At 40.9% G+C, this 72,089-nt stretch overlaps 1 protein-coding gene and 1 pseudogene across 1 annotated transcript; one reads left to right on the top strand and one right to left on the bottom strand.

The window, feature by feature from the left end:
• Positions 1-3,959: 3,959 nt before the first annotated feature.
• On the top strand, positions 3,960-47,657 carry LOC134367560 (actin remodeling regulator NHS-like). Its single transcript, XM_063084302.1, is given in 13 exon segments — positions 3,960-4,143; positions 10,546-10,679; positions 35,057-35,119; positions 37,147-37,198; positions 37,201-37,316; positions 37,318-37,336; positions 39,968-40,099; positions 41,112-41,153; positions 41,156-41,424; positions 41,426-42,793; positions 42,796-44,083; positions 44,341-44,467; positions 47,048-47,657. Coding segments are annotated over 13 exon segments (4,404 nt in total).
• Positions 23,216-27,099, bottom strand: LOC134367033 (calcineurin B homologous protein 1-like; annotated as a pseudogene).
• Positions 47,658-72,089: the final 24,432 nt, after the last annotated feature.

The following is a 72,089-nucleotide window of genomic DNA, read 5'->3' on the forward strand; positions in this document are numbered from 1 at the left end:
CCAAAGGACATAGCTGAGAGCAAAGGCATTTAAGAGTTTTCCTTCCCTTCCCTGTCTAAGAGATAGACACCACTGTGGCAACTGATGAGTGAAACGCTCACCTGCTAACAAATCAGTTATAACTTCTCAGCAGAGAGAAACATTGGACGGGGAAAGGTAAGGCTCCCCGGCCCTGAAGGCTGTCGGTGTGAAGGCTGGTTTTTCCCGGGACCTGTGGCTTGCCTGCTTGCACTGGAACTCATGCATTAGTCTTCACATCTGCAGATCCACAGTCCTGAGCAGCAGGCAGAGTTCAGCAGCCCAGAAACTCAGCACTGCACAGTTGGAATGTGTTTAGGGCAGCAGCAAAGGAGGGACACTAAAACTAATACTTTTTAAAGTAACTTGATATTTAATATTTAATAATGAAGAATGTTTTTCTGAACCTCTTTACACTTATTTTATGATATGTTAACTTATTCTGAAATTTGGGATTACCTACTGCAGAAAGGTGGAGGTGGAAGAGGGGGGACTACATCTTTCGTGGTTTAGGGCCTCTAGAGTCTACAGGTCTTAGGCTGTGCCGGGGGAATTGTATAATGACAGGAAGAGTCTGCCAGAGGCCATTTCTCCCAACCTGTTGCTTCCAGGCACAATCACATCTAAACCGTTTTCACACAGAACCGGAGATCACATGCTCCCATGAGGGCAGGGGTTCCTTTATGTTTCGTTCTGTGCTGTATCCCAGTGCCTAGCACGGTGCCCGGCTGTCATGCTGCTCAGAAACTGTTCCATGGGTGGATGAGTATTTCCATTTGCAGCAGTCTCTCCTCTTCCTTCATTCTGCCCAACTCCTTTTACTCTCATGAGATCCCAAGGCATCACCACAAAACATTTTGTGTTTCTCAAACTTGCCCGAAGATAAAAAATAACCTTGGGGCACTTTTCAAATATACAGATTTCTGGGCCTCTGGATAAGAAATTCTGGTTCAGGGAGTCTAGGTTGGAGCCCAGGAATCTGCGTTTGTGACAAGCACTTCTGATGTGTCTTTTCTTTAGACCAACACTAAGACTAACAGCAGGAGCTCAGCTCTTCCCCATACACAGATTGAGGAGCCATGGCCACTTGACCTCCTTTCTCAGGGGATGTCAAAATTAACCCTTTCAGCTTCTGCTCAGTGGTGCTGAGGGAACGAGGGGCTATAAGAATCTTCTGGTCTACTTCTGAGGTACCTGGGCCCAGCCCCGCATCCTGGCTCCTGCCTTCCTGAAGAGATGAGCCTGGAGCAGGGAGTGGGTGGGGTGGTGGAGGGTCTCAGAAGCCCCTGTACTTCTGGGACTGCCCATGGAACTTCTTGTCCCTTCTTTCCACAGGTAAGTGTTCTGTTCTGTCCTCTCTCCCAGCTGTCTCCAGCATATGAATTTAAAGCCACCTCTGTTGGGTTTGCTAATGACCTCTGCCCTGTTGGATGGGAGTTGACCTCTACATCCAGGGAGGAGCTGATTTTTTAGTCAATCCTGGTCACTGAACCAGAGCATTCCTCCCGGTGTGGCTAAGTAAAGCTTCTGCCTTCAGAACTCCCCCTGCTCTACATATGAGAGCAGGAAAGCTCTGATCCAGGGCCAGCCCTCCCTTTCTACCCCAAAGGCCTCCCACTCCTCGTCTCGGGTCTGAAGAGGGTGACTTCTCCCTTAGTGATTCCTCCTGGGCTTTCTTGTCCCCAGGACTCAGTGACCCCTGGCTGGTTCGTCAAGTACTTACAATTTCCGGGGAGAGAGTGGAGATTATAGAATTGATATTACAACAGCCACACATGGCTATTTAAATTTCAATTGGTTGAGAAGGAAAAATAGCTGCCTTTATTTCTTGGCTTCATAGAATCCTCCTCTGAAAATACTCTATCCTTCCCAGGGAGATAATCCTGCAATCTCTAACTCTTGTGCTTGAATTATTCTTGGAGATTAAACACCAAGGAAGAATAAACCTAAGCCAAAAACAGGAATCTGCTCTGTGGCTGAAGGTGAGAAAGAATATAATAGACTATTTACGGTTATTCTAGAGCTAAGTTGTCCAATATAATAGCCACGTATGGCTATTTAAAGTTCAATTAATTAAAGTTAAATAAAGTTAAAACTTCAGTTCTTCACTCACTAGGCACATTTCAAGTGCTTGTAGCCAATGTGGCCAGTGGCTACCATATTGCACAGCACAGCTACAGAGAACCTCATCATCACAGAAAGTCCTACTGAACATCACTCTTTTAGAGACATGGCGCCTTCCCCTTGACTCTGTCCATCTGATGTTTCTTCACATCTTTAGAAATGTGTCTTTGTTTCTATTGGTGATTCTTGTGATTATGATCCATTATTCTAAGAAAAACGCTACTTCAGAGAGGGAGGGGGAAGGAGAGAAACTGCATAGGAGGCATAAAAAATAAGTATGCTTTGTAACAACGAATATGCTAATAAAAAATAAAATCACGATTCACAATTTTAAAAAACCACTACTTAAAACTGCACTAAAAAACAAGCAAAAAATAACCACCATAAATGCAATACTTGTGGGGGAGGGGCAGAAATTAATTATCAAAAGATTGCATTTTTTCCCAGTTTCCTTTCTTCTATTCCTTCTTTATGAAAGCATCCTCCCTTCTTTTCCATTTTCCTTTCTGTTTTATCTGTACAGTATCTTGTTCTCAGACAAAGTGAAAGTGTAGATCAGACTTCAAAAAGAGAAGGATCAGAGAGGAACCAAAAGCCTGTTTGGGGCACAGGGATAAATAGCTGGGCAGAGTGCTGCCAAATCTCACACTGAGAAAAAGGGGCAAAGAAGCAGAAAGAGGAGCTGAGTCTGGGAAGAGTGGGGTGGGCCCAGGACAAGAGTCTGGGTGTGGATGGTGGCCTGGAAGCTAAAGCAGGCTGGGCCACTTCTCACCACTACTGATGCCAACAGGCTGCCCAGGTGCTCGCGAGTCCTCTGCACAGCCATTTCCTGGTCAGAATTCTGCTGGTTCCTAACACCTGCTTCCATCAGAATTTAATCTGCAGCTCGCGAGGAGTTCCATCCTAGGCTCCATGTGTATATGAAGAAGATAGTAGTGGTTAAATGCTGTGTTTGGGGGAATGAGGCCTTCCTTCCTTGAGCTCTTGGATGAATTGCAAGAACTGTGCTGTCTGCAGTTTCCCTCCCTTAATAAATAGCCATCACCCTGTAATGGTTTCCCTGATGCTTACGCTCATAACTGGGTGAGACCAGGGCAACTGAGAAACGCTTTGTAAGATGGCAGGCTGTGGAGTCAGCAGGTGGAGGGCAGGATGAGGATAGCTTGGAGCCAAGGGCCACAAAGGACAGAGAGAAGGTCAAGGTACGGGCCAAGTTCAGGTGGATGGCAGGAAAGGCATGCAGAACTACAGTCCGAGGCCCTGTGGCCAGAAGGCTGGAGCTGGAGCAACCTTGTCGAGTCACCTCTGAGCCTTTCCTCTGCATTCTTGGAAGGCAGGACCCCCACCCCCAAGCAGTCTGGCCAGGGGCTTGTCAGGGTTGATGAATGACTGTGCCAGAGGGCAAGAAGTGAAGGTGTGGAGAAGAAGCTAGTGGGTCACAGGCAGAGGGTTGGTGTCCCAGGGTCTCCTGTCCCTAGGCTTAGGGGCATAGGTTGTGCCTCTCCATAGTACTTCAAACCTTTCCCCAGCCTGGTATGAGTTCTTTTATTTTTTTTATATGTATGTATATATATATATATATATATATATATATATATACACACACACACACACACACACACACACACATATTTTTAATTGGTTATGAACATTCATGAGATACAAAACTGTCACCACTCGCGCTCAAGATGTGATGGTCACGATCCATACTAGCAGCATGCCCATTACCAGCAGTCTGGATTTCCGGTCCATCCAGACTCCACTCCTGTCCCCCTCCCCACCCCAGAGTCTGCCACATGCACAACTCCAAGCCACTGATGTACAGTGCTGTCCCCCTCTGTCTTGCAGCCGTCTCCAACCTGGACGTCGAGAGCAAGCTGAGCGTGTACTACCGCGCGCCGTGGCACCAGCAGCGCAACATCTTCCTCCCCGCCACGAGGCCACCCTGCGTGGAGGAGCTGCGCCGCCACGCCCGGCAGAGCCTGCAAGCCCTGCGCAGAGGTGACTGAGCCCGGGCTGGGGGATTCCAGGAGAGAACTCGGGGGCTGTCCTGTCCATGGGTTCTCTGTCCCATCAATCTTAACATCTTCCCTTGTTACAACAAGTACTTCGAAATGCTCCCCTTTCTGCCCTGAAATGAATCTGTTGGTAGTATAAACCACCTAGACACATGATTAAAAACAGCATGATAGTCTAAATATGATATGAAAGAGACATTAAAAGAAAAATATTTATAATAATGTGTATTCCAATATGCAAATATCCAAGCATGGCTACACTAGAAGACATCATAAAACAGTCAAATGTTTGCACCTATCAAAAGTAAGTCTGGATTAAGTAAACACAATCAGAACCATTCTGAACAGAAAGTACAGAGAAACAAAGGAGCCCCAAGGGGCAGAAGGACACAGCGATAAACACTGGTACATTCAGTGTATGTCAGATATGAGGAAAAAAACCCCTTTGGATTACAATTAAAAAGGAGTTCAGTTTGACTCAGAAATAGGTCGTAGGCTTTTCCCCTACGAGAGATCCTGATGGGAAGTCTAAATATTGTGTGGGACCTAGGACACCTTTTTATTGACCATCCTGTGCAGTACAGGATGGAGGTCATCCTTGGCTCCAGCTCAATCATTCTAACAACCAGAACGACCCCCTGGAGGGCTCTTTTGCTTCTGGTGAGAACCAGTGATCTGGTCCAATGCCCCCATTCTACAGGGGGCACGTGGGTGCCTAGAGAGGTGAGGAAGCTTGCTCAGGGCCACACACAGCAGGTCGGGTACTGTTCTACGGCCCGCACCCAGGTCCCTGAACCATCAGCCTGATCTCTTTTCCTCCTCATCATACACACATCATATATTTATTTCCCACAGAAATGAATGTTTACCTTTACATTTCCCTCCCAGTCCTGAGAAAGCCAGAGATAGGCACATAGCAGGCAAGGTAGAAATATAGCCTCTTCTTACACTGGTTACCTTTCTGTGCCTTAAACACATTATAATTAGGGCAAGGGGATTAAAAACTAGCATTGTCCTTTTAGAGCCCACCTCATTAGGTATCAGAAGTTGGCGTGCCAGCTTTTTTTGGCCTTTAGATTCTTGCTATGGAGACAGGTGGTGTCTACACATTCAATGTCTTTGCTCCAAATTTCCTACACTCTTTTAAGGAATAGTATTTTGTGAAAGTATTATAATGCAAATAAAATAATGTCACTATCAAGATGGAGAAACACAATAATGATAAATATTTTCATCTCATTTTCTTCCACGTTTGCATGACTTCTGCCTTTTCCCTATCCTCATCTTTTTTCCTTTTAATGAAAGCGCTAACCTACTAATTTCTCCAAAGCAATAGTTTCTAAAAATTTCCCTTGGTTTTTAGTGGCAAATACTGTGACAAGTGATCTCTGGCACACTTATTATCCACTTCGATTTTATGGTTGGCTACAAAGTTCTTCTTTAACAAATTTTAGTGCAAGCCACCTTCTGGAAATCTTCCTTGCCACTCTTGCCATTCCTCTGCAGCCTGCATTAGGCACCCTTCCCATAACACCCTGTGTATCTTCCCATTGTGTCACTTGTCACCTTATATCATAACTAACCATGATGTGTCTGTCTTCCACCATCAATCCATGAGCAGCTCAAGGGCAGGGAGGATATCTTCTTCATTTATTTTATTCAAAGCCCTCAGCATGAACCTGACGTACAGTAGGTCCTCAGTGAATGTGGAACTGAATCAAATTCTGCAGAAAACTGGTTGAGCATTGAGGGCACAGGAGGACCACAGAGGAATCTGACTGTTCTCACCAAATACTTTCTCAGATCCCATCATTAGAGAGCTTGAGTAACATTAGCTCTTTAGACATAATTATTTTTATCCCTCTGTTATTATTAATGAGTCACCCCTGATTAGATTTTTACAGACTGAACCAGATAATACTGAGCTGCTCATAAGCTACCACATTTCACTGCTTTGTCAGGTTTGGGTTTAATGGCAGCACTGAAGAACAGAAAGTGCCAGTATCAGTTTTCTCTGAACTTCCTCCTGGGGGGTGAGAGAAGGATGTGGGGCCTCCTGGGGTTTGGAAGGAAGACTCTGGAGCTGCGTCTTACCCTCCACAGACTGGCTTGTTTTGTGGTTGGCTCAATAGCAAATCTTGGGTGTAGTAGTTTTAATACCACTGCAGAGAGCCATAAACAAGAATTATGGGCATCATAGAATTAAAACATGCAGTGTAGAATTAAAATTAGAAAATGACTTTTTTTTTAAACCTTGTCCAAGAAACACAGTGGCTTAGCAGTGTATTCAGGAGCATAATCCACTTGTGCCATCTGGTGGCCTTGACTAATACTGACCTAGCAGATAGCTGCCTTGCTCAGCAGCGAGCATCCCTGCAGGTTCTCTCTTTGGATGGCTGGAACAGCCTGGCTTCCACCAGCAGGGTGTGGATAATGAAGCACAGGCAAGTGAGGCTGTGGTGGCAGCAGCTCGGTGCTCCTTTTGGAGATGAGGCTCTAAGGAGGGAACTGGGGGACTGAGAGAGTGGAGGTGAGAAATTGGTTACTTTCAAGATCTACTTAATAGAAAACCTCTTGACAAGCTTTACTGAAGGCAAGGCACTGTGCTAGAACTTAGGATTCAAAGAGCAATAAAGTATGGTTCCTGTCCACGTGGAATTCCTGGTCTTGTGAGGGAGACAGACAAGTAACCAGGTAACTTCAATACGGTGATATGCAGGCGGAGAAGAAAGGTATCGAATCATGCCATGGAGCTTCAGGGAAGGCTTCCTGGAGGAAGGAACATCTAAATGGATTTCACGCTATCTAGAATCTGATTCCTATTTTAAAAATTTATTGTTTGTTAGCATATTCATTGTTACAAATCATACTTATTCTTTATGCCCCTTATCCAATCTCTCCCCACCTCCTTTCCCTCCCCCTCCCCCTTCTAGTAATCATAGATTTGTTCTCTGCGTCTGATAGATTCACTGTTCCTCTGTTGGTTTGTTGCCTAGATGATCTGTCCAGTACTGAGAAAGGTGTGATCAAGTCCTCCCCTATTATTGTAAATCAGATGCTGCTTCTATTCCTCTGGAGTGTGCTTTCTGGAGAGAGAGGAACTCTTCTTTTTTTGCTTTTTTTCCCTCTCTGCTGGTGCCTCTCCTTGTGTCATTGCAGTTGAGAGTCTGGCGTGCCATCTGTACAGTGGCTGTGACTGCTGCTATAGAGACTAGCCGCTTTTGCAACAGCCATGGCAATTGCAGTGGCTATGGTGGGCTACCTGCGTGGAAATGGTGTTTTTGGTGTGCTCTTTACCTTTTCTTAGCAATCTTCAATGCTCAGAGCCAGTAATGGCTTTAAGTGATGACATTGTTAATGTTCATAAAACAGGAAGAGAAAGATTAATAAGTGACCATGAAAAGATAATTATATTTTGTATTTCCTTTCCTTTCAAGTTTCAGGCTGGGGCTGAAGTCTCACTGGTCTAAGGCAATAAGGGCCAAGATTCTACTGCAGTTCCAGGCTCTAGTAGACCAATGTTCTCTCTACTTTTCCATCAGATAAGAATATTATTAGGGAGCCATTAACGTAGCCTGCCTCCTCCCAGCCCAGGGCAAAGAAAGAGATATATTTTAGATAGTGTGGGAAGGGAGCAATGGGGTGGGAAATTGAGCTGATATCTCCCTTCCATCTCCTCCCCTCCTTCCATGTCTTCCTAACCAGTAACGCCTGCATTCTACTCTTCTCCACAAATTGAAGAATGTCAAAGCTTCTCCTGTGCCACCCACTTGGAAAAGCATGCTGTTTGCTTGCAGAGAAAAATGAGGGGGGCACTTTAACAAGGAAGATATTTCTCTCCAAAAGCCTTCCTGGTAAACCTTGACTTTGGAGTCACTTTAGCAAAGACTACCTGTGTGGTTTTGAGGACTTTTCTCTGGTTGCGAATGGCAGCTACCATCTATGGAAAGAATCCCGAGTAAAGGAAGATGAGGAATACTGTCACATTTTCCTGACACAGACACTAAGTCTGGTGGCAGTTCAGCAGCAAGGCCCCTAGACAGCCAGATCAGACCTGGATAGAACTCAGAAAGCTCCGAGTGCTCAGTTCCTAGTTTAGGGGCAGCACGTGGAGTAAAGCAGAGGAGAACGGGGCCAGCATTGGGGGCCAGTCAAGAGCAAGCAACGGGGCTGGGCAAGCACCGAGCCATGAGGGCGCTAACAGCATGGCCCACTCGAAACAGCGTGCTGTGGAAGGTGTTCTCATTTTAAAGGACTAGCCTTTAAGGAAAGCATTAACTCGCTCTTTCAGTCACTCAACAAATATTTATTGAAAACCAACTATGTCACAGGCACTGCGGGCACTGGGGTCAAAAGCTGAATAAAATACAGTCTCTGTCCTCCAGGGGCCAACTTCTAGTGGAACAGGCCAACAGACAGAGAGATCAATATTTTTATTAACGCAAGGATAGAAATGGGTATTTCAGGACTTTGGAGAAAGGGCACCTGATGTCACCTGAAAAGGTCAGTGTAGTGAACTGTTTTCTAGCACTAGTAAGGAAAGTAAGTAGTGTCTTATGAGTTGCCAAATATTCTATATTCTATGTTATCAATGTTCAAAGAATTGGAATGCAATAAAATATAATTATTATCAAGTATTATCAAACCCAAACAGATGAGTGAGATGTGTCAGGACCTTACATCGCCTGTAGATCAAGTAGTGGTCAAGAGCAAGGACACCGGAGCCAAGTCTGTACTACCGATAACTTGGCAGTGACTTACCCTCCCTAAGCCTGATCCAGCATCTGCAAAAGAGGGACAGCATGAATGGCTGCTTCGTGGGGTTTTTGAAATAGTGCACATAAGAGCTTTTGCCAAGCTTCTCTGGCATGTCGTAATTGTTCAATAAATATTGGGCATTATGATGATTATTGTGCATGTGCTGAAAAGCCAGGCACAGAAAGAGAAACACTGCATGTTCTCACTCATATGTGGAAGCTAAAAAAGTTGACCTCAGAAATAGAAGGTAGAATAGTGGTTACTAGAGACTGATGGGGGGAGGCGGATGGGGAATGGAGAGAGGGTGGTCAGTGGATACAAAATTGCAGAGAGATAGGAAGAATGGGATCTAGGGTTCTATAGTAATATAGGGAGACTATAGCCAACAACAAATTACTGTTTGACTTCCAGTAGCTAGATGAGAGGATGTTGAATGCTCCCAACACAAAGAGGTGGACAAATGCTTGAGGTGATGGATATGCTAAATACCCTGCACATTGTATGAATGTACCCAAATATCACACTGTATTCCACAAATATGTACAATTATCATGGGTAGATTAAGAAAAATAAATTAAAAAGAAAAAACATTTCAGAGACAGAAGTAGAAAAATAAATAATTTTAAATAATGAAAGGGCAGATTAAAAAATTGGCTGCATGAATTTGTACCTAAATCATGAGGAAGTCTCTAGAAATTTCAGGCCCAGGGCATGAGTGTGAGCTGGATTTTGGCAGGCAGGGCAGCCTTTGGTGTGGCCAGTGTATTAGGAAGGATGAGGTTTGGGGCTCACGGAAACACCCAGAAAGCTAAATTGTGTTCTTGGTGGCTCAGTGATTCTTGTTATGAAGTCAGGACTACTTCATCCTGCACATAGATATTTCTTGGCTTTTCCAAGTGGTAGCTTTATTCCTAAATCAGAGCAATGTTGTCATGGGGTTGCTTTACTTTCTCTGGGAGCCCAGGATTTCAGAGCCCTCTGAGTGCCGTGGGTGAAAGGGCTTAGACGGCTGTAGTGGCATTTCCGTCACCCAGCTTTCCAGAAAAAAATATAATAAGATAGATAAAGCCCTGATGTGTAGCACTTGCCAATTTTTGTGATATAAATACTCCCACCATGGCCTATTTCCAGGTATGAACAGTTGAAAAACTGAGTCACACAAATTCCCGAAGACGTAGCAATCACACTGAGCCACTGTGAGCTGGCACCAGCACCCCGTGGGTGGCCTGGCAGCTCTGGTGTGTGGCATGTCTGTGCCTACTTTCCACTCCAGCACTGGTGGCAGCAAATCTTCCCCCATTGTTCTCAACTTTTTTTCTTTTCTTTTTTGCTCATGCTGTTTTGAAATGAGGCACACGGAACTCAGAAGTGGGCCATCTCATACATAGATTATGAGATGGCCCCACTGAAATGTATGTATCCATCGTCATGGCAATAGTAAGTGGAAGTGTAGTTAGGAACCATTCTGAACATCTGATTTGGTACAGAAATTAGCTAGATTAACGAAAACTCACTGTATTTTTTTTTTTTTTACAGCCTTTTGCTAATACTCCCAAGTGGGAAAGAGAAAGCGAAATGGAAAATGCCAAGTATATTTCAATATCACTACTTTTTCTGCCCCCATCAGAACACCGGAGCCGGAGCGATCGCCGAGAGCAGAGAGCCACTGGCCCCCTTCCCATAGCTGCTCCTCCACTGCCTGCCTACCCGCCAGCTCACAGCCAGAGGAGGCGCGAGGTGAAGGACCGCCACTTCCTAACGGTAAGCTTGGTGACCACTGGCAACCCTGTGCTTGCCCAGTGGGAACCATGAGTTTGTTTTGGAGGTCTATTTCCCCTCACATTAAGGGAGCCTGGGCTAGCTGAGAGACCAAATCATGGGCATTTGGAAACAAATGAATTAAGTTTTCCCCTTTCATTCCTAAAAGGAAGGCCTCTTTTTATTGAATAGAGTAGGGATGCAGATGTATTTTTAGTGAACTGGTTGCACAATGCAGTAAAGCAGTAATAGTTAAGGACTCTAAAATCAGAAAGAAGATTTACTTCCAATCCCAGTTCTGACTTCCGAGCTGTAGTATTTAGGGTAGGGTACTCACCTTCTTTGCCCTCAGATCCCTCATCTGTGATATGGGGACATTAACGCATCTAGTTTATAGGGCTTGAGGATTAAATGAGATAAGATGTGTAAGGAGCTTAGCAGAGCAGCTGACTGACACAGTAAGACCTCAAATGCTCACCACAGCTGCCGCTACTATTATTACCAGTCAAGCAATAGCATGGCTGACTCAGTGGAGTGAGCTGGGAAAGAATTGAAGCGATGTGAAAAATTGCCATTTGAAGACGAATCATGCCATCATTTCATGTCTTCTTATTCCATAAAGGAGGCTACTTCTCCAGGGTAACTTATTATCACGGTGATGTCATCATTGCTGGTGATCTCAGTCTTGCCCAGGTGGACATGGCTGTAATTCAGCCTGAGCCCCCAAGTGTGGATCACAGATGATGAACCTGAGCTGGGCTCAGAACACCTGCAAACTCGGTTGGCAGCCACTGCAAACACATCAGTCCAGGGGTGCCTTCTGGAACCTCAGTGGGGACATTTGAGCACTTTGTGCCTCTGAGTAGGGCATCATTGTAGTAAAGGACTATGGCTTTTGTGGCCAAATCAGCCCACACTGCCTGCCCCACTGTTTGCACTCCTGCCCTCTTGTCATTCTGGTTTGAGGTCCAACTCTAAAGAAGTTACAACAGCGTGGGCACAAGTTGAAGTTTCTATTAAAATTACATTTGTATGTATGACTCTAAACCCAGCACCCTCATGGCTTTTACACTATGCAAAATAGATGCAAAATATTCGTGTCATGTGATGCCAAACACCAAGCTGAAAACAGACTTCATCTAAATGAATTCACGTGATATAACATATTCAGATGAGACCTTGAGTGATATCAGACAGTATATAAACATTTTTCCCATTTGCAGCTGGACAGTAGGCATCATGTCCTTCGGTGCCCATCAAGTGCACACTGAGTGCCATGTGGCACTCACTACATTGCTGCAGTGCAGCCCAATGATAAGAGAGGGAGGTAAGATCCTCTCTTGGCTTTCTAGTTCTCAGCTAGAGCAGTTACACATGCTAGTGATTTGTCATGAAGGCCCCTACCCAACAGAAGTTCTTATTAAGCTGAAATCTGCTTGCTGAAGCATTTGCTTTTAATGAGGCAATTTCAGCATAAAAATGCTAAAAATATTTTTTCCCATTCATTATAACATGTTTTGCGGTTCATTAAGTTGGTTTTCTTGGAGGGGAGGTGAGAGAGAATTTTGAGTGTTTACTGAAACAACATAAAAATATAATCCTTTGTCATAATCTGCATAAGTTTTAATAATGTCTAAATACCAAAATAAGACTATGAGAAAAGGCTTAAAAAATGAATAGGAATGAGTGTACTTCATTTACTCAACAAATATTAATAAGAGAAGACTCAGATTACACTTAGGTAAACTTCAGAAAATTTGTCCATCTCAAATGATAATACTTAGTATTTCTAGGTAACTTGAAGAAATTTTAACTGTTTTATTTGTTCAATTGAGTATGGGTCACCAAGTTTATGAGAAGGTTTTCCATTCAAGTTCTATCCCTCAGATGTGGACAGAACACGGTTTCATGCATTAAGCTTACAAGGCTGTATATTTCTGAAAGAGAAAAGGCTGCAGGCATAGGGTCAGGAAATTTACAGCCAAATTGCTAGATAGACATTTTCTTAGACAGAGAATGGCTAGATAGACATTTTCTTAGGCAGCAACTTTCCTTCTTTCATCTATAAAAATAGTTAAGGCACTTTTTTTCTTCTTTTAAAAAAGCATTTATAATAAGATTCTGACATACAGTCTTCCACAACTCTACAGGCTATTATACTGTTCTTTGGTCTTTAACGGCATGGACTGTGAAGCCACACTACCTGGATTTTAATACCAGTTTTACCACTTATTAGCTGTGCGATACTGGACAAGTTAATCATTTCAGTGTCCCGGGGATAAGAGTAGATAGCACCTTATAGGTTTGGCATGAGGATTAAATGTGTTAACATGTAAACAGCACCTGGGGCATAGTAAGCACTCCATAAATATTAGACATTATTATTATTATCATTAGCCAGTCAAGTCCCTTAGGTATCTGTGATATAGTGATAAGATCATAGGTCTACAACTTCTTGGTTGTGTGATTTGGAAAAAAGTTATTGTATCTTTCTGACTCCCAGTTTCTTTATGTGTAAAATGGAGATGATAATTTCAACTTTACAAGGTTGTTATAAAGACTTAACATGATGTTATATAAATAAGATTAAATTGTGTGTGTGCGAAAGTACCCAGCACAGGGCCTAAAATATCTGAATATCTGAATCTATATTCCTAATCACTTAGAATAAAACTCTTACCATCAAATAAAAAGCCTATAACATATACTCACATACAAGACTGGAGAAAGTATAAATTGATACACCCTTTCTAAAGGGAGAAACTCTAAATATTCAGACCCTTTGATCCAGCAATTCTACATCTAGGAATTTACACCAAGGCAATAATCAGTATAAGCAAAGATTTATTCACTAGGATGTTCATCAAAACACTATTTACAACAGGAAAAATACAAATATTGTAAATGTCCAACAATAGGGGATTAGTTTATGAATCCTGATAGATCTATAAGATGGGATACAATGTCAAAAATAGTGTTATAGAAGAATATTTAATGACATGGAAAAATTTATATGTTTTATTATCAGTATTTTTAAACAGTTAGTAAAAGTATATGTAGCATGATCTCTCTCCAAAAATATCTATCAGTGTGTGCATATATACACACACGCATAGGAAAAGAGGCTAGATGGCTGTATATCTATGGTTCCCAAATTTTGTGCTGAGGTGTCCTAGGGTGCTGCGGTGAACTCTAAGGGTGCCATGGGATATTTTACATTTTCAAGGGACATAGTGTCATCTATCTGGTAATCTCCGGTGATGGCTCCAGAGTAACCTCATAGCTCCTACAAGTGAGAAGAGGGGATGTTTGATTTCTTGACATTTAATTTACACCAAAATTCTCCAAGGGGAATCCGCAGAAAACTGGACCAGCCAATTAAGCTTAAAACAGTCTGTTAGCTGAAAATTCAAAGGGTGTCTCTAATTAAAGCTCACCTAGGGGAGTTCCCAAGATCAAAGGTTGCAGAGGAGGTGATTTTAGGGAAAAGCCTCCTAAAAAGACAGCTTCTTCTTCCATCCTGCTACTGGATTCTGATAGTCTATAGCCAGAGACTATGTATTTGTCTCCTATTAAAAGAGATCATCCCTTTGCTTGTCGTATCAACTTGAAGTAATTGTGGTTGTTATATCTTCTTCCCCCCCCCCCGTTTTTTTTTTTTTTTGTGTGTGTGTGTGTGTGAATTTATATATTAATTTTTAGCTCCCACCAATAAGTGAGAACATGTGGTATTTCTCTTTCTGTGCCTGACTTGTTTCACTTAATATAATTCTCTCTAGGTCCATCCATGTTGTTGCAAATGGCAGTATTTCATTCATTTTTATAGCTGAGTAGTATTCCATTGTGTAGATGTACCACATTTTCCATATCCACTCATCTGATGATGGACATTTGGGCTGGTTCCAACTCTTGGCTATTGTAAAGAGTGCTGCGATGAACATTGGGGAACAGGTATACCTTCGACTTGATGATTTCCATTCCTCTGGGAGGGAGGTTTTGGTGATGGGGAGCAATAATCAGCCACAATGTATATCGACAAAATAAAATTTAAAAAATAAATAAATAAAAAATAAATTAATAAATAAATTAATTAATTAATTTAAAAAAGAGATCATCCCTACCGGATATTTGTCCTTTAGGAAATTGATTTTAGATCATTTCTTTGGGACATGAGGCTACTGTGCATCTGGGCTTGCAGAGAAGAGATTGAAACAAACTTCTCCAAATCCACATTTTCACATAGCATCTCAACCTTTTCTCTAATACGCTACAGGAAACAAACACAGCTTTAGACTGGTAAAGGACCTAAAGAGTGATTTGGGCCTGGCTGGTAGCCAAATGTAAAAAGTTTGTAGTAAAAATGTGCCCAAGGGCAACATTAAAGAGAACTTGCCCGGGATCAACTTCCGTCCACGTGACTGAACTCTTGGCTGCACATGAACTTGTTAAGTGGCAGGAGACTGATTATTTAAGGGAAGGTAAGGAGAGAAAAGGTGCCTCAGTAGGGTATGTTTCTGTACTACACAAAAACCCAGTTACTAAAACTCATTTGCAATTCAGGTAGAATTCCTGGGGAATTTTCCTTCCTTGTCTAGGCTGTGGTCAAACTGGGAATGGCAAATGGGTATCAAAATAAGGACCCTTTGCCAGAGCTGGAATATAGGTAGCCTGTTCCCTGCAAATCCAACTATGCGTTTTTACTCTTGGTACCAACCACTAGAGGTGGCCCATGCAGCCTTTGTTGGCAAGAAGCAAAACTTTCATGTGCTCAGAAACTCTTAGATTTACAGTGTCTATGGCTGGAAAGCTGCTTGTTTGAGGCAGTTGAGTAGATTTGCTTTTTGTGAATCAAAATGTATACTGAGACTTCCAGGTAGCTGAAGAACATGGTGATACCCTAGGGCCCTATCCCAATATTTACTCTAAAAATGATACAGAACAACAAGAAGAGAAAAATAAAGCTACACACAAAAAACACTACCAGCATAACTTGAGGACAGAGATGCCCAAACATCAAATTAACTGTTAAGTAAAAGGAGTAAAAACACCATGTTTCAGCATGTTTCCCCTTGTTACAAGGTGGAGGCAGGCAGATTCAGAAAAACTGCAAGAAAGAGGGGAACCAGCAATGGATCCTAAGGTTTATCTAAAACCACCACCAGAAAAATTTAGTCTACCCTAAGTTTAAAAGTACTAAAAAATTGTCTAGATAGACACAAACTACAGGAAAAGGGCTTAAAAGTATGTATACTTTGCAGTCTTTTATTTGCAAAATTTCTGTGGGAGACAAAAAACCAAAAGGAAGGGAGATATGCCATTTGTCAATTAGGGCGAAAGAGAAAAGAAGCAAAAGTGGAAATTCTAGGACCCCTCATGACAAAAGAAAACCCAAAACTGGAGGACACACAACTCCTGTCCTAGTGTCAAAACAAACAAATGGACTAAAATATCTAGACTTTAATATACCAACAGAAGATGGTGCCATTAAACTAGAGATTTTGTGAAACAAACCAATGCAACAAAAATGAATAAGAAATAGATCAGCACATCCACATAGAGTGATTGCAAAAAATCAATGAAAGAATGCATGGAGCAAAGATTTTATATCCAGCCAAGCTGTTCTTCAAGTATCAAGGCCATAGAAAAATAGTTTTCAACATACAGGAACTTAGAGAATTTTGCACCCACCAGTCCTTTGTGGGAAATGTACCAGAGGACAAGCTTCATCCAACCAAAGGATAACTGGGAAAATGTCAGCAAAAGAATGGATAGTGTACATTTTAATAAATGCAAATATAGATGTAAAACTAAAACTATGGTGGGGATGGATGGAAAACTAATGAACAGGTGTTAGCTATTGTGACAACAGAGAAATGATGCAACTAAAAAATGAGAGAAGGGAGAGATAAAGAAGAAAATAGAATAAGCTCATTGATTATTATCTAGGCAATAGGTGAGTGTTAAAGGATGCCAGAAAGAACTGATAAAGCAGATAGTAAAAGCTCAAAGTAAAAGCTCAAATAATAAACAAAGGACATTAAAATGGTATAAGTACAAAGATGACTACTAGGGAAAAAAATACAAATCTTCCTAAACATCAAAAAAGGTTTTATAAAGTTAAAGAGCAAAAAAGCATATTTTATGGAGAAAGAATAATAACATATTACAAAATACACGTAAGTATAAAAAATATATGAGTTCAGTCATATCAATAAAAGATGAAAATGTGAGTGAACTTACTTTGCCTATTAAAAGAAAAAACTTTCAATTTGGCTCACAGAGCAAGATCCAACTATATGCTATATATACAAGACACATCTAAAACAAAGTGATTCAGAAACACTAAATAAAGGGATGGACAAAGGCAAATAGAAACACTAAGAAAGCAATGATAGCAATCCTAATATCAGACAAAGTAAAATTCAAGCCAAAGGGCATTACATTTGACCAAGGAGGGCACTTTTAATGCTAAAAGCCAAAATTCACACATAAAATATAACACCTATGAATATTTATGCAACAAATAACACAGCAACTACCTTTAGAAGCAAAAACTGCTGGAGATACAAGTAGATAAAGATAGAAAAATACTAGTCACAGGAGACTTTAATACATCACTATTAATAAAAGACAGATTAAGTAGACACAAGTAAGTAAGGAGAGAGAAGACCTAAACAACATTGTCAATAGAACTCTAAGCTCCAATAATAGGGAATACACCTTATTCTAATGCACCCATTGAACAAAAATTCACAAAAATCGATTATAAATGAGATCACAAAAATATCAATAAGTTCCATAAATTAGAAATATTACAAATAGCACTTTCTGATCACAATAAAATAAAACTCGGGATTACTAACAAAAACAAAAAACAGAAAGTTCTTTCCACCTGAAAATTTTAAACACTTCCATTAAATAATTTTTAGGTGGAAGGAAAAATACAAACTTAAAGTATAGAATTTGTTAAAAATAACGACAACAAAAACATTATACAACATACTCTATAGAATACATTAAAGCACTAATTAGGAAAATATACAGCACTAATCATTTTTATCAGCAAATATATGAAAATCAATTAATTTTCAAAAAAACAGAAAATAACTATATAAAGCAAACGAAAATACAAGGAAGGAAATAACAAGATAAAAGTAGAAATTAGCGAGGTAGATTACAGAAAAACAGTAGACTTTAATTAATAAATAAAATCCTGGTTATTTGAAAAAACATGATGAAGAAAAAGAGAAAGCACAAATAAGCAAAATAAGCAATGACAGGGGAAATGCCATTGCACCAAAGAAATTAAAAAATTGTAAGAGACTACTTTGCAGATCTCTACGTAAATAAATTTGAAACCTAGATGAAATGGATAATTTCCTAGAAGAATAAAGATTGCCAAAATCGACTCCATTAGAGTTAGTAAGCTTAAATAGACTGATTTCCATAGAAGAAACAGGAGACGTTATTAAGCTACTAAACAGCACCAGGCGCAGATGGTTCCCCAGAGGAATTCTACTAAACCTTCAAAGTCCACATACTCCCAATGCTCTATAAATTGCTTCAGAGCACTGAAAATGAAGTAAAATCTTCCTACTTCTTTTATGAAGCCAGAAAAGATAGCACATAAAACAAGAAAGAAAACTACAGACCGATATCACTCATGATTATTGATTCAAAAATAGTAAATTAAACATTGGCGAACAGAATACAACACCACACTAAGAAATTAATATACCATGACTAAATGGGATTTATTCCAGGAATGCAAGGTTGGTTCCATGTTGGGAAGTATATTAGCATCATATATCGTATTAATAGATACGGGGAAAACACCTATGATTATCTCCATGGATGCTGGAAAAGCCTTAAATAAGACTCAGGGAAATAGGAATTGAGTGATACTTCACTAACATGGTAAAATACATACTTAGTTCAAAAGCAGTACCTTACTTAATGGGGAAACACTAGAGGCATTTCCATTAAAATCAGGAAGAAAGCAAGAATGCTCACCATCTCTCCTGCTATTTAGCATCATGCTAGAGGTATTAATCAATGCAATTAGGCAAGATAAATCAATCGGAGGCATAAGAATTGGTAAAGAAGTAAACCTATATCTATCTGATGATGATATAATAGTATAACAGGAAAATCCTTAAGAATCAATGATAAAACTAACTCAAGCATTAAAAGGATTCAGTAAGGTAACAGGATATAAACACACAAAAATCAGTCCCCTCCATTTACACAAGTGATAGCCAATTAGAAGAGTTAATGTTAAAGAAAACCTCATTTACAGCAATAACAAAGAAGATTAAATACTTAGGAATTAATTTACCAGAAATGTGTAAAACAGATACGAGAAAAACTTTAAAGCACTCCTAAGCACACAAAATTAGACTTTCTCAAATGGAAAGACAGCCCCTGTTCTTGGATGGAAAGATTCAACATTATAAACAAATCAGTTTTCTCTAAGTTAATTTATAAATTTAACACAATCCCAATAAAAATACCAATATGCCTTATTTAATGGAGTTAGGCCCTCTGATACTAAAGTTCTTATGGAAAAACAGACATACAAGAATAGCCAGGAAAACACTGAAATAGGAAACCTAAGAGTGGTGATTAGCCCTACCAGATATTAAAATATGTCTGAAGCCTCAATAATTACAACAGTGTGGTATGGGCACATGAACAGACAAATATACCAGTAGGGTAGAATACAGAGTCCGGAAATAGACCAGAGTATATGTGACAACATAAGATAAAGGCGACATCACAAATCATTGAGGCAAAAGACGGAGTTTTTTGATGATGCTGGAACAACTGGGTAGCCATTTGGTAAAATAAAAAATTTAGCCAGAATTTCTCAACCTTAGCACTATTGACATTTCGGTCCAGATAATTCTTTGCTGTGAGAGCCGTCCTGAGCATTGTGCAATGTTTAGCAGCATGCTCAGCCTTTACCCACCAGATGCCAGTGGCACCCCTGCTCCAACTTGTGACAACCCTAAATGTCTCCAGACATTGCCAAATATTCCCTGAGGGGAAAAAAATCATCCCTGGTTGAGAACCGTTTAATTAGGTCCATACCTCATACCATACACAATAATAAACTCCAAATGGATCAGGGACCTAAACATAAAAAATAAAACCATACAAGTACTAGAAGAAAATATGCATAAATTATTTTTTTATCTCAGTCTAGGAAAAGGCTTTTCTAACTCTGACTCAAAATACAGAGGCAATAAAATGAAAAGTTTGATAAATTTGAATAGTAAATATTTTTGTGTGCCTAAACACCATAAACAAAGTCACAAGACGACAACAACAACAACAAAAAGTGAGAGAAAATATGTACAACAGTAAAAGGGCTAATATCTGTGATAGATAAATAACTCTTAAAAATTGAGGTAGAGAAAAGAGCAAAAACCTGGAATTAAAAATGGGGAAAAGATGTAAACAGACAATTCAGAAAAAATATAAAAATGTTTCTTAAACTTAAGAAAAATTGTTCAAACTTACTCATAATTAGAAATGCAAACAACACTGAGATACCATTTATCACCTATTAGATTGGCAAAAGCTAAACAATATGGCAACATATTCTCGAAAGAAAGTGAGCCGAGACACTGGGTACCGATCAAGCTTTATTAAAGGAAAAGAATCTACCGGACTGCCCTCAAAATGGAGGACAGCACCAGGGGTGGGGTGAGAGAGCTTATATAGGGCACCAAGGGCTGGCTGATACCTTCAAGGAGAGGAATTATGCTGGTGCCGAAGCTATGGGACCAGGGTGGAGAACTGCCCCCTTGCGGAAGCAAAAGGGTTTCTGCTTTGCTAAAGTCACAAGGCTTCTCCTAAAAGGAAGGGGGAGGGGTTTGGTGCTGGAGTGGAAGACAAGGCCAGCGGGTATTTTATGCTTATTGTGTGCACAACGGTGCTGGTCACGTCCAAGATCCATCAATTCTGTTGGTGAAACTGTGGGGATATATATTACTGGTGGAAATTCAAACTTGTGTCCAACCTATCTGGAGTAGAATTTGGTAATACCTAACAAAACTACATACACACTTACCCTTTGCCCCAGCAATCCCACTCCAATAATACAAAAAGTGTATGCATTGCAGAACTGTTTACATTTAGCCAAAATGCCTATACACAGAAGAGTGATGGAGTAAACTTCAGGACATCCACAAAATGGTGCACTGTGCAGCTGTGAAAGCATGAGAAAGGTCTGTATGAACTAATAAAGAATGATTTCTGGGACATCCTCTTAAGTGAGAAAGGCAAAGCCCCAAAGGGCATCTATAGTATGCTACCCTTCATGTTAGAAAGAAGAGTATATCAGAAAATACACGGTGTCCGCTTATTTGCATTCTAATAAGAATTAGAGTCAATTCTGCTATCACACAACATATGCATCCCTAAGAATCTCCATACTACACAAAATTGCACAATAGAAACCAAAGGGCTTCTGGGGAAAACAGAGTTAGGGGCACAACACTCAAAAATTTCTTCCATCACACACACACACACACACACACACACGCACACGCACACGCACACGCACACACACACACACACACAAAGATAGGAACCTAATAAAAAACAGTAGCACAGTTTATTTATGTTAAGTGGTTAAGAAATACATAAGTCCTACATAATTGACATTTTACCTAGAAAAGGTCCTGAAGTTGGGTTGTGGAAGTAGGTGTCGGTAGGGCTGCAGCTTGTGAGTTACTGGAGGGAAGGTTGTAACACCAGGTGTGGACGGGCTCCTAAAACACGGGGTGAACTGAGGTGGCTGGCAGACATTTGAGTTGTGTGTCTTTTGTGTATTCTTTCACAGCTCAATTCAGCTGGGTGCAGTTGCTGCATTCACCTAGGGTTTCTCGCCTATGAAATTGTGCATAAGCAGATGTGAAATTCACGTTATGCTCAAATCATTCTCCTAAAATATCAGTTGCACTGGAACAAACTCAAGTTTTCAAAATAAGCATTATAGCAAAATTGACTGCACAGAAAGGATGAACCGGAAACTAATGATATTGGTTTATCTACAGGGGGTGCGTGGAAACGGGTGTGCCATGCAGCAAAAGGGGAAAGACATAAACTTGGGAACTTTAAATATGCAAGTCAAGGAGCCTCGGAGGTACCTAACAGGTGCCTATCAGACAATTATTCCCTTTTATACAATTCCTGTATTACATCAGTAGATCACAAAGTCAGAATGATACTTGAAAAAAGAATTCCTCATTCATTTATACTTGAGTTATCCCACCTGACCACTTCCCTGTTCTGCACCCCTTGCCCATCCTTTTACAGTGATATTCTTCACCCATTCCCTCCCTAAAGAATTCTGTGTACATTTTCCTTCCTAAGCAAGGAAGCATGCAAGCAAGCAAGTTGGCAATGAGTCCAGAGAAAGTCAGCCGAGGCAGATATGAGGGTACCTCAAAAAGTTCACGGCAAGATTCGTATCATCTTTTAATTCTATTTTTCCATGAACTTTTTGAAGTACCCTTGTATACTCATAGGAGTGAAGAGGCTTACACAGCAGATGTTAGAATGACAACAGCCTGATTCAATGAGGTCGAAACTAAGCTGACTTTGTCAAAGAAGCTGCTCTGGCTTCCTGAAAGGCCTGCCATTCCTCAGGTTGTGCCACCAATGCCAGATTCCATGTTCTAAGGGATTAGCAGTGGTCTACACGAGGAGCTAGGAAGCCAATGTAACCAGGCAGCTAATGCTGCCACATTCGATGCTTTGGACCCCTACCCTACTAGGAGCTATATCTATAGCTTCCAGCGGAATCGTTTGCCAAGTGTAAAAATCTTCAAGACACTGAGGACAATCTTTAAATCTCGGACAGGGTAATTAGGCACTTCCTCACCAGTAATCTCTCTACCTGGAGATGTGAAGTGAAAAGCATTCCAGGGCACATAGCACCGAGGCACAAACTACAATGCAGAGGGTGCCCCGCCTCCTTGTTCAAAAAACCTTGAGAAAGTCCCCAAGCATATTGTCAGAGAAGCCATTCTGGTAGTGACGGTGCCCCCAGACTAAGCAAACCTACAAGCGTCTGAGTATTTTCTGAAGAATCAACACTATACTAACAAGAGCAGCCATGTAGGTATGCATGTGGCAAATCAGAGGCCAGAGTAGAGTGACCTGGGCAAGCCACCTAGAACACCGCGCTTTACACCTCTCACCTTTCAACAAGAGCATCTCCAGGAAACAACCCTCCGATGACAGAATGGAGTGCAGGGGACCAAGAGACCATCACATTCTTCTGAGAGAAGTGTGGGTTCCTGAAAAGCTCCTGGGAAGACAATATCCTGGAGGCCCATTTCTGAGTAAAGGGAGATAAAAACTGCCAGACCACACAACTATCTTGCCAAATCAGAAACATATTTAACAGGCAGAGCTTGGGGTGCCATGTAGAGCAGAGGGAATTTTGAGGGTTAATAGAAAGCAGGGAGACAAAGGTCAAGTGAGGGGCAGGTTGGGTGACAGAGAAGCAGGAAGCAAAGGACTTATGGAGAAAGGTTGAAGGAGATGCAGAAGGCTTGCGGGAGGGAAGGCAGCATGGCTACAGCCGACATCCGGTGAAAGAGCTTGGCTGGCCGGCTCTTGGTGTGACTCCCCCTCACCTTCCCAGACTGGATGGACATGTAGCATTCAGCAGCAGAATGGGGGGCTGATACTTAGAAATGGAGACCGGTGCATGGATACTGAAGAGAAATCGACTGGGTGTGCCATTCTGTAATACCCTGTTCATCCCAGTCGCGAGTTTGTGTTGACAGAGCACATCTGGGGTTGTCATGCAGCAGCAGTGGTGTTTTGGAGGAAGGAGGATGATGGGCTGGAGGTGGGGCTGGTGAACAGGAGGACTCTCAAGGTCCAGTTCTTCAATACTGGAGAGCAAGGAACAGTTTGGTCTCAGCCCTTTGGTCAATAAATTGGAATGTTCATTTTCTGTTCTTGCTCACCTTCTCCAAAACCTTAACAAATCCTGTGAAAGATATGGCACTGTCCCCATCCCCATCAGCCTCCTGGATGGTCCTTTCTGCAATGATGCCCAGTTGCTCATCTGAGATATTCACTCCAGCCATCGTGCACAGCACCTGTAACAGCTCACTGTGGGAGCTCTTGACATGTTTACTCAAATCATATAGTCGAAAATCAAAGTGCAGTTTGTTGCTTCAGCTAAGTGGTTCTGATCCATTGACATCTTTCCTCTCTTCATCATCGTCAATGGGTTCAAAATGAGCCCAGATTCTTATGAATCCATGGAAGTTCACCTGGTCCTCCCCATTTGGAAAGAAAACACTGATGATCTGGTCCTCCAGTGGGTTGATGGCAAATTCTGGAATCTGCTGGAAATCTTCCCAGCTGAGAGTCCCGTTCTCTCCATTGTCCAGGCTGGTATACCAGCTAGAGGTGGACGATCTGAATGTGGGAAAAGCCAGTTTCCTTGATCACCTGGAGCTCTTCCTTCTGCAGTAATGTGGAGGCCTGAGACCCTATCCCTGAGTCAGCAGCTCCTCTAGGAGCAACCCTGCCAGGAGTAACAGTGTAAAGCTAAACACAGAAAGAATTGTATAAAAAATTGTGCTCTAATTAGTAACTTTATTTTTCACAAGGGAATGAATTAGCAATTCTGAAACTGTATGTGTACTAGGATTGAGCAAATAAAGAAATTCATATGGTGGATAATGACAGTGAGGTTTCTCACTGTTGGAGAAAGGAGGTACAAATAAGGAAAAGACGGGGGTCTGGAATGAACCAAGGGGTGTTACGTTAGAATTTAAAGTGTCAATATAAGTTTATGCACATATTCACAAATGCATACATATATATGAAGATGGATAGATATAAAATAAATATGTGTGCATGTGCGTGTATCACTATACAGACATACATTTCATAGCTCTGTCATCTGAGAGGGCCTGAGAAGCAATGACACTCTGGTAACACTGAACACATCTAGCACCCAGATCTTGTTTCTAAACAACATTCTGTAATAAAAGGGCTCCTTGGAAAAAAGATTTATTCCAGGGCTGGATCAGAAAAAATACAGATAAGCCTGGACTATGTTGTGGAGCCAGAAAGTAAGAAAGTGCTCAAAAAATAATAGGTAGACATGTCAAAAGGGCACAGAAGCCAACTCGAAGGAGCTCCCAATGGCTAAATCTGGGATACTTTGAGCAATAAAATAAATAATGGATTATGATACACAGAATAAGATAAATATCCATGAGTACATACTGATATAAATAAATCAATTGATAGATAGATAAATGGGGGAAGGGGGAGCTCTTCCTTACAGAAGAATTCTAATTAATAAATATAGAAGTAATGATGGGAAAAAGATTGCCATTACCCAAATCCACAGTAATAATTTTTGCAGGCAATAATCATCAACGGGTGATAAAATTAGTTGGGAGAAAGTATGTTGAGAAACAGGATGTTTGCATAGTCTCAAAGTTTCTCCCCACAAAATAATTGTTAATTACAAAGAGAAATTAGTAACTTTAGCTGCAGAAGCCAGACAAACACCATCTTAACCCAGTGCTCAATATTAACATTGCCAATAATAGGGCACACCTGTATATGAACCTGCTGATATGAGTTGAGATGACACTTCTGTGGGACTCTTGCCAAAAAATGTGTCACTTCAATCTAATCATGAGAAAACATCCAACAAACCCAAGTTGAAGGACATTCTATAAAATAATTGACAAGTACCCTTCAAAAGTGCCAAGGTGGTGAAAGACGAAGACTGAGGAAATATCAAAAATTGAAGGGGACTAAGGAGATTTGACAACTAAATGCAATGTGCAGTCCTGGATTGGATCCTGGACGAGCCTAAGGACATCAATGGGAAAACTAGCAAAATTCAAATACGGTTAATAAACTAGTGGATAGCATTTATCACTGTTAGTTTCCTGGTTTCAATAAATGTACTATGGCTACATAAGTCTAAGTTAATGTTAGGAAAATCTGGGTAAAGAGTAAATGGGAACTCTCTACTATTTTTGCAACTTTTCTGTAAGTCTAAAATTATTTCAAAATAAAAAACTCAAATATATATGTATATATGTATGTGTCACAGATATTTCAAAGTTTCTAGGTTGGGGCTTACACCTCCAGTGCCTATGATAGATATATGGCTTCAGGAGAAGGTAAGTTCAAGCAGGAAATGCTTAGTTCAGAACCTCTTTACTTGAAATAGCAAAATGTAGAAGACCACAGAAAATCTGACCTAAGGTGATAGAAGTTGTCACAGTATTGGACACTGGCTCCAAGCAGGCTGTCACGGCATAGGTTCCCATTTCAGAGTGTGGAGTCATTTTGCCATAGCAGTTCACCCTCATCCCCTGCTGAATGTAACGTTCAGCTTGGGTGTTCTCATCAGTCACGTCCCTTAGTCCAGTCCAGATCTGCAGATACCTGGACTATGCACCCGCTCTTCCCCCTTGCAAGCCTAAGGCAGACATTCCCAATAGATAACAGCATTGTGTTCTGCTGAATCCACACAGTCACTACCAATCAGTTGGCACCTGAGTCGAAACATCTACTGCAGCTTTCAGTCTGCATTAGGACCCTTGAGGACCCTTGAAGCGTAAGTCCCTGCCTAGATTCTGAGATCTTGACAGACAGGCAAGGAGGTCATCCTTCCTCAAATGTGGTGAGACTCCAGCAGCCTCACCAGGCTTCCCTCTCCAGGCCTCATCAGAGTGACCCAGGGGTAGGATATCTAATGGTCTCTACGGTTGGGGATGATGGAACCCCATGGAAAAAGTTGATTAGGGTCCAGAGGAACACTGAGGCCTAAATCCTTATCATCAACAGTAAACTCATGCCATTCTATTGCCTCTACAGTTATATTCTTTGCCAGACTTGATAAAATTAGCCAGGAAAGAATATCAGAGATTCTTTGTTATTTCATAGCCTGATAATGGTTTTCCACTTATCACATTGCAGCATCCAGGAATTTTAAAATAAAAGGCTGAAGTCAAACCACACACTTCTTTTTACCAAAGAGGCGCATTTGAAGGTCAGGGTGCATTCCAACAGCCTTATTGGGAAGTAAATGGAGGAAATCACTCAAACTAGGACCCAGACCTCCTTAGTCATAGTCCAGAGCTATCAACAATGACCATGTTTACTTTTCCTTTTTCTATCAAGAAGAAAAAAGTGGGTCTCATGAGAGAGCAGCTAATGAGAAAAACCAAACTGGCTTACAAAAGAATTAGAAGACAGAATGAAGTTCTGAGCCAGGACAGAAAAAAGACTCGAGCTGGCAGGAGGGGCATTTCAGTAATACTTGACCAGCCCTGGGATGAAGACCTTATTACTGCCGAACTGTCTTTCCCATACCCAGCTCTGTCTTCTCTTACCCATCCTTCCCCATCCTTACCTTTCTCCATGGGTTCTATTCAAGATTTTCAGTATTCTGTTGGTTTACAATAGACTTGAGATTGAGGAATGCTGATCAAGCCTTTGCTCTGCTATAAAAGAATTACGCACATTCACAGCAACCTAGACAAGTCTGTTTTACTTTAATAAAAATATATTCATGGTTCTTCAGGCTCCCTTAAAGGCATTCTGTTCTTTCAGGACCTCTGTCTAAAAATGGCTCTGTACATCCAAATTAAATCTTTCTTGCTCCTGTTTAGGTGTTTCCCTTTATCTCAAGTAATTTGCTCCTTTAAACCAGTTAAGGTAAAAAAAAAAAAATTTATCTGTAGTATGAGAATCTCGGACATACAAATTCTTATCCAGTCCCAAAACTCTAATTCCTCCATTCTGCTTAAATAAATAAGTTTGAATCCTTAGCCAAACCCACCACACTCTGCAATTGGGTTCTAAAAAACTTACCTTTCCAAATGGATTTCTCGCAAATCCTTTGCACAGACCTTAGACCTCAGCCAAACCAAGCTACAGGTGGTTTTCCAGAAAATATTTTGCACTCTCAAAACAATATCTCTACTTGAAATGCCCTCTTTCCCATTGTGGCCTTTCATTTATTTAAAAAAAAAAAATGAACTGAACACCTACTATTAATAAGTACTAGATGGATACAGAAATGAGTGAGACATAGTTTTTGCCATCCAGAGTACATGGATACCAGAGGCAATTATACAGTATTGACTGTAAGGTGTTCATACCTTACTGTTGTGTAGTGTTGGAGTGGGGTGGGGTGGTAGGAATAAACTTCATGGAAAAGGTAGCATTGAGAAGGCTTTGGAGGATGGAGTACAGTTTTGATATGAATACCCAAAGGAAAAGAACACAGGCTGAGGAACCCACAAGATACAGGAGAAGATGGAATGTGTCCACATGAGTTCGATACTCTGTTTTGGCTGGTGCCTGCGGTGTATGAATGCAGGGCACTGGCTGTAATGCTTCAACAGGCCAGATCTTGAAGGATCAAATGTCAGACTAAAACGTCTGAATTTATTCCATAAGCCTAGTAAATTATTGAAGGGTTTTAAGCACAGAAATAACAATTATCAGAAGGAGCTGTGCTTTATGACAGTATCAGGGTATATGTGCGCAGGATTAATTTCTTCAATGTCTAGAGGTTCTTTTTTGGCATAGTAGGGAGAGAAGAGCTTGACGTTAGTCTCACACATAAGACTGCAGGAGCAGTGATGCCTATCACACTCGCATTTCCCTCACCTTTTTGGTCTTAGCAGAAGGTAGATAGATCTTGGAGGCTGGCTGTAAATAGCTAGTAACTTTAACTGTACCTGTTGCTCTGATGTGGTATTTTCCTTGGAGCAAATCAGCACAGCACCTGGAATGTAGAATGATACAGCTATTGACCACAGCAAATTCTTTCCCCCTCTATGCCCATTTTCAGGGATCACCAGAGGCAGTTTGCTTTTGCAACCATGTCAGCTCTCCTCCCTGCCATAACATAAGTTACAGAGATCATTATCATCTAGACACCCCACAGAATATCACTCCAGTTCATATTTTCCTGATTAGCCTCAGGACAGGAAGTAGCAAGGACTTTAGATGCCTTAGACACCAGCAAGCCAGAGGGTGAAAGCCTGGTACCATGTGTTTTATCAGTCAGGGTCCAGACAGGAAAACATAAACCACACCAGCTCTTTTAACAGGGAATTTAATACAAGGATGTTATGATAAGACTGACAAGGCAAATGAGAAACTTAGGTGACACCAAGACAGCAACAGCAGCAAGCAAAACAGCTAACGGTCCTAGGGCTGGGGGAACAGAAGGAAGGGGTTGGAGTTATTAGAGCAGCCCTACGGTACTAAAACCCACACCCCTGAAGAGGGGCATGGCCTGGTGGTCCTGGTGCCTTGGCAGCTCTGAAGCTCCGAAGACCCAGAAGAGCTGGGACCCAGGCCTCCAAGTAGGGGATGATGCCTGACAGGTGCTAATGCAGTGGGAGCTCAGAAGAAGGACCACACAGAGCTGGGATCTGGACCTCTGAGAAAGGGGCACTGGATGGCTGGGACTGACTGGTATCTCTGAGCGGGCATGATAAGGCTGGTACTGAGAGTGTGAAAACACACGAGAGCTGAAACCAACTGCTGCCATTGGGACAAAGGACCATTGCTGGGATGATGCTAACGTGAACGGCAATCACCAGGAAGAAGTAAGGCCCTTTATCCTCTTCCAGCCTTCTAGTCCCCTGCCTCCCTTTGCACCTTCACTGGCAGAACCTAACAGGGAGAAGCTGGCAAGGAAAAAATGTTGTTTTCAGGGTCCTGACACCACAAAGCAGAGTACAGAAGAGTAGGTTTGGAGCTGAGAGACAATAGCTTAATAACCAGCACAATAGCTAATGAAAGCATTAGCCAACGCATCTGGTTCCTATTAAATATTGTGAGAAACAAAGAAAATTCCTTGTTGCAGAGTTCAGTTTTGGAATTCTTTCTTTCTCTTTTAAATATTAGCCTGGCTGTGGAACAGCCCATAAAATTACTTATCTCGAAATATCACTACAGAATATTCTCAGGTTGATATTCTCTTGCATGCCTGGGACTTTTTCACTCTTCAAAATATAGGCAGACAATGTAATACTACTCACAGTAGAACAGAATGAATTATTGATACACACAAGCACTTGGTGGATCTCAAAGGCATTATTCTGGGTGAAAGAAGCCAGTCTCAAAAGGTTACATACTGTATGATTTCATTCACATGACTTTTACAAAAAGACAAAACCATAGCGATGGAGAACAAATTAGTAGCTGCCAAGGGTTAGGAGTGGGGGAGCTGGGACCATAAAGGGAAAACATGGGGGAGTATTTTGGGGAAACAGAACAGTTCTGTCACCTGATTGTGGTAGTGGTTACACGAGCCTATATATGGGATAACACCCACAGAGCTGCACTCAAAATTTTAAAAAAGGAAAAACAGTAAAGGCAGAATTTGTGTGAGAAAGTCTTACTTTTTGACTCTTAAAAAACGTGCTGAGGTGAGGTCACGTATGAGCCTTAGGAGCGTCTGCCACATCTGCCCTGAGTGCACAGGTTCATGTGGCGTGGGATCAGGCCTGCACCTTCTCTTCAGTTACCACAAGTCTCTGAGGCCCCTGGCTGAGGGCAAACGTGGAGGGGGCTGGAGGGATGGGGCCCCCACCTCTCTGCTATTCTGTTGGCTCACGCTGCCAGCTCCTGTGATTTGGGTGAGGCTGTTTGTGCTGTTCGTAAGTAGTTCAAAGACTCTTTCTTGCCTGCACTTCAAATCCTGGCCTGCCTTTTCCTCATTCATGGCTTTTATTTGGTGCTAGCAACCTTTAAGGTTTGATGGAGCTGAGTGGCCCTTGGCAGTGGCTCCACTAATTGGCAAATCTGGCCACAGGGGATGAATAAGATACTCTCTGGCATTAACATCACAGTGAGCATGGTCCAGTGGGCCCTGTTTGGTGTTCTTGATAGCACAGAGCAATTCCCAGATAAATTCCTGAGCTGACCAGTCAGCAGGAAGTGTTCTCCATCCTGGGCTGCCTAGAGCCCTCTTTTCCATCGTGTGGGGACTACCTTCCACGAATGCCTCAAAAGATAATTCTGTTATGCTTTACATGTTAAAAATGCTTTATTAATAGGATGTGATTAAACAAAGTGTTCTTGAATTTTAAAATATATAAAATTAGTTTGCATTCCATTACCCTGAGAATTTTCATTCTGTTCCAGCTGAGATCAAAACAAGAGTGACAGGCTTTGCGGTTACACGCTCTCTTTCAGAAAACTTCAGTGTGTGAAAATGGCACCACTGCCACTGCTATGCAGGCTTTGCTCACTAGGACGGATCTCACACCCAAAATATATACCCACGGGATGGGACTCAAAAGTGAATGAGCACATATGCTTTCACGTCTGGCTTCTGCTCCACATACTTTTTTGAGATTGATGTGGCATGTATCAATAGTGTGTTCTTTTTCATTACTACTTAGTATTCCATTGTCTGAGTACATATTTCACAATCTGTTTATTCATTCTGCTGTTGGTAGATATCTGGGTTGCTTCTGGTTGTGGGGTTTTTGTTTGGCTTTTTATGAATAATGCTGCTATAACTATTTTCACGCAAGACTTTTTGTGGACATACTCATTTTTCTTACCTCCATATACCTAAGAGGGAATTAGAGGTACACATATGTTTAAGTTTATTAGATACTGCTAAACAGCCTCCAAAGCAGCTACACCATTTTACACCCTCACCAGCAATTTATGAGAGTTCCAGTTGCTCCACATCTTTGCCAACATTAGGTATTATTAATCTTTTTCATTTTAGCCCTTCTAGTATACAGTAGTATATCACTGTGGTTTTCATTAGAATTTTCCTGGTGAGTCATGATGTTGAGCACCTTTGTATACGCCTATTGGCCTTTTGTATATTTTCTTTTGCAAATTGCCTCTCAGGAGAATTGAGGAAATGGTGGTGGCTGTATCTGTCAGGGAAAGGAAGTAAAGGGATGACTTGGAAGAGCAGACTCAATAATGGTAAGGGGACTTTTTCCAGGCCTAACTATTTACACTGTTTGGTGTCTTAAATAGATATTAATGTATAAAGTGGTTAAAAGAAGAATTCAGTAGGCACCCATTTACAAATCTCCCCCCACCCCAGCCCACGACAACTGTCCACAATTCTGCTTCAGTGCTTCGGTCCCTTGGGTTTTTCATGAGGGGCTCTCAGCACCCTCATAAGGGTGCATTTGTGGGCTTCTTTCTAGCCTCACAGTGGGCTGGAAGTGTCGGGGGAAGGATTTGGGCACTTGGGGTTGGGGATGGCATGTCGGGCAGGGTATGGCATTCAGGCCCTTTGGGGAAGCCTGAAGGCCCTGACTGCCCAGGAGAGAGTGGTGACAAAGGACAAACCCGGAAATGGAAGGAAGGCTTAGGACAACAAATGCACAGGATGTCCCCTGGACTCTACCTACCTCATCGTTTTGTTTTTTCCTGATTGTTCACTTTGGTGCGTATTGGAGTTGAGGAGAGGGAAGCACAGGATGAATTACACATGGCATTACTAAACATGTTTGGAAGATAAGAGCACAGTGCCAGCCAGTGGGAGACTTTGTTCCTTTGTCTAAAGGGAACGAATGTGCTATGTAATTGGAGCAACAAGAGTGACATGCGAAGAAGGCATTGCCAGACTTTTTTAAGCCTTTGAGAAATATCAAAGCAATTCATATTCATGTATAACACATCCACACACACTCCTGCGCAGAAAACTCTGAGGCAGATGGGGTCCCCTCCATTTCACAGACAGGTCATAGTATGTGTGCAAATGCAAGGACTTGGTCAAAGGACAGACAAGTGCCATGGTAGAGATGGTAGAAAATGAGAGCCCTTGTCACCTCACTAGAAGCTCAGTGTGGATTGCAATGTACATCTTTGCACTAAGGTTTTTATTCCTGTATTCAAATCTACCACAACATCCAGTCTCCAGTAAATATTTCTCATGTTTAAGACAGCACGATAGTAATATATCAGCTCTGAAAGTCAACTGCTGTAAATGCCATGTGGTGTGGGTTGGATCACAAACCAGAGCCAATTTTTCAAAACATTTCCTGCTGGAATACCCACAACAGTTCAACAGATGTCTTTTGGAAAGTCTTGAAGCAAAATAACCCCCCATCAGCATATAAAATAAACCCCCCCAAAAAGTAAAATATGGAACAGAGGGATTATTTTTTCTTCTGGCGGTAAAAGATTGGGAAAAATCCTGAAATTTTTGGAGACATACTCGTCCATAGCCACAAAAGTGGAAAATGAGCTTTTCTCACACACACCCCACAAGAAAAATTGGGATTTGAAAAAATACTCTTCCACTATTCACCAAAGAAATTTCTTTCACTGCTTTTGAGTATAATGTTTGTTATTTCTTGTTCGAGCAGTTCATAATTCTGGCTTTTATTGGAGCAGCCTCATGGGAAGCTAGGGAAGGAATTTGAGGGTATAGCTGATGGGGCCAGAAGGCACAGAAATGGAGTGAGGCATCAAAGAAGACCCTTTGTCAGGGACTAGGTGGGCATGACTGGGAGTGGCCAGTTCTAAAATGCCATGCCTTGGAGTCTCAGGCCTCTCAAAATCAGCAGTACAAGGGGCAGAATGGGGGCCTGAAAGAGGAGGGGAAAATTACTCTTGTTTTAGATTTTTTTCTCCAACATTTTATTATGAAAAATCTCAAAAGTCCAGAAAAGTTGAATTATACAGGGAACAGGCATATACCCAAGAGGCAGAAATGATTTTTAGTTTTGATCTGACAGTTTGTTTCCACTGGGGCTGATTTTGACCTTCATCAAATAAATGCTCTTGAATGAATCAATCTTCCCACCCACTTATTCTAGGGAAACCAAGGTTGTTCACTGCACTCTTGCACTGAGAGAGAATTCCAAAATCAGGAGTTCCTGTGGGTCTGCTTCTACTATCTGTTGTTTTGGATGCTTCTTGCTCATGCTGTCTTATCTCCTCCTGTGCTTTGTTATCTTTGACTTTAAAGTGGATATTGTACGGAAAAGTTATATGTGGATGGAGATAATTTGATGTTATTTCTCTAGGAGAGGATTTTAGTTTGCTTATGTCAGGCACATGGGGGTGCTACAAGTATAACAAATATTTCTTAAGTACTACTGAGGCAGTAGGAATACAGTTAGAAACAGAAATACTTAAAATTTCTCTGAATAAGCAATAGCATTCATTTAAATGCATTCGTTAAAGAACAATTTAGATTATACAAGTTTGATAAGCACCCAGCTTTTCCTCACCTTATGCATCAGCACCCATTAAGAAGTGGCATGCTGGGCCATGCAAAGATTCCCTGAAGTACCAGTTCTCTTGTAGTTTTATTTCTTAGATAATTTAGAAAAAAAAAATATTATGTTACATTAAAGCCATGCTGTAGGGTGAGTGCTATAACACAAGCCTAACTGAATCCAAAGCTGAAAAGTTTCGAGTTTCAAAGAGTTTCACTGTCCTTCTCAGTAGATCCTGAGAAGGGGATTCTGCTTACCACATTATTCCTCAAACAGGATTGGCTACATGATTTGTAGGGCCCAGTGCAAAATGAAAGTGCAGGGCCGCTTACTCAAAAATTAAGAATTTCAAGATAGTGATAGTGAAACATTAAAGCTAGCATGGGGACCTTCTGAGTGCAGGGCCCTGTGGGACTACATAGGTCACACACTTGCAAAATGTCTCCAAACGTAGTATATGAATATGAGGAAGAAGCAAATTTTGAGCAGTCTAGAGGAAGAAATTATACATAGGAAATTTTCTTCAAAGTAGTTCACAGGAAAATAAAATCACTCTAAGGAAAGAAAATAATTCAGTCTTCCCAAATTAGCAAATGGGACCAGGATCTAAAAGATGGGACTGTTATAATTTGCAAAGACATTTTCACACATATTTCACGGGTACAAGGTAAGGATAATAATAATGCTAATAGTCATAGTAGTAGCTGACACTAACATATGGGGCTTATTAAGTGCCAGGATTCTTCTAAGTACTGTATATTACATATATTTACTCATTTAATCCTCAAAACAGCCCTGGAGAATGGATGCTACTATTTCCCTATCTTACCACAGATGAGGAAACTGACATCAGAGGGGTTGAGTAATTGCCCTGGTCACACAGAAAATTAGCAATGGAGCCAGGATTTGAACTCAGACAGACTAGCTCCAGAGCCTGTGCTCTTAACCCCTATTTATGGGGCCTCTCATTTAAAAAAAAAAAATGAAAAGCTAATTTAGAAGGAAGAAAGGAAGGCAGGCATTATCCCAGTACCTTCATTCATTAATATCATAGATTTGGTCTAACCAGGGTATACTGTGTGTTGTGTACACGTTTTTAATTTTTTCTTTTTTTGCATTTCATGTTCATAGTTTAACAGCACCCGTTCGCCCTCCCCCACTGAGTGTTGTCACATGACCCCATGGAGTAGAAAGGTACTGGCTTGAGAACATCCCTTCACAGCCCTATCCTGCTCTCTCCAGACATCCTCCCTTTCTTCTCTTTTAACTTTACTGCAGACTCTCTTGTTTCTAACTAACAGTTTTTCTTTTAAATCAATTTAAAGAGTGGTCTTTTGCTAATTTGAATTCAATAGAATATAATTTAGACAGCCATGCCATTTGTTTTTCCCCCACTTACTCCCCCACCCCCCGCCCACAAGTTGCAACCCAGGCTCTGTTCAACACGGGCGTCACCTAAAGCTGCTCCTGGTCTTTGTAGTTCAGAGGAGAGAAATTCCAGCTTGCCCTACATTTATCAGAACCGTAAAGGTTCAGCTTCTCCAAGCCAAAAAGAGAACAGAACAAAAAGATTCTCTGGCAGCCAATTGTCCCTGTCACCACTAAATAAAAAGTGCTTTTGGCTGCTGGTCAGAGCCTGTAGTCAGGTTACTATCCTTTCCTTGTTTCTCAGTCCATTGTTATTCAAGGAAGGAATCACCTACAAAATGAGGCCTCTGGTGGTGGGGGTTTCTCTCTAGCACTTGCTCTCTCTGGTGCTAGCTCTCTCTGTCTCTCTTTTTGCATGCAACAAACTTTATTCTTTTTGGAAGTTACCTAGGAAACAAAGTCTTTTGTGCTTAAACTTTATTTGAGCTACTCGCTTCACTGCGAATCTGCACAAAAGCTGAAGAGGGAAAGAAGTTTGCAATATTTTACTAAAACGTTCATGGAGAACACATTTATCCCAAGGGGGGGGTAATCATATCCTGTTGAGTGCATTGGGGGGCTTTGCAGAAACCTCTGACAAGGTAAGTGAACAAGTGGCTCTGCAATCTGCTCTTTAAGGGGACTTGAGAACAGTTCATTTGACAATATGTGAAGTCCTCTGAGCCAATAGGGCATGATGTTTCCAAATGTGAGGACAAGAAATTATTAAAAAATTAATCCTGATTTTAAGACAGAATATTACTAAAACCTTACTGGAATAAGAGGAAAACATATTTATTTTATACAGATACCCACCTTCCTCCAAATTGTATAATGAAATAAGACTAGGTTGAGTGGTGAAAACTGAGTCTTTTAATAATCTGGTTTAGAAACCCAACTCTGAAATCAAAACTGGGACGGAGCCATTATAATAATCTGGGCTAGGAGCTCAACCCAGAAATAAAAGTTAGACAATATTAATGTTTATCAAAGGTCTGGATGGAGAATTTTCAAATGTCATATAGAAATCTAAGCCTCTAACTTCACAGCCTTAAGAAAAGTTTTGCAATGCAAAGCTCAAAGAAAGTAAACTAGGACTGTTTTATCCCTCCAAATTTGAAAAAGAAACTCACGTGAATCTTTCCCCCCAGTAACAACATTCATATTTTCCACTACAGTGGGTGGGGGGAAATTCTTCACTTTGGCTTTTTCATTTGCATACAGTGTTGATGAAACTGAGTTTTTAAAATGTTATTCCCAAACGCCTAGTCCCGCAGCGAAGTTAACTCCTTGTGTTTTAATGCAGCCTCTCAGATTAGTTTGGTTTGTCCTTGAGGTGATGTGTTCTGGAATGTCTCCTGACTGCAGGTTTCCTGGCACGTTTTCTGAACCTCTTCATAGGCATCTAACTCTTCTTTCCTTGATCCTAGTCATCATCACTGAGCACTCTCAAGACTTCCGATAGAAATTTATGGCAAGATAGACAGCCAGAAAGTGCACCTAACTTTCACTGGATTAGAGGCCCTAAGTTCTCTTCGGTTGGAAGTTTGGAGATTTCTGGCTACCTTGTCTCTCCTCTTAATTCCATTTAACCTGAAAAGCATGTTTATTCAGTCCATTTTTTCTTTTGTGTTACTTGACTATTGAAATAATACTTTCAATTAGTTGTGCTTACTAACTATTTCTAGGAATTCTTCCTTTGTCCTAAAAGCTTATTTCTGACCTCGTTTTTTCTTATCTAAACTATGCAATTCCTTAGATGTGTGCTTATGTGTAAACTCTGACGGCTGAATCTGAATGTACTTTGTTTGCAGTCCCATCCTCCAGAGGATGAAGATACAGATGTCATGTTAGGGCAGAGGCCAAAAAACACAGTATTCCCTCTACACTGGACAAGCAGACCAACTGGAGCAAAGCACTACCTCTCCTGACACCGGAGGAGAAGATGAAACAAGATGCCCAAGTGATTTCTTCTTGCATTATTCCTTCCCATCAATGTCACTGGTAGTGTTCTGTTTTTTTCTTAGGGGCAGTTGGGTCATATTCTGCATATTCAATATGTTCAAAACCTGTGCTGCTGGGCCCACCAGTTAAGAACACCATTTTGTAAGCAAGTAATACCTTTTCCATCAAAATACAACCCAGAAGATGTTCAATAGGCTTTTGTCAGATTTTGAACATCAATTTGCATATGTTCTGCTGGGCTGCTTGTTATGTGAAAAAAACAAAATCACCAAACAGCTCTTTGGTCATAGCTGACAAACAATGGAGAAAGCAGTAGTGATTAATCATATGATAATGATGTGTGGTGCTGCAAGAAAGAAAACACCAAAGCCCCAGGTTCCTAAAACTGCCAGCATGGTCCTGTAGACCAACTAGCAAGTCTGTTTTCATGCTTCCTTGGATGAAGGTAGGCTTATTTTAAAAGGCCCTGTGGATTTCCATATTAATTTTAGGGGTTTCTGACCTAAATATCTATGGGTACATAGACGAAGTGTGAATTCTATCGTAAAACCATCCAGCCTGTCTTCCTTTCACTCTCTGCTTTTCTCCTCCTGTGTATTGAGAGTTTGAATATTAGTCTAGGTAGAATGAAGCCTAGCTGGACTTTTCTTCAAAGTTTATTAGCAGCAATTGTAAATTCCAGAATTGGATCTGGTAATCTTACTTGTAAGTAAAATAATGTAAGCAAGTATTCTAACTCTCAAAGACAGAAATTAAATTATCTATCCATGAAGCTTTCTTTAAACATCTCTAATAGTTACATTTTAACTTATTTGTATATTGAAAATGACTAAATACCCATGTTAAGGCTGATTTTCATCTTGGTGTCATGTAACTAAAGATTTCATATCACTCAAGATGCATTTTGGACACAGCTATTATTATTAACCCCACTCAGATTTCTCGCACATAAAGTGGGTAGCAAATGGACCAGGAATCTGGGACAGATATTCTTTCCTTCCTGAAAAAAAAAAAAAAGGAGTTCTAGTTGATTGGCTAGTCATAAACTGAGAGTTAATTTTCCTGATGACCTATTCAACTTGTAGGATAAATTATTCTAAAGATGTGCACTTATCTGATCTCCATAATCTAAATAGGATTTATAAGGGGAGTTCAGCTGCCAAGAATGGATCATTTTAGCACCCTCCCTCTTAAATTAATTTTCAGTTCGGGGAACATCTGATTCTTAGCAGCACCTGCTTTCTTCATGGCACCATAAGTAAAATCTTGTTTTCAAATTTAGTACTGTGATTATGGGCCATCATTTCATGATTAAGGAAAAGGAAAGATTTTTTTCTTCTGCTTTATTTCAGGAACTCTCAGACTAAATCCTAGATTAGATGTTGATTTCAAGAGCTTTAATGAGAATATCGTTAATGATGTGCATGTTACGTACTATGTCTGTGTCTGTATTCCATATGTTCGATAATTATTAAGAGTGAAGGATTTTAATTTTGGTTGGAACTAAGAAAGGAAAATTCCATTAGTATGAATTCTCTGACAATACCATAATTATTCATCATGTGATGTCTCATACAGATTTTTCAAAATGAATTCCAGAAACTGTTGGCACTGTGATGCTAAGCAGAATTTAACTGCTTCATTATACAGCTGAACCAAGATTTAACATGCTATCCAGCCTCATGCTTGACAATCAGGATAAATGATGAGGTGACCAAATTCCAAAGCACAGCATTATAGCTTTCTGAGGCAAAGCTCACTCTGAAAAATCCACAGTGCATGCCTGGGCTAGACAAGAGCCTGAGTTTGTCATCTCCCTCGCATCGTTCTAGTTTTGATAGGACTGCATGTAGTGTCATTAATGTGATTACGGAGAGAGAAACTAACAAGCATCATGGTTTGCCCCCTGTGTTTACAAAACCAAACAAACAAATGGTATAACGACTGGGAATTCCAGCTTTATAGTTGGTACAGAATATGGATCCATTTAAGTGGAGAACTGGGGACTACCCTGAATGTTTATTTTATACTGATAAGATACCTGATGCTAAACCAAGAAGCATCCAATTTAATCAGCAGAAGAAAGTGGACAGAATTAGGTGATAATTTAAAAAAAACAAATCCCTAGGCTTTTGAGTTTCCTCACAGCAAGTGTGTGCTTGGAGGGGAAGGTTTGGCCATAGGAGGTAGAGGGGGGAAAAAAACAAAAACAAAGATGCTTTTAATGAAGAAATGGGTCAAGATATGTTAGCTGAACTAATCCAGGTTAACAACTTGGCTACTGATGTACTATGCAAAGGTATTAGCTTCACAGAGCCCAGAAATAGACCAGTAAATAATAGTAACTAAAGGTTATGAATCCTTACAGAGCCATTTCTGTGGGAGCGTGATTTTTTTGATGTCTTTTTCTCTTCTCTTTCTTTTGGTTTTCCTCCTTTGCTTGTTACTTTTGGCAGTGCAAGCTGTTGTGGAGAGCTGCATTTAGAAGTAAAGCTTAATGTACTGCAGCACAATTTAAATAGGAGCTGAATAAGGGCTCCCTTATATTTGTTCACAGGCTTAATCCAAACTCTTCCCTTACTTCCAAGCCATAAATATCACTGTGTTCCAAGCAAATGAAAATTTGTTTGCCATTTCTAAAGACTAATGAGACCTTTCTGTGGGTTGCAGGAGTTGATTTTGACAGAGAGGCTAGCATACACTGCTCTCTGGTTCATTCACAATCAGTGCTTCAGCGGAGACGAAAATTAAGAAGGAGAAAAACCATCTCGGGTATTCCCAGGAGAGTTCAATAAGAAATAGGTGTGGTATAAAAAATTGTAATGGTTCATATTTTGTCTAGTGCAGATTATAAGATGAAATGGCAGCCAGCCTTCAACCAGTTTCTTTAGAAATATCAAACCTTTTAATTGGAGAGGTTTTGAAATTGTGTATATTCTGTATTCAGCAACCCAGGTGGTATTACTTCTTAACTGTTCTCGATGGTGAAGGTTTGGGTTGACCTTATAGATTTAGGCATATACGTTCAGGTCTTATAGCTGAAATGCAATATTTCAATAATTCCTTAAAGTTTTTTAAGGTAGAAACTGTAAATAAAAAGCAACAGGATTCAATGAAAGCTTTTTTTGTTTTTGCAAAAAACTTTTTTTGTTTTTTTGTAACTTTATTTGAAGTGAGATATACTTTCATGGCATTAATTATTTTAAAAAGTAAATTTTAAGCATACTCAATTAAATTTTGAATATCAATAATATGATACTCTTGCTGGCATTTTTTTTTCTATTTTTTTCTGTTCAATGTGTTTAGAATATCTCTGCCTATGTTTTTTAAAAAATATTATTATGGTAGTATCTCATAAGTAAGATTTTTATTTTTTTATAATGAAGTATATAATTTTTATTCCATTATGTTCGTATAACAAAATAAAAATGAAGAGTAGTGGCCAAGAAGATAAAAAGTAGTCACTTCTTAGGGCAAACTAATGTGATAGTGAAGAGAAAGATAATTCACAAAAGATAAAAAAGCACATCTTCTCTTAGTATATATACATACATACATATATAGATGTATATATCATACTTATATATGTACACACACACACACACACACACACACACACACACACACTCTTGCACACAGATTGAGAGAGAGAGATTCCCCAAAGCATTTTAACTTTCTCCTAATTTTAAATATTGATGTTTTTCTGTAAGAAAGAGCTCTACCTTGCCAGCACACAGATTTGTGGACATATCTCGGAATGCCTGTCAGTCTGCCGCTGTGTAAAATATCTCACTGTGCATTCCATGTGCCCTAGATTCTGACGAATCGCCAGTGGCCAGAGAAAGGAATGTGATTGTGACACAAACCCAGACCCTTCCAACTCTGCCAACAGGCGGTCCGGAACCAGGGACTCTGAGTGCCAAACCGAGGACATTCCGATTGCTGCCCCCTCCAGGAGGAGAATCAGAGCTCAGAGGGGCCAGAGCATTGCCGCTTCCCTTTCTCATTCCGCTGGCAACATTTCTGCACCGGCAGACAAAGGCGATGCCATGTTTACTACTGCAGTGAACAGCCACACGAGATCTCGCAGCCTGCCCCGGGAGGGTAATAGAGGTGGGGATGCTGAAGCCCAAAGTCGGTGCTAAACCCTCAACATATGAAGAGGGAGCGACTTTCGTGGGTGACCATGAGAGGACCCCTAATGACTGCAGTGAGGCTCCAAGCAGTCCGAGCACACAGGAACGCCAGCCTGCTCTGGGCCTGGCCTGTTCTCAGCATCTTCACAGCCCGCAGCACAAGTTAAGCGAGAGAGGGAGGTCGCGTCTGTCCCGAATGGCTGCCGACTCTGGCAGCTGCGATATCTCCTCCAACTCAGACACCTTTGGAAGCCCCATCCACTGCATCTCCACGGCTGGCGTCCTCCTCAGCAGCCACATGGACCAGAAAGACGACCACCAGTCATCCAGCGGTAACTGGAGTGGGAGCAGCTCCACGTGCCCCTCACAAACCTCAGAAACAATCCCTCCTGCAGCTTCTCCTCCCCTCACTGGCTCTTCGCACTGTGACTCGGAGTTATCACTAAACACGGCCCCTCATGCTAATGAGGATGCTAGTGTCTTCGTAACAGAGCAGTACGGTGACCACTTAGATAAGGTGAGAGGTCACCGGGCAAACTCCTTTACCTCCACCGTCGCAGATCTGCTGGATGACCCCAACAACAGCAACACAAGCGACAGTGGGTGGAATTACCTGCACTATGCCTCCTGCCGCCAGGATTTTAGTCCTGAGCATCCCAAGGCAGACAGCCTGGGCTGCCCGAGCTTCACAAGCATGGCCACTTATGACAGCTTTCTGGAAAAGTCTCCATCGGACAAAGCAGACACTAGCTCCCACTTTTTGGTAGACACAGAAGGTTACTATACCTCCATGCACTTTGACTGTGGTCTCAAAGGTAATAAGAGCTATGTCTGTCACTATGCAGCCCTAGGCCCCGAAAATGGCCAGGGTGTTGGGGTTCCTCCTGGTCTTCCAGACTGTGCCTGGCAGGACTACTTAGACCACAGAAGGCAGGGGAGACCAAGCATCTCTTTCAGGAAACCAAAGGCAAAGCCAACCCCACCTAAACGTAGCTCATCGTTGAGGAAGTCCGATGGAAACGCAGACATTTCTGAGAAGAAAGAACCAAAGATAAGCAGTGGTCAGCACCTGCCTCACAGTTCCAGGGAAATGAAGCTGCCTCTTGATTTCTCCAACAAGCCTTCTCGAATGGAAAATGCCAATCTTCCCACCAAGCAAGAACCTTCTTGGAAGAACCAGAGTGAACATGGTATTAAGGAACCTCAGTTAGACACTTCAGATATTCCACCATTCAAAGATGAAGGTGCTGAATCAACTCACTATGCAGACCTCTGGCTTCTAAATGACTTGAAAACAAATGATCCGTATAGATCTTTATCTAATTCGAGCACTGCTACGGGTACTACAGTTATCGAATGCATATCAAATCTCCAGAGAGCTCTGAATCCCAAACATCCCAATCAGAATCAAGAGCCACCACCCCATCTCTTCCTTCTGCTGACAATGAGTTTAAACTGGCTTCACCAGAAAAGCTGGCCGGCTTGGCATCTCCATCAAGTGGCTATTCAAGCCAGTCTGAAACGCCAACATCCTCTTTCCCTACAGCTTTCTTTTCAGGTCCGCTGTCTCCTGGAGGTAGCAAAAGAAAACCTAAAGTCCCAGAAAGGAAATCCTCACTACAGCAACCCTCTTTAAAAGATGGAGCCCTATCACTGAGTAAAGACCTTGAACTTCCAATTATACCTCCTACCCATCTTGACCTAAGTGCTCTTCATAATGTCTTGAATAAACCATTCCACCACCGTCATCCACTGCATGTTCTTGCTCATAAGCAGAACACAGTGGGAGAAACACTGAGGTCAAATCCTCCTCCGTCCCTTGCAATTACACCAACAGTACTGAGATCTGTTAACCTTAGGTCCATCAGTAAGTCTGAAGAAGTTAAGCAAAAAGAAGGCAACAGTACAGATCTCCCCTACTTAGAGGAAAACGCTCTCACAATGGCTGCCTTGTCTCCAGGTAAGATTAGGCCACATACAGCGAAGAAATCAATGTCACATCAGTACTCCACTGAAGACACCATACTGTCCTTTTTAGACTCCTCTGCAGTTGAGATGGGACCAGATAAGCTGTATTTAGAAAAGAACCCTACTTTTGATGTGAAGAATCATTGCAATCCAGAAACTGTAACCTCAGCTGGTAGCAATCTTCTAGATTCAAATGTCGCAAAAGACCAAATTCATACAGACAGTGAGCCTATTCCAGGAAACACACCAAGTAAAAACTATGATTTTTCTACAGAAGGATTTCAGAGGGTCTCTGCTGCCCGCCCAAACGATTTGGATGGTAAAATAATACTATATGGAGCTGGTTCAGATGGAATCCAAGAGCAGGTACAGAAGGCATCCTCTGTAGATCGCGAGGAAGTCGCACAATCTGTATCTGGGGATGCAATCACATCTCAGTCAAACTCACCAACTAGAGCAGCAGACTTAAGCAGTCAGCTTAAGCATCAACTCGTTATGAGCCGCCACCACGACAAAGTGCCTGGGAATATCAGCTGTGAATCAGAGATGACAACTGTAAATCCATTCCTTGAAAAATGTTCTGAGCAGGAAAATATTGCTTCAGGTATTTCACCCAAAAGTGCCTGTGATAACGGCAGAGCGGAGGAGACCCAAGAAGGTGTGGATGAGGCTTCATTGAAAGGTCAGTCGTTGATACCTTTGTCACAATGGAAATGCATCTCATGGCACTTCCTGAAGTTTTTCTTTCTTACACTCCTCATAATAGTGTATGGCCCTGGGTGATGGTTTGCCTCGCTGTTCTTTCCACTTATTAAAACAATCGAGATAAAAGCTTTTGTTACTGAGGGACTAAGCATTGACAGATAATCTCATTTTTAAGAATGGCAGTAAGGTAACTGAATAACTTCCTCCTAAAGATGTTTCTGTTCTCATTTTAAGAATCATCACCAAGCGATGACTCCATCATTTCCCCACTCAGTGAAGACTCTCAAGCCGAAGCGGAGGGTGTGTTCGTGTCTCCAAACAAACCTCGAACAACTGAGGATTTATTTGCAGTCATTCACAGGTGAGGCAGCACTACCAAGTGCCCGGAAACCAAAGGCACAACAAAGGCTTTGCTTCTTAAAGTGCTTCTCATCAAATGCAAATATGGAAAAGCCTTTCACACTAGTAATTCATTCAGCAAAAGCAAAAGCAGGCAAAGAAGAATTATTTTTCCAAATCAAATTGGTAGATTTATATGTAAGTTAGGAAGTATGAATCTTTCTATACGTTTAGATAGACCTCAATTGAGAGACTTTCATGAGAACTGCTGAGAAAAGATATTAGGCTTTTTCCCAAGGAAAGATATTCTGGAACAAGTTCTTACATGAAAACCATTTGTGGTTGAGTGACTTAGAGTGAAAGCTCAAACTCTAGTGTAATCTCTTTTAGATAATTTTTTAAACCTAAAAAATATGCTCAAAGCTGTAATCATACACTACCAGAGACAAGCCAACGCTGATTCACCAAAACAATCAGAGCCCCAAGTTTGAGACGAGATGGTATATATACCTGCTCATTCCATAGCTCAGAGCAACTAATTATTGCTCCCCTTCTTCCTCTCTTCTTAAAACTGAAATTTCTTTAATAGTACTGGCCTTCGACTCCATCAATAATGCCCACATCCCACGAGTAGGGGCTGTCCTCTGGGTTGCTTTTCCAGGACAGTGTTGTGTCCATACTGCTCATGTACACTCTCATCTGGGCCCCTGCACCCTTGTGATCAGTGGCCTATATTTGCAAGCATACTTGTTACAGCTGGTCACCAAAGAATACAGCACGAACTAGCCCTTGGAAACTGAACCCACATCCAACTGAGCTAGCCAGTCATGATGTGCCTACCCATTTCACAAACATGACTGCCTTGGGGACCTAGATGGAACTCCCAAGGGACAGAGCTTGGGGATTATTTTTTCTACCTCATGAAGTTATCGTTTTTGAAGTAAACTCTTTGCAAGAAGCTTACAATCTTTTCTCTTGCTGGGACTCTAATTTTTAAAGGAACTTCTGTTTTCTGTTGACACAGTTCTCTCATTAAGAAGGAGCACTGCTTTTCAATAACTTTTGTAAAGGAGCCAGTCAGAAACACCTTCTATGTATACCTTAGTAGGCACACTTCTCTGCTCAGAGGGTGAAGAATTATTAATTTAATTTTCTTTGCCTCGATGTCTAGTCTAAACTCCGACTATATTCCCCCATCCCCCATAGTTTATCCTCAACCCCAGGACAAATTACTAAAATGCTATGTACGTTAAAGAGCCAGGTACTCAACCCCAAAGAACCAGATGCTAGTGTCTGGAATAGTGGACAGGACGTAAGTAGTAGAGTCAGTAAGACCTGAATCTGAATCCCAGTTCTGCCACTTTCTATGCTGTCTTGAATAAGTTAAAACCTCTGAAGATATTCCCTTACTGTAAATGAGGATACCCATAGCTCACATATTTGATTTTGATGATAAAATAACATTTTTATGTCTGGAATATGGTAGATGCTAAAAGCAAATGTTAGCTTGAAAACACTACCTTATTGGAGTGCCATACACTGGCATATGCAAGATATCAACCACAGAGGTTCAGTGCACCAAAATCAGGCTGGTCTCCAATTGCAAAGCTTACATTTTCCCTGCCCTGTGGATTTTTAAGTTGGTGAGAGCGAGCATGTTGCCAATACTTTTCAATGAACTGAGTTACACTGAAGATTCACTGAATTCACACCTACTTAGTTATCAAAAGAAGATCAACAATGGGGGTCGAGGTTCAGTAGACTTATTGAGTTTGGTAATCTTAGATTTGCATTTGTGTAGGGTTTATTTATTTATTTGCTTATTTATTTATACCACAGTGACAAGAGTTATTTTGTTTTCTTGAGAGCTTACAGTTCCTTAAGAGTTCCAGAGACGGTCTAGGTTTTCAGTTCCTCACAGAGAGTTGGTTCACTGCTTAATATGCTGTGGATGTTCCTAAGAAGCTATGGGAAATGGTATTTGCAGCCAAAGATGGATTGATTTATTTAAAAAGCCATTTAATTTATTCTTATGTAGAAGAATTGAAAAAAGTAGACAAGAATAATCTAATGCCTCCCTACATAGCCATCACCAAAGCCTATCAACCATCAAACTATGGCCAGTCCTGTCCCATGCACACCTCCATGCACTTGCTCCTTCTGGTTTTATTTGGAAGCCAATCCCGGACACCAGAGCATTTCGCCTGTATTGCAGAGACAGATTTAATAAGAAAAAGCTACAGTCCTTCAGCACACTGTGACCAGAAGTGAGATAGCAGTATTTTCTTAAACTCTTGCAAAACATCCCAATAAGTCCTCTGGAACCTCCAGCCTCCACATCGGCCATGATCTGAAATTGTCATCTCCCAAACCTAATTTGTGTCTGCTGGTTCTCAGAGACTTTCCCTCGGGCTGTGAGTGCTACAAGGGCAAGGCGTGTATCTTACTCCTCACCTCTGTAGCCCCAATGCTTGGTGTCCTATCATATAAAATGCACTGAAAATGCTCTTTAAATAGATGCATGAATGTGACTGAACACTTTTAGTTTCTTAAAAATGTATGTGGACTGAGATTTTTGCCCCATTTTTCCTTTTCTTAAAAGATCTAAGAGGAAAGTACTTGGAAGAAAAGATTCCGGGGACATGTCTATTCGAAGCAAATCGAGAGCTCCCCTTGGCAGCAGCAGCAGCAGCAGCGCGGGTTCTGTCACTTCACCCAGCAGCAATGTGACAACCCCAAACAGCCAGAGGTCTCCTGGTCTCACCTACCGAAATGCCAAAAAGTCCAACACATCAAACGAAGAGTTTAAGCTGTTACTCCTCAAGAAAGGCAGTCGCTCAGATTCCAGTTACCGCATGTCTGCCACTGAGATCCTGAAGAGTCCCATCCTGCCCAGACCTCCTGGGGAGCTCACAGCCGAGTCCCCTCAAAGCACCGATGATGCCCATCAGGGGTCACCTGGGGCCGAGGCATTGTCCCCTCTCTCTCCATGCTCCCCACGAGTTAATGCTGAAGGGTTTTCCTCGAAGAACTTTGCCACCTCAGCATCGGCAAGGGTTGGACGTTCCCGGGCCCCCCCTGCGGCCAGCAGCAGCCGCTACAGTGTCCGCTGCCGGATGTACAACACGCCCATGCAGGCGATCTCCGAGGGAGAGACAGAAAACTCCGACGGGAGCCCGCACGACGACCGCTCCTCCCAGAGCTCCACATAGGCTACCTGTGCCAGGCTGCCTGTCAAACGCCCAAACCTCTAGTTAGATGAGGATGTAGGATCAGAACAGGGGACTCCAGGGAAGTCACAAGAGGATGGGGTAGCATCGCTGCTTAGCCATGAATTTCCAAATATACGCTGGGGAAATGGGAAGTGGTTTAGTCACTCTTGATCAGTTTCCATGTTTTAAGTAGCTGCACTGTCTTTCCTGTTTTGCTTTAGCTTAGTTTGATTTACCCAGTCTCATTCGTTGTGATAATAGAGGAGACAAAACTGTCTAGCTTTCATGAAACCTAGAAAAAGTTTTCCCAGAGCTGCCTGTTCAGAAAATAAAGACCTCACTGTCGTGATTCTTTAAGAAGATTAAATTACTCTGGAGGTTTGGTATTTTTTTACATTAAAATGAACTAAAGCAAAATTTAGAAGAAAGAACTACACATATGTAAATACCATATTTTTGATAAAAATGTGTAAATAGATTTATCAATGATGAGTGGACATGTGGCACACCAACTGTTTATAGAATACACAAAAATAGTGTAATGACTGTATTCTGTGAATACCATTTTCATATCAAATGCCATATTTAAATGTCCACCAATATTATTTCTGAGTGATAAACCTCAAATATGAATTTAAACTGGTGAAATAAAGGAGATCTCGAGGTCATATACTGAAATGTGATTAATTTTAAAATAATGAATTCAGACCTAATCATTTTTGTGACAAATTATAGCACCAAACAAGCTAACAGCAACTTGTGGCTGATTTGCCATGTGGTAATTTGGACAAAATGAAAAGCATGCTTTTGATTTTTTTTTTTTTTTAATCAATGAGAGAAGTCCTAACTCTCAATACAATGCCCTGAACAACAGCATTTGACAGTGTCCTTTAGACTTTAATTTTTTCCATAGATTGCTTTAAAGAGAATGAGTAGGGAAAACAGTAGTTAATTTTAAGTTATGTTTTATATTAGGCTACTGGGGACATAAACAGTCATAATTTAATGACTATAATCTCTAAATTCCTTAAACAGTTTAGCAATTAGCTCCAGGTTCTTAAACTAACAAAGATAAAACCTAAGCATGCCACAGAGCTATTGATTTATCAGTAAGTACCTGCAATGAGTTTTCAGTGAAGCTTTCTCTCTGTGCTGATGAGATTCATGCTACCTAAAAATGAACAGAAATAACACTGTGAACAATGTAGTTGGGAAACAGGTATGTGTATATGCATTATTTATATTCACTGTTAAACTGGGAATGGGGAACAGCTCTGGTTCATAATGCTACATACAACTGAGTTTTTGTCTGGTTTTACTATATCTGCTTGATGGCAAAAGGGGAGGGTGGTGGGTGGGAGAGGAAATGTCAGGGCAAGTGCTCTGATTAAAGGAAGGAAGGGAAACAAGCTGAATTACTTGAAGTAACTTGAATTTTCATGTCTTAAAACTGAAAAAAAATGTAGTTACAAGCTGAAATCTGCAAATGATTTTTACACCTCTGATGTTATGATACTAATGTTTGGAATCATATGTCAGAAATATAAGCAGCTGTGTACTCAGAATAGGTTTTGAATGGGAGAGGTAGAAAGTAGAACGAAGAAGGGATATGACCTGTGAAAGTCGAGAATGTGATTAGAGTGATAGAACATACCAGGGTTACCAAGAAATTGATAAGCAGCTGGCTTTAAGTTTATGCAAGTAATAGTCGGGAAAGTAGGAGGTGTGAAAGGGGTTTGTGCTTTGGGATTAACTCCTGCAAAATGAAAGAGAAACTTGGTCTAAGAAGATGATGTCTTTCAATAGAAACGCTTTTTAAGATGTTACAGATTAAGAATTAGAGAATCTGATTGCTGTCGGTGTTTTGTTTGTTTGTTTGGAAAGAAAAAAAAATGTCTTGCTTCTTCTACTACTTGCTTTTGCTACCGAATTGTGTTACTTAATTTCTTGTCTTCCTTGTATGTAAAATGGGTGCTGGGGGTGGAGGGGTAGAGGAAGAGGTAGGGAGGGAGAGGGAGAGAGAGAGAGGAGAGGGAGGGGGGAGGGAGGGAGAGAGAGAGAGAGAGAAGAATGTGTGTGTGCACACTGGGGATAGATAAGCTCCATAAGCTATCTGGTAAAAGGTTTGAAATTTACAAAGTGCTATTTATACTTTTTATTAAAAGAAAAATGTTTTGGGGTTTGAAAAAATGGACCGTCATTTCTCATTGGAACCCATTGGTTAAGAAAACCATCGTGGTTTGACACCACATGGGAACATGAATAAATCTATCTCATGCTTTGAAAAGTACACTTGGCAACATTTTAAAAATAATGTTTTTAGACACATGTGATAAGAAACCATCATTTCCAGTCACAGTAGGTGATCTTTTGTAATCTTCATAAAAGCAGTTCGTTTGCAGTATGGCTTTTGTGTAGTTAGGGGTTTTTTAAGCATGAAGAAAGGTATGTGGGCTTTAAAAGTGATTCTAAATCTTGAATAGAAAACACATGAATTGGCTTTAATAAAAATGTCACCTTTTTATTATTGACATTAATTTAAGTAATGGTACCATATATATTTTAAAATACATATTGACTTGAATTGTGAGGCAATAAGATACCTTCTATATGTAATGGTCACAGAACCCTTATAATAGTTTTACTTATTTTGTTTACTCTAAAAATCTATAGCAGAGTTTCTCTATTTTATATTTCATAGATTTAAAAAAAAACCCAAAGAAAGAGGGATTTTAAATTCACTGTGGAAAAGAGTATTGAGTAACAAACTGAGTAAAAAAGCAAGAAATTCCTTAATAATCCGGAATGTTCTACATGGCTTTATTACAGAGCACACAAGACCAAGATTTAGGGCTGTCTTCAACATCACTACTGGCTTGAAGCAGGGTACACACGTTAGGTATTGTGAACATCAATCCAAACTTTTCTTCTGTTTGCACTGATGCAATTTTTTGTTCTTTTACGTGTATACAACATGTCTATATTGTGTGGGGGAATTTTTTTCTTTTTTGTTTTTTTTTGATTCTGCTTTGTTCTTTTGTTTTTGGCTAAGTAGAGGACATGGACTAGTTGTAGCAAACAAAACATGCTGTTTGCTCTTGCCAAAGGTCAGTGAGTGAGTGACAAAGATCTAAAGTTATGAAGAAGGTTACAGTGTAACTATTTCGGTACTAGAACCAGTTCATGCTGGCCAAAAAGACAATGGTTTATGGACTTGCATCCACTTTGTATTTTTGTAATATTTGTAAATATGAACTTTTTAAATTGTTGCAAAGATGGTTTCTTTTGTAAGATGTTTTCAACGTTTACATTCAATCCAAGCCTTTGTATATTTTAGAGCTGTGCAACACTTTAAGTCTTGTACTTATTTTTAGTAAAAACGGTGACAGTTTCATTGTGAACCCCTCAAAAAAATGTATCAGAGAATTTTGATTACCTAGAAAGTGTGTACAGAAACTGCAAATAAACGTGACTGCAATTAAACAACGGGTTTCTAGAATCTTTATTGTTATGTAATTGCATTCTTGGGGTTTCACAAAGTGTTTTAAAGGCCACTAGACATAAAGGAGGGATCGGTTATGGCAAAAGTATGAGCAAAAAACCAAAATACTGTATCTATAACGGGCTCCAGTCTAGTTTTGTACTTAAGAGGAAAAACAATGCATTTCCAACGTCCAGTATACTGTCCTTGTAGCTCCTCTCTGGGCCAGGAAAAGATTTATAGCTTTCTACTTTGAAATATCCCCCCGTCCCGTTTTGCTTCTGACAATTACTCAGACTGTGCCTCCTTTGCAAGATGAGCAGCCTTGATACGCATAAGACAATATGCCACTAGTTAACGTGCCTTGATACGCATAAGAGAATATGCCACTAGATGACGTCACGTAGCCTCTACTACATAGCACACTTCTGTGCCAAGTACTGTTCTAAGTGCTTTGCATCCACTAACTCATGTACTCCCCCCATTGTGCCCATTTTACGGATCGGGCACCCGAGGCACAGAGCGATGACCTGGCTTGCCCAATGCCATAGAGTGACTATGGCCTTGGGGCTGGGGTTCAAACCCAACAAATCTGGCTCCAGGGTTTGTGTTCTCCACTCCAACTTGTGCCTGTTGGAGACTGGAAATTACTTTCCCCATCCCGGTTCCTGTCAGACCACGCCAAGGGCAATTGCTAAGACCCCGCCCCTCTCCCCATTCAAATTCAAGCACTGGCCTTTACCTCCAGAACACGGTCAACGTCAGCGCCTCCGGTGCGTCACAGCAGGCGGAAGGGGGACGGATTATATCTTTTTTTAAAAGGTTGGGGCGGGGGGGCCTGAATGCTTCAAATAACCAAACAGCAGAAGTGAGGAGGACCACGCGCCTACCTCCTTAAAGGGCCAGCGCGGCTGGAAGAGTCGCGCAGGCGCCTCGGCGCTTCTGCGCAGCCGCAGAAACCTCCCTCCACGTGACAGCTCGCGCCCCTGGAGTCCAGCGCCCGGTTCTAATCCAACCCACCTCGGCAAACGTAAACCCGAGGATCGGCGTACAGCTGAAAGCGCTTGGAGGTCACCGCCTCAGCCTCTCTGAGGTCAGGAAGGCCCGCTCCCCGCAGCTGTCTCCCTAGCAACGCTTCCTGCTCCCCCAACGTCCCTGCGGGCGCCCGCGGATTGCCCAGTCAACAGCCCGGCGGGAGCCCAACGACTGGTCAGCGGGGCGGTCCCGCCCCGGCCGCGCGCGTGGGAACTGAGGCGCTGTGGGCGTTCCGCGCTGGGAGCCGGCGTCCAGGGCAAACCTGGGACTCGGGGTCAGCTCGCGCCTCGACATCAAGTGCGACTAACGGCGCGAGGAAAGTTCCAGAGCCATAACCGTCTTAGACGCTTCGGGTCGCGGAGGTAGAGCCACTGGAAGCCGCTTCGCCGCGTCCTCCTCGGGCCGGCGTGGCAGGCTGTGGCCCCAGAGCAGGTCTGACTATCCGCACTTTCCTCCACTTGAACTTTCCTGTCTCGGTGTGCGCGCGAGAACCAGCTGGAAAGGACAACCCTGTTAAGTGATTGTGCTTAGCAGCCGGGACTCTCCTGAGGGGAGAGGATTGGTTTTGCGGGAAGAGAAACGATCTGCTTTGCGGGAAGAGCGAGTCTGCACTTTGCAGCCTCAACTTGCAGCGGCGCCGCGGCGGGGTGCACTGGGTGCTTCCCACGGCTTTCCTGGGACGGCAGCGCGTGTGAGCTTTTGAGTTTTGACCATTTATTAGGTGGTTGGTGCTGACTTTCTGGGCCGAGTCGATCCGTTTCCATCCTCTGTCTTCCTTGGTGCAGGCGGGTGAAGGACTCAGACTCTCAGACTTTGGGTTTTGAGAATTGACAGGCTCCCGAATTGATTCCTTTAATGTCTTTTGACATTGAGACGTAGATATGCAGACTTTAATGGTAACCGCGTTTGGTCAAAGACAGATAGTACAGCTTTCCTGTTTCATTGTAAATACATATATGAGGAAGGAAATAAAGGTGTAGGGGTTTTGTGGAGAAGTCCCCGTGTATAGATCCTGTCTTTTGCTTGAAGAGGGCAGATGCTAGAGTCAGGAAAAGCTTCAAAATGTGGGGATCCCTGTAAAGACTGGAAGCCCTTCCTTGCGAGCTCCAGGGCCCAGCCCGCCTGCTGAACAGGCCTTTGATAGAAAAGGCTCTAACTTAGGTCAGTAGAAGGTGGTTTCCCTCCCACCTCTATCCTGCTCTCCCGAGTTCGGACTGCTCTAGGTTTCATAACATGAGGTGGCAAACTGGTTTAATGTTCCCAAATAGTGCCTTTTCCAACAAGTTTTCTGCAGGGCGTTCTATAAAGCAGGACACGGGCTACATGCACTTCCCAAGCTCACTTGTCTGGCCTGCAGCATGTGCTGGACGATGGGATACAATTTTGGCAGCATTGTCGCCCATTTGGCCGACTTTAGTGTCTCTAAAGTTTGACACGGACAATGGAAGGGCTGCTTTTTAGAGTCCTGTGAGAAGATTTAGAAAGTCATTGGTTAGTGTATTAACACACAGTTTTGTTTATTAAAAAAAAAAAAAAAAGTTGGCGCGGGCTGGTTATTGTGATGCTCTCTTTTGCTGTGTATTTCTTGAAATGGTCCTGGGGTGCAATGCACTCATCATTGTGACTATGCTTTGTCTAATAAGTTCATGGCAAATGCCTTGCGCCTGTGAGCGAATCTACATGACTTTTGTCTTTGAAATGTCTTTAGTGTCTAACAGAAAAAAACCTTTATTAAACCAGATAGCTTCTTGTTCTCATGTCATCAAGAGTTTAGATATCTATCATAAAATATAAATGGTTTCATTTTAAGTAAACTCATTTTGCAGGCTTTAAATTTAAGTAGTGAAATTAATTTTGCATAATCTAGTCACGGTTGGGCTTTAAGAAAATGTTGTAGAAGCTGTAATTATTTACCTTGTGACAGAAGTGAAAGGGAACTATAATTTATGGTGTGCCTGTTACAACCAGGCATGCTGCTGAGTCCTTAACTGTGTGTAGCAGATATTATTCCAGTTTTGAGAATTGAGGCACAGAGAGGTTAAATATCTGCCTAAAGTGAAATGGCAAATTTTCTATCTGGACTTGGATTCAGGTGTTTCTGAGCAAAGCCCAGTTGTTTCCATTAAACCCTGGCACTTAAAAGATTTAACAATTTGTCTACAAGAAAGGGTTGTTATATCTGCAATGTACAGGTGCAATGTGGATGAAAATTACATGTTGTGACCATGAAAGTTTGTTGTCTCTGTGCTTCATGCTGAAAGTTCATGGGCAGACATGGTGAATATCCAAACACTAAAATAATAGTAGACGAGGGTGAGTGCCTATGCTATCTCTGCCAGGCATTGCTCTAAGCCCTGACAAGTATTAATTCACTTAATCCTCTTAATTCTATGAGGTTTATACTATTATTATCCCCATTTTGCAGACTTACAAAAAGAATGGAAGCACAGAGAAGTTAAGTAAGTTGTCCAAAATCACACAGTTTGTAAGCGGGGTTGGGGGAACACAAACCCAGGTAATCTGGCCATCAACTAAGATCTTAATGCTATTTGATGTGGTCTGTCATGTAACTAGCCACGTGTAGCAGCTACCTTAAAAGTATTAGAGTGTGAGTGTTCTTGTCCTTTGGGGATAGCAATGTCATATCCGGATGGGGTGACTGTTGACTTAGCATCTTTGAATTTTGGAGGTGGAACTTGAATTAAGCCTTGAAGTTGAATAGGGTCTCCTAGGAGGAGAGACAGCAGGGTATTATGGGCATAACATAACAGAAGCAAGAGGCTCAAAGAGTGCAAGATCAGTGTTGATTTGTAAGTGCCACAGAAATAAAAATGTGGGCAGTCCGGTGGTAGACTCAATGCACATGCTTCTGAGTCTAACTGTGGCTAAGTTTTGGCGATATTGTAATTACTCCAAATAGAGAATTGTCTGAATGTAAGAGCTTATAACAGTGGTCAGCAAACTTTGTCTGCAAAAGGCAAAATAGTAAATACTTTAGGCTTAGAAAAAGGGGGCAAGTGGTAATGGGTGACCTCTGAGAAATGGGCAGGATCCTGATTAGGTAAGGATTTTGCAGGCCATGGTAGAGTTCGGATTTTATTGTGTTACTGTTACAGCAGGGATTCCAGGTGACTTTAACAATGGAGAAGTAAAGAGCATAGCGTGTGGAGGCAGAATCTTCCACTTATGAGCTATGAGACCTGGCTAACTTACTTAAAAGTTCCTTGCCTGAGGTTTCTCATAAGGAAAATGGGGATAATAATATAACCTACCCCATAGGGTTGTCAGAAAATTTACAAGATACAACTCCTAACTAAGAAAAAGAGAAAAGTTTAATTAAGGCAGAAATAATGGGTGATTTTGAAAGTGTGATTTTGGTAAACATTGTGTAATTATGATGAAACAATTGTCCATCTGGGCTTGTCAAAACAACTAAAGAAAAAGTAGGATAATTAGAATAGATAAGTAACCATGGGAGAACTTACAAGGTATTGTAAAAACTGGGCCCAGACAGTTTTTATAAACTCCTTCAAACCTTTAAGGCACAGAAATTCTTGTGTGATGTAAGCTTTTTCAGAGGATAGAAAGAGATGAATGTCTTCCTAATTAATTTTGCAGCACAACTTTGATACCAAGAGTTAATAATAATGTATTAATATTGGTTCATTAATTGTGAGAAATTTAGCATGTCACTAATGTAAAGGTCTTAGAGGTGCAACAATTTCTAAATAAAATACCAACAAATTGAATGTTGTTCTCCATGACCAACTTGGCTCCCTCACTCTAAGAATATTAAGAAATGTAATAATATTTTGCATCAGTAGATCAAAGGACATTTAATTATCTGATGTCAAAAAACTCATTTCGTACTATTTATTAACTGTACTGGTTTTAAAACTATACCCAGGACCAGCTAGATACTTCCTTAGTGTGGTGTAGAACATCTGGCTGACTTCAACAGCCCTCTTTAGAGGGGAGAAGCAGGAGAATTTTCAAATATGGGTCCAATCTACTTCTTTGACCCAGTGTTTCTACTTCTAGGAATTTATCCCATACAGTCAATTGCACAGGTGCAAGACTGTTTTGCAGTGTTCTTTGTAAGACTAAAACTTTACAAGGAACTTGAATATCCATGAACTGGGACCTGGTTAAATAAATCATGCCATATTTACATGATAGGACATTAAGAAGTTCAAGTGATTGTGGTATATCTAAAGGTACCCATTTGGAAAGACTTCTCCCACCGTAGATTACTTTTGCCTGTTTTTGAGCTGTATTTCAATCGAATTATATTCTATATTTTCTTTTGTGTCTGGTTATTTTTACATAAGGTTATGGTTGTGAAATTCACCCTTGTAGTATGCAGGAAGCAGTTCATTTATTCTCATTGCTATGAATCTTCCTTTGTGTGACTACACAATTTAATTATTCATAGCTTATTTTAGAAAAAAAAAATTAGCTGAAAAAGTAAAATATGGTTGAAGTTGTGGCCAAAATTGGGGGTATTTAATAATTTGAAATGTTTCCACATTGGTCTGCATTTATCTAACTTGAGAGTTAATTCTCCCATCTTCTTTACCTCCTTTTGATTTTTTTCCTTTGGGGCCTTTGGTCACAAGTCTCTCTACTATGGAATGAAAGGGAAACAGGAAAGAGATGAAACCTGAATCCCCTAATTGTGCCTCTCCTTACTGCTGTGGCTCAGGATGGATGAAGTGAATTAGCTCTTTCATTAACGCACCCCTCCCAGTCACTATGAGGCAGGCGTTCAAATCAAATCTCTAGTACCAGATATAACACGATATTGTTGCAGTCAATGTCTTTTTCTAGTTCCTTCGTTATATGACTCAGAGCCATAACTGAACCTTCATAACTCTAGATTGTTTGGCTTATATTTCAAATCCATTGATTTAGGTTTAATATATTTTTAACTAATAAGGCAATCATAATTTTAGACCAGAAATGGACCTTAGAGATAATCTCAACTGGTTTTCACCAGGCAGACGACAAGGTGGTGTCCATAGTGGTCTGTCCAGTACACATAATGGCAGGGGCCCATTTTGGAATAGACCCCTAATTTATGTTTTGAAGGTGTGCTGCCTCCCTAAGAAAAGGCCTTTTTGAACTTCTTATAATCCACAGCATGGCACTGTTGGATTATTTAAAAACCAAAGCCATGTAACATTGAATTCTTTGTTCATTTGGAAGTTAGCCATTGTGTTCTCTTGTTCATTTGTTTCCATCATTTAGTCTATAGACCTTAAGTTGCAAAGCATTCACTTCACAAGTAAAATGTTTGATTTGATTCTTATTCCTGGTCACGGGCCACAGGGCCCTTCTGTTTTTAAAGACTTATGCTAAATCCCTAATGGAAGAATTCTTGTTTTGCCATTCTCGAAAATTCAACCAGGACTCCAATTCAAATTGAGGTAGCATTCTGAGAGCATATCCATATTAAGTTTATTAAAGAAGTAAGTGTGTAAAGTAACTTTTTTATTTGTTGCTTTTCAGGAGTAGAAGGTTTACCAGTCTTAGGTGACTAAGCACTTTCACCAATAATCCCTCCATCGAGTTTAAAAATAATTAGGCCCAACTCAGAGGAAGTGGAGTTTCTTCTACTGCACACAAAAAAAGATGTCTAGTGCCTCCAGTGAATTCGATGTGGTTTTTATTTCAGATTGAAAGTTTGACTTTGTCCTTCTCTCTGTGCTATACTTATTTATAAATTGAGGTTAATTTCACACATGAAATGTATAGATCATAAGTGTATTTTTTTCTCATGAGTTTTGACAATGAATATAAAGCTTCCATGAACATTCATGTCTAAGTTTCTTTGTGAACATATACTTACATTTCTTTGGGATCAATACTTGAAACGTGAATTGTTAGGTGGTGGAACTGATTTAAATTTAACTTCGGGAATATCCTCCAGTTTTTCAAAGTAGCCGTGCTGTTTTTACATTTCTCTTACATTTTGCTATGTTTCTTAATCTTTGGAGTTGAATCAAAATATAAATTATTAAACTATATGTAATTTGGCTGAGCAGAAAACAGATTTATTTAGTCATATAAGGATGTGGATATTAATGCTTTCTAAGTAGCCTGGGCAATTCTCTTCACTTCTATCAGTCCGAATCTTTTTGTCTTTGTTGTTAACTGTCTACCAAGAGTCATTTTTTCTTCTGACATAATTATGTGAAAGCACTTTGAAAAGCACAAGGCACTATGCAAAGATAAGAAGGTATAGCTGTATAAATACTAATCTATCACCCAATGCCATATTATTTTGATAATTAATCAGTATAAGGTCAATTCGGGTCATTTCTATCATGTATTTGGAAGCAAAGATATACATAGCTACCAATTTTGTTTATTTTTAAATTATTTCTATAGTTCTTAATTCATTCTTAGAATAAAGAGTTATTATATTAAAATTTAATGTTTATTTACTGTCTGTTTACTTATAGATTTACCCTGTCTTATTACAAAAAAATATTGTCAGGTGATTTAGAGATTAATTTATCAAGAAAAATAGGTGTTTAAATGTCTCCTATTTTGCCCACTACATGGTACTTTTCGATTATTTAAAAACGAAAAACCGTGTAACATTTAATTCTTTGTTCATGGTTAGAAATACTTGCTTTTAAAGCAGTTGTAGTGCTAGAAGACTAGTCTTTCGGCCCTGAAGTACATGAGAGGTTAAGGTCAATAGAAAGTGGTATCTTAAGTGCAGTTGGGTTAATGAGAACACAGCCCTGCAAGTACATCTTTTCATGTAGGGATAGTATGTGCAATGGGCAAGGGCCCTTTGATATCACAAGTAGGTCTTTGGAGCTTCTTGAGAGTGAAATTGGAGTCCCCAACCTTTCTTTCAGTTCTGTCTCTCATCTTTCCTTTTAATTTATTGGTAAATCTTCCTCAGATAAGAACACGAATAGCTACTTATGGTGATGGTGATGACACTGTTCTTTATGCATATCAATCAAAAACTGCATATATCAAAGATGTAAGTAATATTAATTGCTAGTTGCCAAATGTAGTAAAACTTATCATTTTATATGGAAAGACTTAAATTCTTAATATGCTATAGAGTGCCTCTGAATTCACACTCAAGAAAATATTTCTCTCTCCTTTATTTGTATGCGATCCTTCATTAGCCAAGGTGCACTTAACTATTTTACTTCCCCCCTTTTGTTGTATAGTAGGAAATTCAGAGCCGTTTTGACCTCAGTTTCACTATAAAAGTCCACCCCTAGGTTGTTGGGCAGTGATAAATTCTTTCCTTGCCCCCTTTGTTAATTGGCAATTATTATTTTCACTCTCATAGTAATGTGAATTTTTGTTTGATCTCTGCTTCAGTTTAAGACTTCTGAAACCCTTTGAAAAGTTGGTGAAAAATAAAAGCAATTTTAATAGATAACTATTAAGTATTTTCCCCCTAGTGTCCAATTTGGTTCTTACAGAAATAAGGCATTAACTACTTCCTATTCAACTTAGGGGGGAAGTGTTCCATGTGACCCATCCAGCAGCAAAGAGCAGCAAAATCCACTTATGGATATCCTTACCCTCTTGCAGGTATGAAACTTCTTTCTCTACAATAAAATTTTCTAAAATGTTAGGTAAAACTTCTTTTTATCTCAGATAAAGTGTACAATTAACTGAAATTTTGCAGCATCGAATTATTTTTGTTGATCACCCCATTGTGAGGATTTTTAACAATTTCTACTTAGAACAGCATCTCCAGGTAAAAATTTTTTTTTTTTTTTAATTACTGACTCATCTGTTTATTTATTTATTTATTTATTTTTTTAAAATTTTTTTTTTAGAATTCCATTACACTGCAACACTTATTTTTTTTAATTTATTTTTTTTAAAAATTTTATTTTGTCGATATACATTGTGGCTGATTATTGCTCCCCATCACCAAAACCTCCCTCCCTTCTCCCTCCCCCACTTCCCCCCAACAATGTCCTTTCTGTTTGCTTGTCGTATCAACTTCAAGTAATTGTGGTTGTTATATCTTCTTCCGCTCCCAGTTTTGTGTGTGTGTGTGTGTGTGTGTGTGTGTGTGTGTGTGTGTGTGAATTTATATATTAATTTTTAGCTCCCACCAATAAGTGAGAACATGTGGTATTTCTCTTTCTGTGCCTGACTTGTTTCACTTAATATAATTCTCTCGAGGTCCATCCATGTTGTTGCAAATGGCAGTATTTCATTCGTTTTTATAGCTGAGTAGTATTCCATTGTGTAGATCTACCACATTTTCCATATCCACTCATCTGATGATGGACATTTGGGCTGGTTCCAACTCTTGGCTATTGTAAAGAGTGCTGCGATGAACATTGGGGAACAGGTATACCTTCGACTTGATGATTTCCATTCCTCTGGGTATATTCCCAACAGTGGGATAGCTGGGTCGTATGGTAGATCTATCTGCAGTTGTTTGAGGAATCTCCATACCATTTTCCATAGAGGCTGCACCATTTTGCAGTCCCACCAACAATGTATGAGAGTTCCTTTTTCTCCGCAACCTCGCCAGCATTTATCGTTCAGAGTCTTTTGGATTTTAGCCATCCTAACTGGGGTTAGGTGGTATCTCAGTGTGGTTTTGATTTGCATTTCCCTGATGCTGAGTGATGTTGAGCATTTTTTCATATGTCTGTTGGCCATTTGTATATCTTCCTTAGAGAAATGCCTACTTAGCTCTTTTGCCCATTTTTTAATTGGGTTGCTTGTTTTCTTCTTGTAAAGTTGTTTGAGTTCCTTGTATATTCTGGATATTAATCCTTTGTCAGATGTATATTTTGCAAATATTTTCTCCCACTCTGTTGGTTGTCTTTTAACTCTGTTAATTGTTTCTTTTGCTGTGCAGAAGCGTTTTAGTTTGATATAATCACATTTGTTTATTTTTCCTTTGGTTGCCTGTGCTTTTGCGGTCGTGTTCATGAAGTCTGTGTCCAGTCCTATTTCCTGAAGTGTTTCTCCTATGTTTTCTTTAAGAAGTTTTATTGTTTCAGGGTGTATATTTAAATCCTTAATCCATTTTGAGTTGATTTTAGTATACGGTGAGAGGTATGGGTCTAGTTTCATTCTCCTGCATATGGATATCCAGTTATCCCAGCACCATTTGCTGAAGAGGCAGTCCCTTCCCCAGTGAATAGGCTTGGTGCCTTTGTCAAAGATCAGATGGCAGTAAGTGTGTGGGTTGATTTCTGGATTCTCTATTCTATTCCATTGGTCAGTGTGTCTGTTTTTATGCCAGTACCATACTGTTTTGGTTATTATAGCTTTGTAGTATAGCTTAAAGTCCGGTAGTGTTATGCCTCCAGCTTTATTTTTTTTGCTCAGCATTGCTTTGGCTATGCGTGGTCTTTTATGGTTCCATATAAATGACTGGATAGTTTTTTCCATTTCTGAGAAAAATGTCTTTGGAATTTTGATGGGGATTGCATTGAATTTGTATATCACTTTGGGTAGTATGGACATTTTCACTATGTTGATTCTTCCAATCCAAGAGCATGGGATATCTTTCCATCGTCTTGTATCCTCTCTAATTTCTCTCAGCAGTGGCTTGTAGTTCTCATTATAGAGATTTTTCACCTCTTTGGTTAACTCAATTCCTGAGTATTTTATTTTTTTGGTAGCTATTGTAAATGGGCAGTCTTTCTTGATTTCTCGTTCTGCATGTTCACTATTGGAGAAAAGAAATGCTACTGATTTTTGTGTGTTGATTTTGTATCCTGCTACTGTGCTGAAATCATTTATCAATTCCAGCAGTTTTTTTGTAGAGGTTTTAGGCTGTTCGATATATAGGATCATGTCATCTGCAAACAGGGACAGTTTGACTTCATCTTTTCCAATCTGGATGCCCTTTATTTCCTTCTCTTCTCTGATTGCTCTGGCTAGTACTTCCAACACTATGTTGAATAGGAGTGGTGAGAGTGGGCATCCTTGTCTAGTTCCTGTTCTTAAAGGAAAAGCTTTCAGCTTTTCCCCATTCAGGATGATATTGGCAGTGGGTTTGGTATATATGGCTTTAATTATGTTGAGATACTTTCCCTCTATACCTAACTTATAGAGGGTCTTTGTCAAGAATGAGTGCTGAACTTTATCAAATGCTTTTTCAGCATCTATAGAGATGATCATATGGTCCTTGTGTTTGAGTTTATTAATATGGTGTATCACATTTATTAATTTGCGTATGTTGAACCAACCTTGCATCCCTGGAATGAATCCCACTTGATCGTGATGAATAATTTTTCGTATGTGTTGCTGTATTCTGTTTGCTAGTATTTTAGTGAGGATTTTTGCATCTATATTCATCAAGGATATTGGCCTGTTGTTTTCTTTTTTGGTTATATCTTTACCTGGTTTTGGTATCAGGATGATGTTTGCTTCATAGAACGAGTTTGGGAGATTTGCGTCCGTTTCAATCTTTTGGAATAGTTTGTAAAGAATGGGTGTCAATTTCTCTTTGAATGTTTGGTAGAATTCTGCTGTGAATCCATCTGGTCCTGGGCTTTTCTTTGTTGGGAGCCTTCTGATAACAGCTTCAATCTCCTTTATTGTTATTGGTCTGTTCAAATTTTCTACGTCTTCATGGTTCAGTTTTGGGAGCTTGTGTGTGTCCAGAAATTTATCCATTTCCTCCAGATTTTCAAATTTATTGGCGTATAGTTGTTTATAGTAGTCTCGAATGATTCCTTGTATTTCAGATGAATCAGTTGTAATATCGCCTTTTTCATTTCTAATTTTTGTTATTTGAGTCTTCTCTCTTCTTTTTTTTGTTAGCCATGCTAATGGTTTGTCAATTTTATTTATCTTTTCAAAAAACCAACTTTTTGATTCGTTGATCTTTTGAATTGTTTTTTGGTTTTCAATTTCATTTAATTCTGCTCTGATCTTAATGATTTCTTTCCTTCTGCTAACTTTAGGTTTGGATTGTTCTTGTTTTTCTAGTTCTTTAAGGTGAAGTGTTAGGTTGTTCACTTGCCATCTTTCCATTCTTCTGAAGTGAGCGTTTAATGCAATAAATTTCCCCCTCAATACTGCTTTTGCAGTATCCTACAGGTTTTGGCATGATGTATCATTGTTTTCATTAGTTTCAAGAAATTTTTTGATTTCCTACTTGATTTCTTCTTGGACCCATATGTCATTGAGTAGAATGCTGTTTAATTTCCATGTGTTTGTATAGTTTCCAGAGTTTCGTTTGTTATTAATTTCTAGTTTTAATCCATTGTGTTCTGAGAAGATACATGGGATAATTCCAATTTTTTTGAATTTATTGAGACTTGATTTGTGACCTAATATGTGATCTATCCTGGAGAATGATCCATGTGCTGATGAGAAGAATGAATATTCTGAGGTTGTTGGGTGGAATGTTCTGTAGATATCTGCCAATTCCAATTGGTCTAGAGTCTTGTTTAGATCTTGTGTTTCTCTACTGATTCTTTGCCTAGATGATCTGTCTGATATTGACAGTGGGGTGTTCAGGTCCCCTGCTATTATGGTATTAGTGTATATTTCCTTCTTTAGGTCTATTAGAGTTTGTTTTATAAATCTGGCTGCTCCAACATTGAGTGCGTACATATTTATGATTGTTATGTCTTCTTGATGGATCAGTCCTTTTATCATTACGTAGTGTCCCTCATTGTCTCTTTTTATGGTTTTTAGTTTAAAGTCTATTTTGTCAGATATAAGAATAGCTACTCCAGCTCGTTTTTCTTTTCTGTTTGCATGGTAAATCTTTTTCCATCCTTTTACTCTTAGTCTGTGTGAATCTTTATGGGTGAGGTGGGTCTCTTGTAGGCAGCATATAGTTGGGTCCTGCTTTTTGATCCAGTCAGCCAGTCTGTGTCTTTTGATTGGGGAATTTAAGCCTTTTACATTAAGAGTTGTTATTGAAAGGTGTTGATTTATTCCTAGCATTTTATTGGTTGTTTGGTTGTCTTAGGTGTCTTTTGTTCCTTGCTTTCTGATTTACTGTTTGGTTTCTTTGTTTGTTGGTTCCTTAGGTTGTAGATAGTGTTTTTGTTAGCTTGTTTTCTCTTCATGAATGCCATTTTTATTGTACTAGCGGGTTTACATTTTACTTGGGTTTTTATGGCGGTGGTAGTTATTTTTCAGGAACCAAACCCAGTACTCCCTTGAGGATTTCTTGTAAGGGTGGTCGTGTGGTAGTGAACTCCCGCAGTTTTTGTTTGTCTGAGAAATATACTATTTGCCCCTCATTTCGGAAGGATAGCCTTGCAGGGTAGAGTATTCTTGGCTGGCAATCTTTGTCTTTTAGTATTTTGAAAATATCATCCCATTCCTTTCTAGCTTTTAGGGTTTGTGATGAAAAGTCTGATGTTAACCTGATTGGGGCTCCCTTATAGGTGATTTGACGCTTCTCTCTTGCAGCTTTTAAGATTCTCTCTTTGTCTCTGAGTTTTGCCAGTTTGACTATGACATGTCTTGGAGAAGGCCTTTTTGGGTTGAATACGTTTGGAGATCGTTGAGCTTCCTGGATCTGAAGATCTGTGACTTTTCCTATACCTGGGAAGTTTTCTGCCACTATTTTTTTGAATATGTTTTCAATGGAATCTCCATTTTCCTCCCCTTCTGGAATACCCATGACTCGGATATTTGAGCGCTTAAGGTTGTCTGATATCTCTCTCAGATTTTCTTCCATGTCCTTGATTCTTTTTTCTTTCTTTTTGTCTGCTTGTGTTATTTCAAACAGCCCATCTTCAAGTTCAGAGGTTCTCTCTTCAACTTCGACAAGCCTGCTGGTTAAACTCTCCGTTGTGTTTTTTATTTCGCTGAATAACTTCTTCAGTTCAGCAAGTTCTGCTACATTTTTTTTCAGGACATTGATTTCTTTGTACATTTCCTCTTTCAGATCCTGTATACTTTTCCTCATTTCGTCATGATGTCTAGCTGTGTTTTCTTGTATCTCATTCAGTTTCCTTAGAATTATCCCTCAAAATTCCTTGTCAGTCATTTCAAGGGCTTCTTGTTCTATAGGATCTAGAGTTTGAGATTTATTAACTTTTGGTGGTGTACTTTCTTGATTTTTTGTATTTCTGGTATCTTTTTTTTGGTGTTTATTCATTGTGGCAGGGGGTTTCACAGTCCACCGGTTTGAGACTAATGAATAACTAGGATGTTGCTGTGGTTGCCAATTTCGTATGGCTACCCCCGTGGCTGCTCAGTTGGCCTCTAGTGCCTTGTGTGTATGGTTGCCTCGGGTCTTGGGCTTCTCCGGGGAGCCACCTTTCTGGTCAGCTTGGACTCTGCTGGGCTGGTGGATCACGTACCACAGGGTGTGTGATCTCTGTTGAGCTTTCACTTCCTGTGCAGGACTTCTCCCTGTTCCGTGTGCTCTGGCCCAGGCTGTTGGATCATGCAGTGGCGACCCCACAGGGTGTGTGGTTTCTGTCTAGTCTCCGCCTCCCTGGCCGCACGTCTCCCCACTCTGTGCGCACTGTGCTGGGCTGGGGCGGGTCTTCTGCAATCCTCGTCTATCAGCTGGGCCTTCAAGACCCTGCTTGGCACCGTCTCGCCCCGGAAGTCTACCAGGTTTCTGCTAGGCACAGACGACCGGTCGCTCTGGGTGCCTTTGTAGCACTGTGTAGATCTTTCTCGGGTCTTGTTCTCCTTTGTATCCCCCCGGTATAAACCGAGTCTAGCGGCCGCCTGCAGGCTGCTCTCCGGCAGGTTCAAGTGGACCTGGGAACTCTCCTACCACACTATTCCCAACCAGAAATTGGTTAGGCTTTTTTCCGAACTGGTGGCCACAGAGATGGTATCTGCCTCCCAGTAACAGGAAGTTTACCGGGGCCGGAGTCCAGGGTATGGTGGAGTGACAGTCGGCCCGCCCGTACTTCCTTGCCCTCCCGACACTGGCCGGGGACGCCCCACGCCACCAACCCGACAGAGAACCACGGAGGGAGTGGGAGGGGAGGCCGGTCCGCAGGCTCCAGAAAGCCCCGCGCCAGGCCAAGCAAGTGGAAAGGCTCAGTGATGGCCGAGCCGGGCGGAGCTGCCCGGAACTGGGAAAATGGAGGGAGCCACAGGGCGGTGAGTGGCCTGGTGATGCAGGAGGGAGTCGGGTGGGCGTCCGCCGCCCACAGGACTGGTCCAGGGGTCACTCACAGGGTTGTGCCAGGTCGGGCGCACACTCTCTGTCTCTGGTTTGCCACCTTTCCCGTTCTCGGCCACTGCTGCCTCAGGCTGTTCAGTCGCGGCACGGCTCGGGCGCTCCCAGGAATCTTCTTTAATGCCGGCCTGAAACCTCGAATCCTGAATAGGGCAGCTGGCCGCCTTCAGCGCGGCCCCAGCCTCTGGGATCCTGTCTGAATCCACAGCAGCCCTGGCGCCGTGTTCCCTGTTTCAAGACTCGCTTTTGCAGCTAAGAAACAGTTCTTTTCCTGCTCCACACTTCAAAGCTGTTGCCTGTAAATGAGCTCCAGGTAAAAATTTTAAAATAGCAATATACAGATTTTATAGCTTTTTTTTCGAAAAAGCCCATTACTGCTAAATATAATTGTGTCTCATTCATCTAGATTGCATAATACTGAATTAGTTTCCAGTAGAAAATCTTTAAATTAATTGGCTGAGTTGAATGAAATTTAGTATGTGCCTAAATGCATATCAAGTTATCTCGACTGAAATAAAATATCAGCCTGCGCTGTCCTGGGCTGAGCTCTCACTGGTGTCTGTGTCCGGCCCTCTTCCCTGTGCTCAGACACCTGCCTCCATCGGGCATCTCTCTGTGTCCAGCCCTGTCCGTATCATCCTTCCCCTCAGCTGACTTTCCCACAGCTTTAAACACAGAACCACTTGTCCTGGCCTCCCACCCTCTGTAGCCATCACCCTTGCTCTTCTCCCCTTGATAACCCAGCTCCTTGAATGTCACTTATATCCGCTGTCTGAATGCCTGGCTTCCGGCTCTCTTTCTGTTTGGGTATTTCTGAATATGCTGCTCCTTCTGCCCTGTACGCCCTTCCATGTGTCTTCACCAGGCGAATGCCTTCTCATCTTTTATTTCTCATTTTCTCTGAAAAGCCTCCCGTGACTGCCAGCCTGTGGTAGGTCTCCTCTTCTGTGCACGTGTAGTCTCCTGTTCTCACCTGTGCCCTGGCCCTGGTAATGGTAATAATAATAATATGAGTAGACTATTAAGCACCATTGGACCAGTCATCATGCAGTATTGTTATAGTATTAGCATAATATAGCAAGGTTCTTGTCCTCAAAAGAACCCTGAGAGGTATTTTTCTCCTGATTGTGGACATGAGGAAATTGAAGCACAGAGAAGTTAAGTAACTTGCCCAAGGCCACACAGCCAGAACTCTAGTATTTGAATGCAACCTTGTGCCCTAGAGCCTGTACTGTTTGCCTCAGTGCCGCAGCCAGTGGTTCTCACACTTGAGCATGTATCAGAATCCCCTTGGGGGGCTTGTGAAAACCCAGACCACTGCCCCCACTCTCAGAGCTCTGCAATCAGTAGGTCTGGGGTGGAGCCTGAGAGTTTGCATTTCTAAGAAGCTTGCAGGTGATGTTGCTGCTGCACATCTGAGGACCACAGTTTGAGGACCCCTGTTCCAGGCTGTCAATCACTTTCTCTAGTGAAATTGTCTGTTGTCTCTGTCCCCAGCTAAGATGAGAGTTCCACCAGGACAGGAGCTTTTTCTCCTTTATGTCCATGTTCCCAGAACCTAGGAGAGTAGTTCGGACAGGCGATATGACCTCAGTAAATGTTTACTTGAATGAATGAATGAGGAAATGTTTCTGACCTGTTATTCAAGTGTGTTTTTTGCCAGAAATTTCTGTGTATTTCAAGAAGAAATCTCAGATTTTTATCAGTCACATATCTGATTGGCGTACAGGGCACGTGTAGTCAATGGTTTTGTAAGGTTAACTGTTGACCGCATAATTTTAAAATTCTTTGAAGACAAAAGCACATTTACCCTAACGATCTTTCTAAAGCAGAGCACTCAGTCTCTCAGGTCATAAGTCATTACAGTCATGTGCCACATAATGATGTTTCAGTCAACAGTGGACCACATCTTAGGATGGTGGTATATAGAGTATAATGGAGCAGGATGTGTGTGGTAGGCTCTATCATCTAGGTTTGCGTAAATACACTCCATGATATTCACGTATGGAAGAAATTGCCAAATGATACATTTCTCAGAGGGTGTCCCCATTGTTATGTGATGCATGAGTGTATATGAAAAGTGACTTTTGGCCTTGTAGCACATTTGAACATTGCCTTCCTAAAATAGCATCTTCCTTGGTGTGAAGTGACTCTATCATAAATGTGATGGTTAGAGGAGCTGTACTACATTCACATTCCAGCATCAAAGCTTCTTTCAAAGCCTACCAGGAGTGGAGGAGTATAGGAAAATGTTGTGGTTTCTCATCACAGCCAGTTTTGCTCTGTGTCACCTACGACCAGGCCTAAAGTAGAAAACAAGAAATTTCTGGTTGCTTGAGAAATTTCATTCTGTCTAGGAGTTAAAATTTGGCTTAATAGTATTTTCACACATGTTACTTTTCTTTTGAAATAGGCACTACTAATAGTTTGTTTTATAATAGGGTATGTATGAAGCTATTCAAAACCTAGATGAGAAATTTGATGTCATCCATGCAAAGGTTTCAAAAACCCACCGTCTCCATGCGAAATTACTATTGCAAAATCGTGTAATTGTTCTTAAAAACTGTTGTCACAACTGTGATAAACCTCTGGTTTCTAAAATTGCTAATCAGTTAAAATTGATAGAGAGCTAGTAACTGTGAGATTAGAAGACTGATCGAAACTTGCCTTAGTAGCAGATGGCGGACTAAGGCTCTGCTGGAAGAATGCTGAAGTTTAGGTCCGATAAATGCATGACAGTGAGCACTTTTATGTTTGTAAGTGTAATGTCTGGAATACAATTAAAATGTAGGGTGGAAGAGGCATAAAACTTCATTATAAAATCAAAATAGAGCCTTTATTTTTAATAATACAAAGCAATGTTGGATGGAAAATAAATATTAATGTGTATGTACTAATTTTATTTCCTTTTTTACTCACCGTTGATTTAGGAAGGGTTTGTGTCATTTCAGAAGCCATTTGGACATGCTTTCAGAAATTATATGTACCAGCTGTCTAGAAGACGTAAATCCCAGACAATGAGGAAGAAGGGGCCTCCCAGTTCATTCTCCTACCGAGAAAGTTCTGGCCCAACTTCACCAGTGGGAAGGCGGGAGATTGATTCCCAGAGCATCCCTGAAGGGGGATTTAATCAGTCGGAGGAATCCCAGGAAGCAGAGCAGGAGTCACTGGACTTGGAGCAGAAGCAGAAGGAGCGGGAGATGTTCTTCAGCCTGAGTCCTCGACGCTTGTCTGCAGATTCATATCAGCCTCCTATCGTGCCTGATAACCCTCTGCCGGGCACTTCTTTAATGCCCTCCTGTACCAGCCCAGGGGCAGCTAACAACAACAGCATCCTTCCAAATGCCCCAGCTTCCGGGGCAGCACCTGCAGCCCTGCTGACCCAGGGAGAGTCCAGTTCAGTATATACCCGTGAAATGAAGAGTCACTCAGTCTTCCTGGGGAATAAACATACTGTACCATCTATCTACGGCCCTTCTGGTTGTGGTGAGTTTGAAGTGACACATATTACAAATAGCACTATTTGTCCCGTATTCATCAACATGCTTGATTCAAAGTACTGGAAGCTGTGTGTTTTCTTTTGAGAGATGGTGTTAGGTGATATTCGTAATGATAACTAACTTTTATTGAATGCATATTATGTGTGAAGATTTAAGGTAACCTCTGAAGCTGCATCTCTTGTTTGGGGGAGGTCAGATGGGACGCTCTTGTGCAGCCATCCTTACATCATCTTCATACAGGCCTTCGCTAGATTTTGCAGTTGGAGTCTTGAGTCCTTGCTGGGGTACTTAACAGAAGATTCAAGGAATGAGACCATTACTCCCTGCCTAACATCTCTTCTTTCAGCATAATGATCAGGTCAAGTATGATTTGTCTGTCTTTCTCCCCACTGAAGCTACAAGTTCACCAATGGAGCCTGATCCCTGTGTTGCAACACAAGAATACTGTGAGGACCCTTTAACCTGGTCTGTGGATGAAGTGATCCTGTTTCTGCATCACACAGATCCTCAGATATTAGGACTCATCGCCAACCTCTTCAGACACCATGTAATGTTTCTTTTTCTCCAGTTTTCCTACCATAATGCCTATGAATGACCTCTGTGCAGGACTTTCCGTTGGATACTGTGTTGTGTGGATGGTAGGGGAACCCTATCAACTGATTTTTCCATATGTGAGAAAGGAGAGATCCTTAAATGGTAGGTTAAGGATCTGTTCTTTCAATGGGTGTCCACGTGCCTAATATACTAAATGGACTCAAGTTCTCAAGAGATGATGATTCAGCTTTGCCACCCTCACGTGGACCTCCCTTTTGTGATGACAGATACAAGGGTCCCCTGCCCATACACGCACACACCTGCTCCCGGCTCAGCCCCAGGACCATGAGCAGGAGGGCGTGACCACAAGAGATAACAGGGTGGCCTTCTTGTTATGACACCCAATGAATCCAGCAACTGATTCCATTGGCTCTGTTAATCTTATATGGTTATTCACCATTTGTGATGCCGATACCCTCCTGCTTGCAAAGAAACCTCATGGGCTTCATTCTTATAAGTTCTGTTGTTTTTTAATTTCTGGTCGTACTTCATAGAATAAGTATAGAAGTTGCCAGACAACGGTCGTTTCGTAATGGATTTCAGGTCTTTTCAGATAGTGATACATAATTAAGTAAAGTTTTATTTTAAACTGGAACTTGTTACAACGAAATAGTATGCTTCAGCAGCAGAAGTTGGTCCATTAACATAACAAGAACTTTTAGGAGGATGCCTTGTGACGATCAAGTAATATTTTGGCACTGTGTACTAACAAATAAAATTGGTGGCCACATGTCTGATGTACTGTTTTCAGTATGGTAGGAAAATCAGTAATTCGTTTTAGTATCTAATTAGCCTCGGACAACTAACTGGGTTTCAACATGAAGACAGATCTCTATAGCACACTCACAGTTTGCATTGATGTGGATTTACTCTTATTGCCAGCCCTGCTCAGAAAGTTGACTGTCTGAAATTCATTTCTATCATTTATACTTTTTTCTCTTTGTTGGAGATATGTAGTATTTTATTCAACACACAGTATTTAAAATTAGGTAGTTTGACACAGTTCATGTTTTAAGTTATTAGGTTAAATTTCCTTTTTCATAAAATACAAAGTGAGTTTGTAAATTATCAAATGATGCTTCACTGTCCAAGTTATATTTTTAATAGTTTTCATAAAGAAGATACATATTCCAAGAATATACTTCTGGAATGAGCTGCTCTGTAGTTTGTTTTATTTGTTGTTATATATAAAGAAGTAACCTCTTTCTGATGAAATATCAAAGCATTATTAATTAGTATAATTTCTTTCTCTCTGTAGGAAATTGATGGGAAGGCCCTGCTACTACTCACTACTGATGTGATGATGAATTTTATGGGGCTGAAGCTGGGGACAGCCATGAAGCTATGCCACTACATTGAAAGACTTAAAGAAGAAATATTCTACTTCAATTGAAAAAAACGTGTGAGTTGAGATTGGGCTTACTTTTGGGGGGACCAGTGCCTTCTTGGTGTAAAATCATTTTTCTCCCCTTACTAGTTTTTGTTTTGTGAAAGGATCCCCTGAAAATACGTTATAACCAGAATTACAGAACTATATTACAGTTCAGTCTAGTTCTTTAAAATCCATTTAACATGTTAGTATTTGCATATTTAAGTTGGAAGTTCATCCTTTATGTCTGTTTATTGTTTTCGGTGCATAATCTACAAATATACTTCATGCAGGAAATAGTGAAAAACCT

Source organism: Cynocephalus volans, chromosome X, assembly GCF_027409185.1.
Source record: "Cynocephalus volans isolate mCynVol1 chromosome X, mCynVol1.pri, whole genome shotgun sequence".
In the NCBI taxonomy this organism is placed as follows: Eukaryota; Metazoa; Chordata; class Mammalia; order Dermoptera; family Cynocephalidae; genus Cynocephalus; species Cynocephalus volans.